The sequence below is a fragment of the Trifolium pratense genome, linkage group LG3, assembly GCF_020283565.1.
Source record: "Trifolium pratense cultivar HEN17-A07 linkage group LG3, ARS_RC_1.1, whole genome shotgun sequence".
Classification (NCBI taxonomy): domain Eukaryota; kingdom Viridiplantae; phylum Streptophyta; class Magnoliopsida; order Fabales; family Fabaceae; genus Trifolium; species Trifolium pratense.
The window spans coordinates 256255-328343 of NC_060061.1; the positions used below are offsets into that span (position 1 = coordinate 256255).

The 72089-nt window shown below is 32.5% G+C and overlaps 7 protein-coding genes across 8 annotated transcripts; 4 read left to right on the forward strand and 3 right to left on the reverse strand.

The window, feature by feature from the left end:
* The first annotated feature begins 14459 nt into the window (after positions 1-14459).
* Positions 14460-16022, forward strand: LOC123916625 (probable isoaspartyl peptidase/L-asparaginase 2). Its single transcript, XM_045968130.1, has 4 exons — positions 14460-14649; positions 14844-15077; positions 15164-15250; positions 15345-16022. Exons 1-4 carry the CDS (start codon positions 14488-14490, stop codon positions 15828-15830), a joined length of 969 nt encoding a protein of 322 aa, XP_045824086.1. The 5' UTR covers positions 14460-14487; the 3' UTR covers positions 15831-16022.
* Positions 16023-24221: 8199 nt separating this feature from the next.
* LOC123916669 (probable isoaspartyl peptidase/L-asparaginase 2) lies at positions 24222-25802 on the forward strand. The gene is made up of 4 exons (XM_045968188.1): positions 24222-24420; positions 24591-24824; positions 24925-25011; positions 25108-25802. Exons 1-4 carry the CDS (start codon positions 24259-24261, stop codon positions 25600-25602), a joined length of 978 nt encoding a protein of 325 aa, XP_045824144.1. The 5' UTR covers positions 24222-24258; the 3' UTR covers positions 25603-25802.
* A 2310-nt stretch (positions 25803-28112) lies between these two features.
* On the forward strand, positions 28113-32642 carry LOC123917590 (putative pentatricopeptide repeat-containing protein At1g16830). 2 transcript variants are annotated; one of them, XR_006812489.1, is made up of 4 exons: positions 28113-28305; positions 29009-29464; positions 32075-32202; positions 32518-32642. XR_006812489.1 is itself a non-coding variant. In XM_045969352.1 (4 exons), exon 2 carries the CDS (start codon positions 29711-29713, stop codon positions 30854-30856), a length of 1146 nt encoding a protein of 381 aa, XP_045825308.1. In that variant the 5' UTR covers positions 28113-28305; positions 29009-29710; the 3' UTR covers positions 30857-31074; positions 32075-32202; positions 32518-32642. The 2 variants fall into 2 exon arrangements, 1 of the variants encoding a protein (XP_045825308.1); XM_045969352.1 differs by having other exon boundaries at positions 29009-31074.
* LOC123917591 (probable carbohydrate esterase At4g34215) lies at positions 32281-35219 on the reverse strand. Its single transcript, XM_045969353.1, has 2 exons — positions 34497-35219; positions 32281-32710 (listed from the first exon to the last, which is right to left on the reverse strand). The coding sequence occupies exons 1-2, from the start codon at positions 35091-35093 to the stop codon at positions 32375-32377; spliced, it is 933 nt and encodes a 310-aa protein (XP_045825309.1). The 5' UTR covers positions 35094-35219; the 3' UTR covers positions 32281-32374.
* A 4932-nt stretch (positions 35220-40151) lies between these two features.
* LOC123919046 (putative receptor protein kinase ZmPK1) lies at positions 40152-42824 on the forward strand. The gene has a single exon (XM_045971269.1). The coding sequence runs from the start codon at positions 40217-40219 to the stop codon at positions 42650-42652; it is 2436 nt and encodes an 811-aa protein (XP_045827225.1). The 5' UTR covers positions 40152-40216; the 3' UTR covers positions 42653-42824.
* A 20581-nt stretch (positions 42825-63405) lies between these two features.
* On the reverse strand, positions 63406-64482 carry LOC123913327 (putative receptor protein kinase ZmPK1). The gene is made up of 2 exons (XM_045964039.1): positions 64349-64482; positions 63406-64258 (listed from the first exon to the last, which is right to left on the reverse strand). Exons 1-2 carry the CDS (start codon positions 64480-64482, stop codon positions 63406-63408), a joined length of 987 nt encoding a protein of 328 aa, XP_045819995.1.
* A 4676-nt stretch (positions 64483-69158) lies between these two features.
* On the reverse strand, positions 69159-70235 carry LOC123913328 (putative receptor protein kinase ZmPK1). The gene is made up of 2 exons (XM_045964040.1): positions 70102-70235; positions 69159-70011 (listed from the first exon to the last, which is right to left on the reverse strand). Exons 1-2 carry the CDS (start codon positions 70233-70235, stop codon positions 69159-69161), a joined length of 987 nt encoding a protein of 328 aa, XP_045819996.1.
* Positions 70236-72089: the final 1854 nt, after the last annotated feature.

Consider the following 72089-nt stretch of genomic DNA (forward strand, 5'->3'; position numbering starts at 1 on the left):
GCCAATCATTTTTTACTTTCACTAAATCAAAAAGAAAAGTTTTGTTGAGTGTTGTATGTCAATGTATTATTTTGAGGCTCAAAGTAAAAAATTAGTTTCTTGGAAGCACCACAAAGTTTTTATATATCCTTACATATCATCTCAATTACAACAACACCGAGTCAATGAGACAATTGAAGCATTTTACCTAGATCTCAACATTATTACTATTAATCTATGATATGATTTCTCCTTAGCTCGGTTAATTTGTTCATATTATACAATTTAAACTTATTTTTGTTTTGCACAATAAATGTGTAATTAAAACAAATTACATGTTTTGAGAAAAGCGGATAATAAACTAGTATCTTAATGTATTTAGGCATTTGGATTCTCTTATATATAGTAAATTCAGTATATAGCTAAGATTTGGGACCAAAGGTAACACCATATTAAGATAATTTAAATATGGAACAAAAATGTACTAAAGAATACACGGTTAACAATTTTGTTTTGTTTGAATGGATGTTGCGTATGTCTTGTTCATGGCATGCAAGAGACAGCCACAAAATCCCCTGCATGTGCTTTTCCCCCCTTTTATTATCCAAAGGGGACCATTATTGCTTGACTTTATTCCCTTTTTTTCTAATTCTCTCTTTATACGAGCTTCCTTTTTTATTTTTTGTGGGGAAGAAGGGGATTTCAAATTTCAATATTGTGGTAGCTAATAAACATATTAGAAAATGTTTTCTTTTATGAAGAAAAATTATTGCCACTTTTATAATACTTAGTCAAATTACATTGCATAGCATATAAACTAGTATTAATAAAATATATAAAAGGAGAAATATATAAACTAGTATTAATAAAATTATTGCCACTTTTACTAATTATTACTATGATGATGATGATGATGATGATACCATTAATACTAACATGTGTTCTTAAATTAACATGACTTCCTTTGCTTTTTATAATAAAATTATTTATAATTAAGACTGGTTGAACACTTGAACTAGTTGAGCTGATTGAACTAAGACTGGTTGAATTAGTTGAGTTAAGTTCAAGTCCTGACGCATTAAGAAATCTATTTTTCGTTTAAAAGAAACTCACTTTTATCTTTTTATTAATATTGTTTGTTTTAGATGTTTTAGAAAATCATTTTATTAAAAAAACATCATTTTTGGTTTTGAAATGAAAAGTTAATTCTAATAGTTTTTCTAAAATCTATTTTTTTAAAGAATAAGGAATTTATGTGTAGAGAAATTTCACATTTTTTTTAAAAATAAAATATGATTTTTTAGATAGTAAACAATCAAAAAGTAGCTTCAGATTTTTTAAAAATCCCTAAAAAATTCAAAACAAAATCATCATTTTTTTAAAGTTATCACAAACTTACCTTTCAACGATAAATAGTTACAAGTATTTTTAATAAAATTATTAAATGAATTTTGAGTTGTTTTTTGGTATGAGATTCAAGTTCATTTAATATGGTAATAAAGTTGAGTTAAAAATTGCAATGTGAGAATAAATTCCAAGACGGATTGATTGAAGTTCCACCCACATTACTAATAAAAAAGAAAATTAGTCAAATAGTTTAGTGATTTGAAATTTTACCTTAAGGTGAATTAATAAATAGAATGTCTGAAATTCGAACTCCGACTTTAATTAAATACGATGTATATAAATATATTTAAACACCTTTTTCATTTTATCTAACTCTTGTATCGCTAAAATGGTCACAACAACGACTAATTTAAATTGGTCTCTAATAGATTTAGTGACCAATTTTCTTACTTGACAGAAATTTTGTCTTCAAAAACTAGATTTTCTAGTAGTGCAAGCCCACTTAATAAAAACAATAAGTAATGCCACTTAAATTTTTATTAAATTTACTATTTTAGGCACAATAAATATTGAGTTTAAATAATATACGCTGTTCATATTAATTTTATATTGACAATCAATAAAAATAATTTTAATAGTTCATATTATAACAAAAAAGTTAAGTTAAATGGGTAACGTGACAAAAAAACATGAATGTGATTATTGCATTGATAGAGTTATGCATATTTTTTTGTCTATTTAGATATGAGACTTGCTATTTGGTGCGAAGTGACAAATTGCGAATGCATAACGAAACAAATGATATGTGAGCTATAGATTGTTTTTTGTATTTTAAAAATAGATAAGAGTTAAAGTATGTCAAAATCAAACACAATCCAATGGCTATAAAGCATTCGTAAAACTTCGTCAATGCAAATTCGCACCATCCAGCTTTTTCCTTTAGATATAGGAAAATGATTAGTGGCACGACAATATTTGTCGTAAAAAATGCAAGACGCGTCCATGTTTTTCAATATAATTTTTCTCTCTTATTTTATGAGCCAGAATCATTGATTTAATTTGTATTGCATTTTTAATGTGAAATTAATATCACAAACATATTCCCTCGGTGCCAAAATACAAGCAAAAATGAGTCAAAGAAACTAGATGTATTTGACTAAAAATTTGGACCAAATATATTTATTTTTGTTGATCTACTTTTGCTTATATTTTGGTTCGGAGGAGTATATAACATTGAAAAAAAAAAAACTCAAACATATATCTTCATATAGTAGTAATCCAGATCAATCATACCAATTGTTAGAAAATTGACATTTGACTTTGAACATATATATACGTGTAACTTTTTAAGTTAAAGTGTATTATGGGTTATACTGTGTGCTTACTTCTTTGTTTAATTAGTTTGATTTATTCTTGAAACGAATAACTATAGATATGAAGTTGATTTATGAGAAAATTAATTGCCGTGTAAATTCGACGAGAAGAGCGACGTGCCATATAGCACAGCTCTTAGATATATATAGCTTTGATATCAAATCGAAGTTTGATCCAGAGAAATGAAAATGCAGACGCCAATACCGAAAATGGGCTTTGGCGCACAAGTGACCTTATAGTGCATGGTGCATAAGTTAGCGTTTTTATTATATCGAATACGAATTTTATAAAATTTATCATTGGATTGAAAGTTTATATCATATAGATCATCCATAATTTTTTTTTTGAAAAAATTGAAAATCATTTGATATGTTATTGAGACTAGTCAAAATTAACGGTTTATAAATTTTTATTAAATACCGTTAATCTTTATGAGTCTCAATAACATATCAAATGATTTTTAATTTTTTTAAATTTTTTTACGAATGATCTATATGATATAAATTTTCAATCCAACGATAAATTTTATAAAATTCGTATTCGATATAATGAAAACGCTAACTTATGCACCGTACACCATATGATGCATTTGTGCATGTTAGAACTTGCCCATGCCAAATGTGTTAATGAGACTATGACAGAACAAAATTAAACCCCAGGAAAACTCATTTTACTCATATACAAACAATCTTTGTGAATAAATAAATTAATTGTCTCATCATGAAGATCTATATTAATATGTACATTTTTTAATTTTTTTGGACAGAATCAATCAATATGAATATGTTGAGATCTAGCCTATAGAAATTATAATCGGTGGTCTTTATTTACTCAGTGCTCCCATTGTTTTTTGTGTTGTTATTATTCTTCTGATTTTTTGTCACAAATTCTTTTCCATGTCACTAGTCTATAAGGAAAAGACCCCACATATGATATTAATTATGATCACAATTCACAATCTTGAAATTTCACCGTATGATGGACGAATGAATGTTATACAATGTAATGTAATTTCGAGCTTTCTATGTATATGATTGTATTATTGGAGAAATAATTGAAGCTACTACTTTTTATGGAAAAGTGAATATGAAAAGGAACACTGTAAATATAAATAAATAATAAATGGCTAGTAGTATACTTCAACATTAAATACCCAAAAAAAAAAAAAAAAAAAGAAAAGAAAGAATCTAGGACTATAAAATTGTAATTGAAAATGAAGTGGCCCATATATATATACTGAATCAGAATCTGATTTTATAGCAGAATTAAAGTGACGAGACAATTCGAATTGTCACATTGCAGGGAGATAGACCTTCAACATTTCGTGATCATTATAATGGTGAAGGACCCCTCTGCCTGCCCCAGCATCACACCACAACAGAGGTAGTAAATAGAATGTCAATTTTGTTTTATTTAAGTAATTTTTCTTAGTGTCTCTTTCTCCATACTTTTTTTCAACTTTTTTTTTCACTCTTTAAAAGTAGTTAAGAGATAAAAAAAATTGCGTTAAATCCAACTTCTTCTTATTTTTTATTTATTTACTTTATTTATCTAATTCTTTTAAAGAGAAATATGGTCAAATAAAATTTTCTACTTCTCTATTTGTTTTAAGAAGAAATAGAAAAGTAGAAAATAAGTAGGGTCAAACGGAGTCTTAGTCTTATAATCGAGAGTTTGATATAACTCAATAGCGAAAACCAGATATCGGCTGGTTCAATAAATCTATAACAAACTCTGATACAATTTTAAAATTCATTTTCTATCTTACGTCCGGTTTAAGAATCTTAATTCTTAGAATTTAGAGAGTTTGACATAACTCAACTTTAAAAAATTGAATTGTGAGGTGATGATTGCCCTCATTTTATAAACACATATCTATACCATCTCACAACCGATATGAGACTTCTTAGCACACCCCTCGTGCCCAATGCTGTTGGACTTGTAGCGCTGATATAATTCGTAGATGACTCGATCAAAAACCTTATAGTATGCGGCCAAGCGGATGGTGCAGAAGCTAATATCATCTTATAATTGAGTGTTGAACCTAATTCAACATACAAAAACGACTTATAAGATTAGGGTTGCTCTCATTTTATAAACACATTCAGACCATCTCACAACCGATGTAAGACTTTTTAACACATCCACTTGCACCTATCGCTATTGAGCTTAGGGCACGAATATAAATGTTGGATAGCTCGATCAGAAACCTGGTAGCATGTGGGTCAACAAATCGTGTAGAAGCCTGGAGACATCGTGGAAATGGAGTTTGGAGAGATTGAAAATTTCTCCTTGTCTCTATTATGAATGGTGTTTGGAGCCTGGTATATGTATTAACAACTGATTTTCTTTGCGGTCTTGGTGTTTTTGGTGTTGTTGTTTTAAGGGCGTGGGTTTTTCTTTTGTTTGGTGGTATGGTGTTTTGTCTCTTGTTTAGAGTTAAAAGTGTTCCCTGCCTGTTTGTATCTTTCTTCTCTATCCCTCTCTAGGCTCTTCTTGTGCCGAGAGTTGTGGTTAATAAATTTTTGCTTTTCAAAAAAAAAAAAAAAAAAAAAAAAAAAAACAAATCGTGTAGAAGCTCTGATACTCTCTTAGAATTGAGAGTTGAGTGTAACTCAAACATACAAAACTGATTTGTAAAATAAAAATGACCCTCACTTTAAAAACACATTCAGACCGTATCGAAGTTAGACTTCTTAACATTAACGTTGAGAAAATGTGATGTACAAATGGTTAATTAATTCATTGATATTTTGCAAAGGGATGTTCACATGTAGCACGGGATGAGTATTGAATGGGCTGTTGGGCTTGGGCCAGTACATCTTGGTAGATGTCACTATCTAAACCCAGTGTTAATGACAAAAATCTGGTGGTGTTCAGTCTTTGACAGGTGAAGACAGTTATGCATTAACTAAATCTGCTGCTGCCTTCTTCTATTGTCTTGTCTTCTTTGTGTGAAGAAATGGACCATTGGGTAGAAAAGGGAACCATTTCCATATATATCAAATGATACCTACTTGTGTCCTATAATAAAGAGTGTACTAAGGTTTTGCCTAAAATTATTAAATGAAAAGATGAATTTTATAATTCTATAAGGATTTAATTTAAAGAGTAAATATGTTTTCACTACTTTTTTTTAAGTAAGTAGTCAAAGTTTTAGCGTGTGTTTGGTTCCGCGTTTCCGCACTCTAAACGCACGTTTGGACCCACAGACGTGATTCTTCTCTTCTTGATGCGTGTTTGGTTTTCTCTTTTAAAATTGATTTTGTCTCCTAGAATCAATTCTACCAGAAGCAAGAAATCCTAGCTTCTGCGGTGACCCAAAATCAATTCTTCATTTTCCAGTTTGGATTCTTCCTTTTATTCCTTTATTGCCCTTTATTTCTATTCCTCTTACAATAACTGAATTCATTATTCAGCACCCAAATTGTCAATTTCACTCACTGCATGTTGCCTCTGCCTTCCAAAATCCACAACAATTTTGCCTTCTGAATAACAATACAAATTTTGTCTTCCTATACTGTGGAAAAATTGATGGGTATATATGTTGAGAGGAAAGGGAGATGAGATTTGACAGTGGAGAAGAATAGAAGTGCTATGGAAAGGGGAAGGAGAAATAGTAGAAAGGGAAACTGAATGTGTTGGAGGTTTCGGAGAAAAGGATAATGATGAATATGGATTTTTTTTGTCAAGTAAATATGTTTTTTTTTACTATGGGATCTGTTTTTTTAATTGTCTCCGTGGGTTTTGTTTTTAATATTGGACTGAAGTTACCCTTCAAATTTTTTAACAACTTTTTAATTAATATTGTGATTTATTTTATATAAATATATATTACATTATTAGTTTTCTTATAAAAGTTACATTATTAGTTATGATTTTATATATTTTAAAAGACCCTTTTGGTAATTTACACGTTTAAAAGTAATTTTGATTCAAATTACCCAAACAACATCATATATTGAGAATCACTTTTGCATTGATATATCCAAACATAAATCAATTCTATTAAACTCACTTTTAACCAAAATCAATTCTATCAAACTCAATTTTGTCAGAATCAATTCTAGTCACCGCTCAACCAAACACATACTTACTCTTTAGATTGAATAAGCGAAAAATTCTGAATATTTTAAGTAGTCAAAGTTTCACTACTTGTGTTCATAACTTTGTTTTAAAAGCAAAATTAAATATTTTAAAGACTATATCACAAATATTATATAAAAAACACTTATTTTTAAAACTTTTTCTTGATAAAGAGATTAAATACAGAGAGTATCATAAAATATTGGGATCGTCAAAAGAAAATATAAATAAACACTGGGAGTATTAAAAAAAAAAGTATGACATAGGATTTTGAGAACAAGTTTTGTGACATTTTGGCATTAAGGATCCTACAGATGGGCCATGGCCCATCTCAGTGCTGATTTCCAAACCTGTGGCCCAATTGTCTTGGACTTTTACTTTTCCATCCTTCTTGAAAATTTCTCATCCCACTACCCACTTTCTCACCACACCCCTGGAAATTCCATTTTTGCCCTTGGTCAAAAAATTCGGAACGCGTTTTCCGAATTTTTTAGTTCAAATTTGGAAAAAATTCGGAAAACACATTCCGAAGTTGTTTTTTAAGGCAAAAAAAATTCGGAAAACGCGTTCCGAATTTTTTGAGCAGGGGCAAAAATGGAATTTCCAGGGGTGTGGTGAGAAAGTGGGTAGGTGAGATGAGAAATTTTCATCTTTCTTCTGTATGTGTTAATTTTTTTTCAAATACCTTTAACCAAAAATATACATGCAACACGTGTCTTAATGTATGTTTAAAATGATACTCACTCCGGTTCTTGTTACTTCCTCCGATTCTTATTATAAAAATAAATTTACTTTTTAGATTCATATAATGTTGGATGTATATAGTCAATAATGTGGACCAAATACATCAAACATTCTATGAATCTAAAAAATAAACTTTTTCTTATAATAAAGATCGGAGGGAGTATAAGCAAAAAAACAATTTTTTTAGGTTCACTGAAAAACTGATATATCTAGTCTTTAATATAGGACAAATACATCCGATTTTTAATGAACCTAAAAAATGATTTTTTTTCTTATAATAGTAATTGAAGGGTGTATCTGTTTGGATTCGTCCAAATATATTTTTGTGTGGATGTTCATGGGTTGGGTCCGTATTTGGTTAAGCAAAATATCCTACCCAACCTCATTTATTTGGTTAGCGAGTATGTAAAATAACAAAAATTGAGGAAAAAACAGTTCTAAGTAGAAAATCTTATAATTTTTTTTTGTCCTCTTCACGCTTTTCTCACTTTCCATGAAACAATCTTGAATGAAACATCGTTCGCAAGTTAAAAGTCCGAACCCTTTCTTCACCCCCAAAAAAGTATTTTTGAATGAAACATTGTATGAACAAGTGATTAGAAAATGAAAAAAGATATTTCAATTTATAGAATTTTATGGTGTGTATGTGTGTGTGCGCACACATATGTGTGATTGGTCGATATTGTCACAGTCGCTCTAATGGCCAATCAAAATATGGTATTGGATGGTGGCTAAATTTGTATAAGGCTCACTAGTTAAAGTGCAAACATAGTTCACACTAAGTAGCACACTATATTTTTTCATAATATTTACATTCATGAGGGGCGTGAACAGAGGCGGTACCAGGGGTGGGCCACATCCCACCTCCACCCCAATTTTTTTTATAGATAGAATATTAATTCAAATGTATTATCAATGATTTTAAGTCGTTTAATATACGTATTTGTATAAATATTAATGAAAATAATAATTGTATAAATATTAATGCAAATATTATTTTATTGTCTATTATTGATGATTTTTAAGTCACTCGGTATACGTAGAATATTAATTTAAGTTACACAGTTTAATTTTAAAATAATCAACTTAAACTTTGTCAAAAATAGAGGATAACTAATTGGGTTTACAAGATTGGGTAAAATTAGCAATTGAACTAGCATATATAAATATGAAATGATGTAAAAAAATAAGTAACATTTATAGCTGGATAATATAACTTGGAAAACAACGTGAATTGCAATTTTCTTCTTTTTTTTTTTGACGAATTCCTTCTTTTATTTTGTAATTAATTAAGGGTTATGTTAAACGGTGCATCCGGTACATTTGTTAAGCATATCAAAAATAGAAATAAAACATAAAGTTAATGTTGATAAAAACAACTTTTTACACTTTCAATGTATTGAATGCACGAATTTCAAGACAAAATTTCCTTATTTATGTGTTTAACTAATGCACCAGATGTACTATTTAACATTTTCCATTAATTAAATATAAGAAACTTAGTAAAAAAAAAACATGAGAAACATGCGTAAAAATAAATAAATATAGCTGGATGCCTGGATATATAACTTGGAAACATGAGAAACATGCGTAAAAATAAAAAAAAACTTTGCTTTTCAAGGAGTGAGCTTTTTTACGTCAAAAAAAAAGAAAAAAGAGTGAGTTTGGCTAATATCGAATGTTCGTTAGATTATAACATTGTTTTTTATGATAGTTATTCATCCCAAATTAGAGACATATATAATTTTGATCTATTGGGACACTCCACCTCTAGATTGATTAACTTTGTAATTTTCTTTTGCTTGACTTTTGCCCTCTTCATCATAAAAAAAATAAATAAATTAAGTACATATCCTTTTTTTTCAAAAATAAAGTACATAACTTGAAAAGGTGGAGGCAACTCTGAAAACCACAACCACTACGACAACAGCTATTTTTCTATTATTAGAACTCAACTAGCAGCGACACACATGGCTGCACTTTTGTGGAGTATATGGAAGCATATATAGAAATTTAAAGTTTTGGCAAGATGTATCAAAAACAAGTTCCCAAATTGTGGACCGAGCATCTAAGTTGATTGAGGAATGGAACAATGCGCGTAAAGCAGTGCCAAGGCAGCAACCAGAGGGTACTCGGACTGACAGCAACAACGCTTCTGAATTAAGGTCTATTGACATGTCGACACAAGCTTCTATTCGATGGAGGAAACCGGCAACATAGAGGTATAACTGTAACATTGATGCGTCATTTTCATATCAACGCAATCAAGTGGGCATTGGAATTTGTATCAGCAATGATAAAGGTCTGTTTGTGTTTGCTAAGTTTATGTGGTTATCACCCATTTGCAATGTGGATATTGGAGAAGCCTTGGGCTTGCTTCATGCAATCAAATGGGTTAGTGAGCTACAAATTGATGAAGTAGACTTTGCTCTAGATTCAAAGTATGTAGTGGAATGTTTCAATAAGGGGGGACGTGATGTTACGGAATTTGGAGACATTATAGGTGAATGTAAATGTTATTTTTCATTATATTTTAAAAACTCTTGTGTTGAGTTTTTGATAGAAGACAAACAAATGAGGTAGCTCATGCTTTATCAAGTGTAGTTCTCTAGCTAGCTCTAATATTTTTATTGATGTACCGACATGTATTAATCAATTGATTATGAATGAAATGTTATAAGCATCCTTTATAAAAAAAAACTTGAAAACGTAATAGAGATCCCATATTTTTTTTAGTGAGATATAATTTTTATTTTCTCTAATTTTTCTAATCTTCTATTATCAAAAAAGGTGGTTTTTTTTTATGCCCAGAATCACCTTTATTTCTATCATATATATTTTTATCTGTTTTAATATGAATAAGTGGTATTCACATAAATTATTATTTTTTGTTTGGTGTGATTTTGTCGTCTCAGTGGAACATTGTATGATCTTCTGGCTACTTGCGGTGTTCTTTTGATTTTTCTTCTTGGTGCAATGTTTGCGTGATTTTTTCGTTCTGTTACGGTATTCGTTTGATTGGATTTCCAGATCAACTTCAATCAACTATATATGAATTAACAAGTGACTAGTTCGTCAATGATATAGATCCAAATTCATAGGTATTCTAATTACTTTGATTTTATCACATTATTTATAGGCATGAGTATGCCGTTGTACGTTATATATTAACTTTTATGATGTGAGTTTGTTTGTAGATTCATCATTTTTTATTTTTTGAGAGGTTGAATTTGTACTTAATATAATGTACTTTTTTTTTTTGGCACATAAATATAATGTATTCTACCAATTTGAATGAAAGAAATGAAAGCTTTTTTATCTGATTGAAATTATTAAAATTAATTGAACAATAAACGTGCAAAAGCATACTCAATTTGAGATTCATGAAGAGCCACGAGGAATCGAAAGAAAGGACCAATCCATCCTATCCTAGGTTAACCACCAGGATTGTTACCAGGAAATCACTTTTATGAGGATAATTTAATTATTATATCCACCAATTGTTCAACATTTACAATTTTTTTAACATTCATTTTGGGTGTTTTGAAGTCAAACTAAAGCCAAGCCTAGTCTAATTTTAATCCCATCCTAAGTCATCCTAAAGGAGGCATCACTAACTCTCAAATTAATAAAGGATGTACCACTCAAATTAATAACAATAACGCTCAGTTTGAAAGAGGGGTTCATATTTTATGCATGGCTTTTGTGCATTTGTGTATCACAAAACAATGCTTATTATTTTTTGTTACATAAAAGTTAGGGGGAGATAATGATACCCAAATTCATGGCAAAGACCTTAAATTTTTTATTTTTTATTTTAAAAAAACTTAGAAACATATTTATATTTACATCTTCTAAGAACAATAGTGAAAATCGAACTTAAAACTTCTCGAATTTGACGATATCCCAATTAAAATTACTTTCCAACGAAAAAATCACTGAAAAAAGAGCATATAAAAAAAGTCAATCAAAAACTGAAATAGTCACATCATAAGTTCAAATAAATTCTAAATCAACAACCTCATAAGTTACTTTTCCTCTTAAATAACTCGCCATGAGAGAACAAATTTTAAAATGGTGATGCCTAAATTATTCATTGATAATTGGTGGATATTCACTTAATAATTAATAATAACGAACCACATAAATTTACATATAATACTTTTAAGTTATAATTAATTTTTAACTAACTTTTATTTCATATACAAATTTATTTACGTGACTTGTTATTGGTTGTTAGGTTACCTCAAATTATCAAAAGATAATGCAGAAAAAATCTTTTAAAATATACTTAAAACTATAATTAATTTTTGTTTATTAAACTAAATACAAATAATAATTTGAGTGAAATTAATGAAATACTAACACGTTTTGTACGGAAAAAAAGAGAGGTAAGTGATGATTGAAGCTGAATTTGGTAAGAGAATTACGGTTAAATTTCTTGCAACTGCGATCGGAAGGGGCTAGAACCACTTGATGTCAGAAATTGACTCCCGAAACAAATTAGGTTCAATGAACTAGATACTAGTGGGGAAATTATTATTAGGTTCAGCATTCAAGTCCTGACAAGAAGAACAAACTTACATAATATTGTAATATATTAACTACTAACAATTTACCTATAAAAAAATGTCATTGTTCGGTGGTGGGGTGTAAGAATCTTGGGCAAGAGAAAGAGTATCTTGCAAGATTCTTGGTAATTCCAACTTTTGAGGGTGTTTGTTACTGGGGGGATACCATGAAATTGATGTCGACACATACCCAAACACATGGGGGCCGTTGCTTTCATGCCATCTCCTTCTCAGTTCCTCAGTGTCTCTTCACCATACAAATATTTCCTAATTTGGTATCTTTGAATTTTTGCAAAAACCCCAAGGCACCTGTCACCGATTACAATGCGGATGGACCAACTTACTAGATTTCTTCTCTCAAAGTATAATACTAATACTTTACGAGGCTAATGCTACGATGAACCACCTTTACAAGTGGTCCACCGTGGACAAGTGATTTATCGAATATGAATTTTACGAAATTCACTGTTGGATTGAAAGTTTATATCGTATAGATTATCCATAAATTTTTTAAATTTTTTTGAAAATCATTTGATATGTTATTGAGACTCATCAAGATTTACGTTATTTAATAAACCGTTAATCTTGATATGTCTCAATAACATATCAAATAATTTTCAATTTTTCTAAATTTTTCTATGGAGGATCTATATGATATAAACTTTCAATCCAACGGTAAATTTTGTAAAATTCGTATTCGTTATAATGTTATTCATGACTGATCCACCATGAACCAGTTGATGAAGTGGTAAATGGTCCATATTAGAATTTATTGATGGAGTAACATGTATTCCTTTCACCTAAAGAGATGTTAATTTACACTATTATTCTCTCTTATGCAATATACAATGAATATTAGAGAAAAATTAAATGACCATAATAAAAATATAACTTGAGTAATTGTCTAAAAAATATCAAAAAATAATTGTTCAAATAACATTTTGCTTAGTAAAAAAATTAACATTTCTCATTAAAATAAGATATTAGCATTGGTCAACAAAAAATAATACCAGCAACAGGCCACTATAATAGAAAAAGTAATTAATTTGCTTTTGTCGAAAAAAACTAATTAATTTGCCACTTAAAGTTGAATTCCACCTTAATTTGCAAACATGAACTTGGTTTTTTTTTCTCTTTGACGAACATGAACTCGGTTAAAAAGGTGAATTATGCTATTTTCAATATTTTTTTATGAAGAAGCCAAATAAATATATTAATCAGAATAGGCATAAGAAATACCTAGAAACAAAGTACAAACAAGAGTTCAATGAATAAAGAATGAAAATTAATTTGCCACAATTCCTATACAGATCTTTGAGCTAGACAACCAAAATTAATCTGTTACGATCCCTATAATTTTAAACTCAATTATAAAAAAAAAATAGAAGTTAAAATAAATTTTTTTGGTTACTAAAGACTATAAAAAAATATTTTTGTTTGTTCTTTTTTTTATTATAAAATTGATTTTTTTACTAAAAATAGTAAAAGTCCACCTTTAACATATTTTAAAATGTCCATATTACTCCATCCGGTCCATAATATAAGAAAGTTTATTTTTTAGATACATTAAAATATTGATGTATTTAGTCTATGATATGGTCTAGATACATCAATCTTTTAATGTATCTAAGAATTAAACTTTTTCTTATATTAAGAACCGGAGGGAGCAAAAAATATTAAATATTTTTAAATATTAAAAATCAAATATGTCCCATAAATATAACTCAAATGATAGCTATCAGAGACATTATTAAATTGACCGAGGTTCGAACCCCAAATTCCACATTTCTCCACATTTAAATGTGTGAGTCTTGCTATTATGCTACTTGACAAAAAAAAAAATCAAATATAGCTCCCATCCCATGTGTTTTTTATAAGAAAAAAGTTATTAAATGTTGCTTCAAAATAAAAATAAAAATAAAAATTGAGATTATAAAAACGTAATAAAAAATCAAAGATAATAATACCCTACAATTTTGATAATAATGATGATTAGGGAGCCTCGTCAGAGACAATTTGGCAAATAGTTTTGACTCATTCCATTCCATTCCCTAAGGCAGGCAGCCAACGAACAGAACAGGGGCATGCATGTTTCGTAATACATCTCTTCTTCTCTTTCTTAATTAAGGAAAGAAAGAATCATAGTTGCCTTATTAACAATTAACAAATTAATCAAATCCAAAATTCAACGAGAACCGAAAATCCCTTCTAATCAAATCCTCACTCATTATTATTATACCAAAAATCACTGCATAATTTATTCATTTCCACAAATAAACTATTGACTAACAAACTCTGCCTATAAAAACACCAACAAGGTTCTTTCAGTTTTTCATCACTCTCTCTATCTTTCTCACAAACAAAAACAGAGCGAAAAAAAAACATTATGGCTGGTTGGGCTATTGCTGTTCATGGCGGCGCTGGTGTGGATCCTAACCTCCCACCACAACGTCAAGAAGAAGCCAAACAACTTCTTACTCATTGTCTCAATCTCGGTATCTCGGCTCTCCGTTCCGGTGCTTCCGCCGTCGATGTTGTCGAACTCGTCGTATGTCTTCCCATTCCCTCTCTCCAGATTCATAATCAATCTTATAATGTTACATGCATGGCATGGCCTATTCTTGATATTCGTGTGATTTTTATTTGATATAATAAAATAAAATCTATGAAAACAAAAATGTTAGAGAGTTGAGATTTGGAATCAATTGTTTGTTAATTAGAGGGTTTTTTTTTTTGTGATAGGTGAGACAACTAGAGACAGATCCCATTTTCAATTCTGGACGTGGATCTGCTCTTACAGCAAAAGGAACGGTGGAGATGGAGGCTAGTATCATGGATGGTACCAAGAGAAGATGTGGTGCTGTATCCGGTGTTTCCACTGTGAAAAACCCGGTCTCACTTGCTCGTCTCGTCATGGAAAAATCCCCTCATTCATACCTTGCCTTCGCCGGTGCAGAAGAATTCGCTAGACAACAGGTTAAATTTTTTATTTGAGACGTGTCAGACATTAAATTAAATATTTTAATTTTTAATTAAAATATTTGTTGTTTTGTTTTTGTTAGGGTGTGGAGGTTGTGGACAATGAATACTTCATCACTCCTGACAATGTTGGTATGCTGAAGCTTGCAAAGGAAGCAAATACAATTATGGTGAAAATTCTATTAAATATTTACTAATATAATTAAAATATGGATTATATATGATATTTTTATTAACGAATGTGTTTAATTGACGTTAATGCAGTTTGATTATCGAATTCCAACTGAAAAGTGTGCCGGACTGGAGAGTCCGGTGAAAATGAACGGTCTACCAATAAGTGTTTATGCACCGGAGACCGTTGGATGTGTGGTTGTGGACAGCGAAGGAAGATGCGCTGCTGCTACATCAACCGGTGGGCTAATGAACAAAATGAGTGGTCGAATTGGTGATTCGCCACTCATTGGTGCTGGAACTTATGCATGTGAAGTGTGTGGAGTTTCTTGCACCGGTGAAGGTGAAGCTATCATTCGCGGCACTCTTGCGCGCGAAGTGGCAGCAGTTATGGAGTACAAAGATTTGGGCCTTCAAGAAGCTGTGGACTTTGTTATCAAACATCGTCTTGATGAAGGGTTTGCTGGTCTTATTGCTGTGTCTAATAAGGGTGAAGTGGCTTATGGATTTAATTGTAATGGAATGTTTAGGGGCTGTGCTACTGAGAATGGGTTCATGGAGGTGGGAATTTGGGAATGATTATACATAAAATATAATTATATAAATTACTATGAGTTTGCTGGTCCTTTTTTTAATGGGATAGCTTTGGATTAATTAGGTCAAAGTCATCAGTCCATTGAATTTTTGTTGGATGCTGGGTTATTTTTATTTTCTACTCTAGATTAATGTGGTGTGGTAGTTTTGTTTTTCCAGTAATGGAAATGATTATGAATCATGATATAAATAATACCATATAATTTTAGTATATTTTCTATCTCGTATTATTATACTTTTTGTCGATTCAATATATTAGGGAGACATATTTGTTGCGATAAATTAACACTTTAAATAGATTTTAGTTATCTTGGGTGGATTAATTTTTTGGAATTACGCGTAAATGATACATTTGATTTATATATAGGGCTTTTTATGTTAATTGATAAGTTTTCACTAACAAAAATTATATCTTTATAAGTCGTTTTTTCATAATCTATCTTTAAAACTTATAATAATATATAAAAATGTATTTATTTATATCATTTGTTTGCGTAACTTAAAAAATAAGTAAATCCAAATAGGACCATATTAGCTGTAAAAAGATCTAGTATTCTGTTTCTGGTCTCTATGAAGGAAGCATAGGAAGCATTCATTTTAATTTTTTTTTTTAGGATTCTTATGTTTCCTTTTACAGAGTAGAAAACTTTGGAACCGATAATTAATCACGCATCTATATTTCTATTTTTATTTCACTATATATCTTCATTCCTTTTGTTAGGTGACTACTTCTCCACCCTCATATAAATTGAGGGTAGTTGTCATATGCTGATGTGGCATCAATGAAATTCATCTACATGTATTTAAGTCAAACATAATTAATTTTTTACCACAAAGTAATTTTGACTACTTTTATTTTTAATTAATTATATTTTAGGTTAGTAATTTTCTTTAATTATATTTTAGGCTATGTGTGAATGCTTCACTTTAACATCAAATTCCATCACAGCGAGCTTCAGACCCAATTTTACGATCAGCCACCAAAATTTCAATACTTCTTTCTCCATTCTTATCACCGGCCACCAAAAATTTCGCTTCACTTGTGATTCTTCCTTCAACAATACACTTCTTCTTGGTCATAGCCGCTTTTTCTCTTATGCAATTGCCATCGTCGTTTCTCCTCTTCTACAATTGCCGCTTTTTTATTGACAACAGATTTAACAGATTATGCAAAACTAAACCCTTTAGATCGAGATTTGAGAATCCGCCAAGATAGAACTTTTGTTTCCTCCACAACTTTTTCCCAATTGAATCCCACATGTTTGAAAATAATATATTTCCTAATTCTCCAAATTACATAAACAACAAAGACCCAAATCACTCCAACCCTAATCTCCCTTAATCAAACTTTTAAATAAGGAAAAAAAAATCAGGAAAACATACGCTAAAAACATAACATCCAAGAAATTGAAAATCACTTGTTTTAGAATCTTGAAGAAATCCGGTAGAACGGTGGCGGAGGCTGCAATAAAGATTGACATCAGATAACACAAAAGCGGAGGAGCTGTAGAATGGTAACATGACGGTGGTGGAGGCTGCGGCGAAGATTGAAAGCTTTATGAAGAAGAAAGTTTTTTGACGATAAGAAGAATTTTTTTTTTACGCGAAGAAGAAAGTTGTTTGAGACCGTAAAACAATTTGAAGAATAAGCAAACAAATTAGAAGCAAATAAATTAGAAGCAATTAGGACCAAAATGTAAATTCATAGAATATAATACCTAAAATATAATTAAATGAAAATAAAAGTAGTCAAAATTACTTTGTGGTAAAAAATTAATTATGTTTGGCTTACATACATATGGATAAATTTCATCGGTACCACATCAACACAGGGCACCTACCCTCAATTTATATGAGGGTTAATTAGAAAAAACCCTTTGTTATTGTTTTTTTATATAAAATCCATGAGATTTCGTTTTCACGTTTTTATAATTTATTATTTTCCAAGTATCCCGCTAAATCCTTTGCAGGTCGATAATTTTGGAATGGAATTCTCTCATGTTAAAAATAATGTGAAAAATGTCTCTATATAAAAAAAATATATATATAATGTGAAAAATGTTGTCCATTAAAATTAAAATAGAAAGAGATGAGGATTAAATGAAATTTGATAAAATAGGAGAGATTGGTTAAGAGTTAAGATATGAAACTTAAAAAAACGAGGTTAAAAAAATAGAGAAAATCTATATCTCATGTGATCAATTATCTCATTTTGAAATATAACCAAAAAAAGAATCTCATTTTTTTCCAAAGAGATTTGATTTGATAAATCAAAATATTTTTTTATTATTGAATTTGATTGTTTTAATTAATATATTTTTTAGGCTACCATGATATGTCAACGATGATTAATCTCCATCGAAAAAGGTAATATCATATGTATAATTTTTTCGGGAATTAAAATGATAAAAACATGTTCGATTCCCCGCAACTGCAATTGGCAGGGGACTGAAACCATTTGATACTAGAACTGACCTCCGAACCGGATTATGTGGTCCAGTAGGCCGAATATTGTTGGTGAAAAAAATGATAAATACATGTGGACATTGCCCCCCTTTTTGTAAAAAAAAAATGACAAAACACATTAAAATGCTAAAGTGTCCTGAGACACTCTTTAAACACATTAAATAGTAAGATTTTATGAAATATTTATTGGAATATGTGAAATCAACGCATTGTAAATTTAAATATTTTACTTTTTTTATTTACGAAAGTAAATTTACGGCCTTATATTCATAAAGTTTAAATAAGTAATTTCTTTAAATAGAATGCTAAAACCTTTTTTTAATAAGTTTCTTAGAGCATCTCCAACAAAATTTCATTATTGAGTTTCAAACACTATGCAACCGTACCATAACGTGACAATACGAGTTTCATAAAAATTGTAAAGTATCTTATTTGAGGTAGTGTTCCATACAAATATATAATTAATTATGCTTGTAATCAACCAACAAAAGCATTAATGAAGCTATAGTACCTTATAAATTGTTTAAATATACACCATTAAAGTAAAATTATTGTGGGTTATATAAATGTGACGTGGCACACTGGAGCCCACTAAATAAAAGATAAACTATCCAAATTAAGTTTCATATATTATTTATTTATTTATTTTTATTTTTGGTTTTCATTCAGAGTCAGTTCTGACATCAAGTGGTTTCATCATTCTCTCAATCGCAGTTGCGAAGTATCGAACCGTAATCCCTTCTACCCAATCCAACGTCAATCGCCACTAAACCATTGTTATTCACATTTTATTTTGAAACAACTAATTTTATTGATACAATAAAGACCAAACACAAGAAGTACATTGACTAAAACATACAACAAACAACCGATCGTTAGTTGGTCCAATGGTGATTGACACTGGACTTCGAAGGGAGGACCACAGTTTAATCCCCGCAACTGCGATCAGGTGGGGGCTGGAATCACTTGATGCTAGAACTAACCACCGAATCAGATTAAACAGTCTATTAGATCGGATACTGATGGTAAAAAAAAATACAAATTACAACAAATATGATTTTTTTTTAAAACAAAACTTTATATGATATTTTAAACATGTCTCAAACAAATATAGTTTTTTTTTGGTACATAATAAACAAATATGGTTTTAGGACTAAAACTATGTGCAAGAAATATTTTATACGGACTAAAAATATAATAAAAATTAAATAAGAACTAAACACTTAGAATGTCCCAATTTTATAGGAATCAAAAATATATTTAACTCAATATTTTTTTTTATAAAATGATATGAACATTAAAATAAGATCACAAAATACCTTGAAGTTTATCCTGATCCCAATCGATCAATTCAAGCTTGGCTACAGATCACTCAGTTGTTCATAACAATCACATGATGATTTGAATATGTCCAACCGTCCAAAGGTGCGCTAAGCTTATAGATTGTTAATTATTTCAACAAATTGCTAATAAGCTTCAAACTTCAACTTTGAAAATGTATAACATAACTAGTACTGTATGTCAAAAAAAAAAAAAAACATAACTAGTACTGCCAGTGTACCACAGCAGAATATTGTCAAGCTCATCGTGATCTTGTACAATCCAAGTCATATAGTTGACCATTCCGTCTTCTATAATAATCACATGATTTTTTTTTTATTTCATGATAACAATGAGGTGAGTAAGACTACGTATATTGCTTTACTTTATTCAACTCCTCTAATGAGATTACAATTTAACTAATTATTAGTTTGAAATCCTTTGCACCCTCAAAAACATTCATTAATATTGTGCTTTGTGGTGTGTTATATTTAAAAAAAATCCTTTGCACCCTCAAAACTAGGAGTAATTAGCAACGAAAGTAAATCTATCCACATAAATGAATATGAGCAACAACCAAATATAAATGACAAAATTAACAAATGAGTCTTCAAATTTAATTAGTGAACTATGGGTGATATGAAAGACCGGAAGTGTGCTTCTCCTTAAGGTCTCAGGTTCGATTGTCTCTGATGCTAATTTGGGTGAGTTAATTTAGCTTCTTCGAAAGAAAAAAATATCTCTAACATAATCTGAAAATCTCATGAGAAACAACAAACAAAAAGAAATTGAGTATTTGATCAACAAAATCCCTTACAAAATTCGATAGAAAAACAACAAACAGAAAACATATAATCAATAACAAACAGAACCATAGGTTAAGGGCAAAACATATTCTACAAGGTGTGCCTAAAAAGGTTAAGGACAAATGTACAAAATAAACTCAAAGCAAAAGTAAAATAACAACCACTACTTCTTTTATTTATATTTTATTTTTCAATCCCATAATAATTGTCTGAAAAAATGGTCACTTTTTACATTTAAATATGGGGGCTGCTAACTTAGACCCAGTTGGGTCTAAGTTAGCAAGGTGCACCTTTTGAGTTGGACAAAAATACCCATTTTTTTAATTTTTGAAAGAATAGAGCAACAGGGGCATTTCTGTAATTTTCTGCAATTTTACGCGCGCCCCCCACTTCTTTTTCCCCCCCCAGGACACGTGTCACGCTGTTATTTGCCAAAACCAAAGCGCGTGCACCACACGCGCCGACAGGCGTGAGTGGGTGAAGCCCAATCGCGGAGAGAGAAACCTTTTTAAAAAGGCAGGCCACGTGTCAGAAGCTGATTGGCTGCGTTAATTTTTTTTCATTTAATACTTTAAACTCGATTATTTCGTCGTAAATTAATTTTTTATTTTTTAATTTTTATACCAAAATTCATAATTTTTTTTTCTCTACAAATAGAGACTTGGTTCGTTTGATTTGGACACCGAAAAAAAAACGCAATTTTTCACTACCTTAATCTCATTTTTCACTACCTTAATCTCATTATTTCGTCGTAAATTAATTTTTTATTTTTTATTTTTTATACCAGAATTCATAATTTTTTTTTCTCTACAAATAGAGACTTGGTTCGTTTGATTTGGACACAGAAAAAAAAACCCAATTTTTCACTACCTTAATCTCATTTTTCACTACCTTACATCAACTCACTGAAACCATTCTACCAGAAAAATGGTTTCGGAGTACAAATCTCTGAAACCATTCTACAAGCTAAATGGTTTCAGAAGCAAATAACTAATAATCAACTTACTGAAACCATTTTACCAGCAAAATGGTTTCAGATTACAACTCTCTGAAACCATTCTACCAGATAAATGGTTTCAGAAGCAAACACAATTAATAAATTACTCACTGAAACCATTCTACCAGTAAAATGGTTTCAGAATACAACTATGTGCAACCATTCTACAAGCTAAATGGTTTCAGAAGCAAATAACTAATAATCAACTTACTGAAACCATTCTACCAGCAAAATGGTTTCAGATTACAACTCTCTGAAACCATTGTACCAGATAAATGGTTTCAGAAGCAAACACAATTAATAAATTACCCATTGAAACCATTCTACCAGTAAAATGGTTTCAGAATACAACTATGTGCAACCATTCTACCAATTAAATGGTTTCAGAAGCAAGTCTCAGATTACAACTATGTGAAACCATTCTACCAGCAAAATGGTTTCAGATTACAACTCTCTGAAACCATTGTACCAGATAAATGGTTTCAGAAGCAAACACAATTAATAAATTACCCATTGAAACCATTCTACCAGTAAAATGGTTTCAGAATACAACTATGTGCAACCATTCTACAAGCTAAATGGTTTCAGAAGCAAATAACTAATAATCAACTTACTGAAACCATTCTACCAGCAAAATGGTTTCAGATTACAACTCTCTGAAACCATTCTACCATATAAATGGTTTCAGAAGGATTTCGGTGTCCAAATCAAACGAACCAAGTCTCTATTTGTAGGAAAAAAAAAATTATGAATTTTGGTATAAAAAATAAAAAATTAATTTACGACGAAATAATCGAGTTTAAAGTAGTGAAAAATTGCGTTTTTTTTTTCGGTGTCCAAATCAAACGAACCAAGTCTCTATTTGTAGAGAAAAAAAAATTATGAATTTTGGTATAAAAAATAAAAAATAAAAAATTAATTTACGACGAAATAATCGAGTTTAAAGTATAAAATGAAAAAAATCACGCAGACCCATTCATATGCTGACACGTGGCTGCCTTTTTCAAAAGCAAAATTTTCTCTCTCCAGCTTATAATCTAGTGTGGCGCAGACAGGATGATCTGATAGATCAGGATGATCTGGGCTGTCTGATTGATCAGACAGTCTTAATGAGATCACATCTTGGCTGTCTGATGGAAATCAACGGTCTGTAACCATGGTCCTTCCGTACGCGCGCGACACTGGATCCACGTCTATTAATTGTTTAAGAAGGTGGGGCGCGTGTTGTTATTTTTTTTTTTTATGTAAAATTACAGAAATGCCCCTGTTGCTCTATTCTTTCAAAAATTAAAAGAATGAGTATTTTGGTCCAATTGAAAAGGTGCACCTTGCTAACTTAGACCTAACTAGGGTCTAAGTTAGAAAACCCCTTTAAATATCATATTAAATACGTACTTTTTCAACTATATTCTTAATTTTTTTGGTCTAGTAGCCTATTTGTTAGAAATTTCACTTTAAAGGTGAATAAATGGAGTGTCAGGGGTTCGAAACCCGCTTCCTACATAATATATGCGATGTCCCTACTAATTGAACTAAGTTCACGGGGACAACTATACATTTTAATTAGTTAGTAGGAGTAAGTAGTTGATGAGGTTAAATTGGTAAAATTGTTATTAATTTACATTTATTTACAATTTACTTTAATATTAATGTGTGAAATTACCAACTATGATAATTTTTATTTGATAGAGAGTAGTACTTTTTTTTTTGACAAAATAGAGAGTAGTACTTGTAAGTATAAAAAGGAGTAAATTATTTGGTACCCAATTTACTCATAGATAAAATTTATTTAAAACATGAATTTTTAAAATATAAATTAATATAAAATATGATATGACATTAAATTTTGTTTGGGGTAGTGGTACCCAACAATATAAGTTGAGTACTTGAATGTTCACCAAAAAAAGATCGTGTCTTTGTTTTTTTTTTGTCAAGTAGTATGTTGATTAGAAATTCACCGGTGGATAAAGGGATGAAGAATTCAGTTCGAACTCAACTCATACAGATGTCTTTATCAACTTAGTTAAGTTCACACGTGAACAAACTGTTTGAGTTTTTTTTCTTTTCTTGTCAAGTAGTTTAGTAGTTAGAATTTTCACTCTCAGGATGAATAAGTGGGGTGTCCGAGTTTCAAACCCTAACCCCTACATATATAATTCGATATCTCTGACAACTGAGTTAAGCTCACGTTTCAAAATGTTTGGTTTCTAAGTTAAGTAAAAAAAAAAAGCTTGGTTTCTATGTCTAATAATTTGCTTATTAATTGTCCCACCATTAGTAATTATGTCTTTTTGTGGCATTTTTTTTTGTCGCCTGCACATCTAACGTCAATCTACATGAAATGAAAGTATTTGGTGCTTAATTTTCTAGATTATTTTTTATGTTATGTCTGGCAAGTTATGCTTGATAGCAGTTAGGTTGGTGTTTGTGTAACATGTTTAGGGGTAGTAAATTATTGGAGTTTTGTGGAATGGATTTATCATAATGTATTGTATGATTTTTGTAAGACGGTGGTTCACTATATTGGAATATGTTTGTACGACATATCTTATGCCTATTTTTTGTTAATACACTTCCTTATTGGCTTTCAAGATATCTTGAGATTCACCGTAGGGATACGTTATTTGCAATATTGATTATGATTAGTATGTGTGAAAAGAATGATTTCTCATTTGTATGCGTGTGAAAAGAATGGTTAAGCAATGAACTAGATTTTCAACTCAAAATTGCCTATAAAAACACTAGTTAAGTTCTTTTGAGTTTTATAACACTCTCTTACAAAGAAAAACATAGCAAAAGAAAGGTTTAAAACAGAGAAAACAATATGGTTGGTTGGGCAATTGCTGTTCATGGCGGTGCTGGTGTGGATCCTAATCTCCCACCACGGCGTCAGGAAGAAGCCAAACAACTTCTTACTCATTGTCTCAATCTTGGTATCTCGGCTCTCCGTTCCAATGCATCTGCAGTTGATGTCGTTGAACTTGTCGTATGTCTTGCCATTCCCTCTCTATTTCCGACATTCCTTTCCTCGAATGATAGTCAATATCATAATGTTAATGCATGGCCTATTCATGATGCATTTGATTTTTATGTTAGTACTACATAATTGTTTGTTAATTTGATTTTGTTGGTTTTTGTTTTTTTTTTTCCCAATAGGTGAGACAACTGGAATCAAACCCCTTGTTCAATTCTGGCCGTGGATCCGCTCTGACAGCAAAAGGAACTGTCGAAATGGAGGCTAGTATCATGGACGGTGCCAAGAGAAGATGTGGCGCTGTATCCGGTCTTTCCACCGTGAAAAACCCCGTCTCACTTGCTCGCCTTGTTATGGAGAAATCCCCTCATTCCTACCTAGCCTTCTCCGGTGCAGAAGAATTCGCTAGACAACAGGTTCATATCATTAATTTTTGTTTTAGAAATCTTATTCGAGGTGGTGTCAGACACTAAATGTATTGATTTTTAGTTAAAAAATTTGTTTTGTTTTTGTTAGGGTGTGGAGGTTGAGAACAATGAATACTTCATCACTCCTGATAATGTTGGTATGCTGAAACTTGCAAAGGAAGCAAATACAATTATGGTAACTATAGTATTAAATATTTTATGATGTAACTAAAATATGGATTCTATGATTATTTTTATTAATTACGAGTATGTTTGATGGACAATGATGTAGTTTGATTATCGAATTCCAATCGCTGGATACGAAAAGTGTGCTGGACTTGAGAGTTCGGTGAAAATGAACGGTCTACCCATAAGCATCTATGCGCCAGAGACCGTTGGATGTGTGGTCGTGGACAGTGAAGGAAGATGTGCTGCTGCTACATCAACCGGTGGACTAATGAACAAAATGAGTGGTCGAATTGGTGATTCTCCACTCATTGGTGCTGGAACTTATGCATGTGAAGTGTGTGGAGTTTCTTGCACCGGTGAAGGTGAAGCTATCATTCGTGGCACTCTTGCACGCGAAGTGGCAGCAGTTATGGAGTACAAAGGTTTGAGGCTTCAAGAGGCTGTGGATTTTGTTATCAAACATCGTCTTGATGAAGGGTTTGCTGGTCTTATTGCTGTGTCTAATAAGGGTGAAGTGGCTTATGGATTTAATTGTAATGGAATGTTTAGGGGCTGTGCTACTGAGGATGGGTTCATGGAGGTGGAAATCTGGGAATGATGATATACTCTACAATATAATGTTTAATTATAGCATAAAGTTGGATTAAGCTACCCAATTTAGGTGTTCCCAATCAAAGTCATCTATATACATTTCTATTTTTTTTTTATTCAAGTAGTTTATAAATTACTAGAATTTTAGATAAATATGTGAAATGTCTAGAGTTCAAATCTCGACTTTTGCATATAAAATACGACGTCGCTTTATTATGTTATAAAGAATGTACTGATAATTTACAATACTATAAAGTTAAAATCGTGTGATTGCATAAACACCTCTAGAAATTTATTATGCAACTTTTTGATTTCATGAAATCTGTAAATGCAACATCATCTCTTTGTTTTTCAACTAAATAAAATCATGGAGTCACAAGAAATATAAACATTTTTTTTTTCTGGATAATTTTCGTTTTATTTTTTGGCAAATTTTTTAATCTTCATAAGAAACAAATCGATGCACATAATCATAGGAATTTTGTACTTGTAGTGAATGATCATACATTTTTTTTTTTGAATAATGATCATACGAATTTAATGCCACCAATTTCTTAAAGAAAAACCATGTCATTTTGGGTATCATAGATCTGCAAGTTTTAGTGTAAATACAAGTAGGTTTTTTTTATTTTTTTTATTTTTTTTATTTTTTTTATTTAGGATGAGACGGAGGGAGTATATTGCATATACTCTTATATTATAAAAAAGTTGTATAGATTTGAATCATTAAAATAATTATTCAAAATCAACAAAATCCTCATCTACAGAAGAAATGCTCCCCCTGAATCCGGTTATTAGAAAAATTTAAAATTAATTATGATGGTGGATGATATATATGAAAAAAATGACTAGCTACTAGTATAATTGTATAACATTTTTCATTAATATAAGCTATTTAATATATAATATAAAAACCATGTGTACCACTAATTATTTTTTATAAAACAAAATGGATATTAAAAAAAGATCACAAGCTACCACAAAGTTTATCCATGATCTCTATTCTCTATATCTATCCAAGCTTGGCTAGCTACAGATCAGTTAGTTGTTCATAACAATCACATGATGATTTGAATATGTCCAATCTCCAAAGGTGTGCTAAGCTATAGATTGTTAATTATTTCAACAATTTGCTAATAAGCTTCAAACTTCAACTTTCAAAATGCATTAACATAACTAGTACTGCCAGTACGTGTGCCACAGCAGAATGACAAGCTCATCGTGATCTTGTATAGTCCAAGTCATATATTTGACCATTCTGTCTTCTATAATAATCACATGATAATTGATAACAATGAGGTGAGTGAGACTACATTCTGTAACTTATTTATTAGTGGTTAAAAAATAAATTCACTCCTTAAAGTAAATAACTAGTAAAAAAATTATCAATAATGAATTGGTCCAAGTGGTAAGGGTTTTGGTCTCCTTAAACACGTGATTTATGCGTATGGGAACAATTTGGTTGGAAGGGGAGAACCCACCTTATGTGTCACATAGGTTCCTCGACGGAGATTAATCATCACTAACTGCGGTGTCTTTTTGAGGTATATCCTAAATTCACCGTCTCTTTGACACCCCAACACAAAGGCGGCTCGTCTAATTGGAGGCACTATCCAAATATTAAAAATGAACTCTTAATAAAAAAATATTAAAAATTAAAAAAGTTCACAAATTAACTTGCGAACCTGACCAATACATGTTTTTTGAGGTGAATGAAGCGAAAAGGGTAAGAAATGAAATGAGGAAGATTTAATTAAGCCACTGAGTTTGGTATAGCGGTGAGAGATTTGGGTAGTCCGCTATAGGTCTTGGGTTCGACCTCCAACTCATTGTAAACCAAAACAAAAAAATGAGGAAGATTTTAGAGTCGTATTACATTTACATTAAGTCCCTTTTTGCTTTGATTGTATGTTGAAATTGAAAACAAGATTTCCTCAAAAAATGAAGGAGTTTTGGTAGGAGGGAAATTTTTTGATAAAAATGTGCATTATTTGCGTCTGAAGATCCATGTATATACACACGGACCATTCACATTTTGAAAATGCAAACTCTTCTCGTGTGTTCGCATTATAACTTGTGAACAATGTTTTAAAATATTTTCATGGGGGAGGCGGGTGATCGAAGTGTGTGTGAGACAAGTGAAGTGAGACAAAATGATTAAATTTCAACATCATTCCCTGTATATGGTGCAGAACCAATTCGCAAGTTAACATGCGAGCAATGCATTTTTTATAATTTTGTAGGGCAAGTGAAAAATTGTGGGAGCGCCAAAAATTTCCAAAAAATAAGAAATAAGGGCCACATTCACATAGAGTATAGGCCCACAATTCACCAAAGTCCCAATCTCATGTTCAAGAAATTTTCGAGAGTTACTTTTATCATTCTACCGATTACTCATGCGCTATATTTTTACTCATCCGCTACTTAAATAACGGATGTTATAAAATGAAAAATTTTAGGAAAAAATGCTACTTAAGTAGTGCACAATGTTTAAGTAACTGGTAGGGCGGAAAAGTAACTTCCAAATTTTCAATTTTTTTTTCCTTCTCCTTCTTGTCCAGCCCGCTCGCTGTGTCCCTTCACTTCGACCGACGGTGACGACCCCTCTCTGGCCACCGAGCCGCCGCACCTCCGCCCACCACCATTGACGGCCCAATTGCTCAGTTCAGACAGAAGAGGGGGAAAACGGAAAAGGGAAACGAAATTCAAGGTCAGTTTTTTCTTCTTCTTTTCCATCCTTGAAATTGATCATATTGCCTCCTTATGCTATGCTAGATAATAAAGTTAAAAGTTTTTTAGAGAAAGTTTTGATTTTTTGGTTTTTTTTTTCTCTATCAAATGGATTTATGAGTAAGGTTTAGGAAGTATGATGAGTATGGTAGTTTCATCTATTGATTTTTTACCTAAGGAATATTATAAGATAATCAATGTATTGATACTTGAAAGTTTTTCAAAATTATGTTAAGTGTTTGGGTTATCAATGTTGCTTAGTTAAGAAATTGTGTTTTTAGCTGGTAATTTTGTCATTAAAAAGATATATGAACATTTCAGCTGAGTTTCCATCCACTACTGAAGAAAAGTCTTACTATCATTGATAATTTTTGGATTAATATGTCTATATGCATTGTCAATACTCAGTAGCCTATTGCTGTTTATGGCGACGCTGGTGTGGATCATATTCTCCCACCACAATGTCGAGAAAAAGCCAAACAACTTCTTACTCATTGTTTCAATCTTGGCATTGCCGTTGATGTCGTATGTCTTGACATTCCCCCATTCATAATCATGTGATAATGTTACATTACATTACATGCATGACCTGTTTTTTATGCATGTCTTTTTTATCTGGCATTTTAGGATCAATCATTTGTTTATCTGTTTTTGTTGATTTTGTGGTTCTTTTATTGTGATAGGTGAGAGTGTGAGACAATTAGAAACAGATCCCCTGTTCAATTCTGGCCGTGGATCTGCTCTGACAGCGAAATGAACAGTGGAGATGGAGGAGGCTAGTATTATGGATGGTACCAAGAGAAGATGCAGTGCTGTATCTGGCATTCATTCCTGCCTCGCTTTATCCAGGCCACACTACCGTTTCATCTCAAAAATCAATAATCAGATTCTGAAATCAAATCTCTCCTCTGATTTAATCACTCTCGGCGGTTTCCTCCGCTCCTCCAAACATGTCCGTCACGTCTCACTCGGATTCGGTCGAATGGTCCCGCCCCGGTGATCTGCCGCCTCATTGACCACTATAAAACCCCCCCAAATGATTCTTTCAGAGTTATGATCAATTGGTTCTATAAATCTCTCCACCACAAACATAAACCCTAATCCTTTTATACACTTGTTGAGGATTTTCTCTCGTGCAGGTAATCACGTCATGATTATTGAAACTTGTCAACACATGATAGAATTTCATGGTTTTGTAATTGATAAAGAAACCTTTGCATCAAATTTACTTATGGAATCTCTGTTTAAAACTTCTCAACCCAAACATGCTTTGTATGTTTTTGAACAAACGAAATACCCTAATTTCCTCACTTTCAACATTGCACTTTACCACCTTTCCCATATAAATAAATGACATTGTCAATGTTTCATATGTTCTTAGACACATGTTGAGCTTGCGTTATTGTCCTAATCATAATACTTTTAGTGCGGTTCTGGATTCATTTTGTAGAATGAATGCATTTCGGCAAGTTTATCAGATTTTGGGTCTAATGGTTGGTTTAGGGATTGAACTATCTGTCAATGTTTGGACTGTACTCATTAATAAGTTCTGTAAAGTGCATAGGCTCGACATTGCTACTAATTTGTTCTACAAAATGATTCGCACCGGTTGTTCTCCTAATGTTTTTACATATACTGCTTTAATTAAAGCATTTATCGAATCTAACATGGTGAATGATGCCTTACATTTGTTGAATAACATGCTTTCCGATGGTCTAGATCCTGATTTAGTTGTTCATAATGTGTTAATTGATTGTTTTTCGAAGGCTGGAATGTATGAGGAAGCATTTCTAGCTTTTGACGGGTTGGCGAAACAAATAAACATAAAACCTGATTTGTATGTGTATACTTCATTGTTACGTACAATCTGGCGATCTGAACGGTTTGATCTCTTACCCAAGGTAGTTCAAGATTGCAGACACATAGGTCCTGATTTAGTGTTATGCAATGCTCTTATTAACTCTTGTGTTAAGGCTGGTGGTCATCCCGATCTTGCCGTTGCATTCTATAAACGTATGATTGATAAAGGTTTTAAGCCAGATAAACATAGCTTTGCTGGACTCCTAAGTGCACTTTGTGTTGCGAAAAGGATTGATGCAGCAGTTACTGTGTATTGTGGCCTTGTTGAAAAGGCTGATGCTCACATCCATACTGTGATAACAAATGGGCTTATACAAGCTGGTCAGTATCATAAGGCTGCCCTTTATTTTAGATCAGTAGTAGACAAGGAATATCCGCTTGATAGTGTAGCATATGCCGTTGGCATTCGTGCTCATCTTAGAGGTGGAAGAACTCTAGAGGCCAATACATTGTTTGACAAGATGAAGGACAATGGTTTGGAACCTAATGTTCAGACATTTAATATGATACTTTCCAGTTTGTTTAAAGTAAAGGATCGTCAAACAGTTAAACAATTGCTTAAAGAGATGATTAATTCAAGAATCAAGTTGAGTGACAGAAATTTCTTCAACTTGTGTAACAGAAATTTCTTCAAGGATCAATGTTGTTTTGGAATTTGTTGGCTGAGATGAAAGATTTGGGTTTATTATCTACCAAAGTTTTGCATGCCTTAAGCTATGACAGACATTTTGAAAGTGGAAAAGCAAATTATAAACATGATAATGAAGTTGATATAGAATGCAACTTATTTCTAGATTCTTCTTGTTCTGAAGATATGTCAGATGTAGCTGTGTCAGTTTGTTGAGATCTTATTGTTACTAATACATTTCAGCCGACGTCTAATTGAAAGGTTCATTCAATTCCTATATCGTAAAACTCGACAATCTATCCACGAGAATTTGTATTTTTTCTGCGAGGAGGGATAAATATTATTATTTTCCAGCTAATAATAAATTTTGTTGGAGTGCATGTGTTCTCTTGTATAGTGTGTTTCTACCCCCTTATTGTTTGTCCCTAATTTTGGTTTTACGTAATGGATTCATTTTTTGTTATGTTGTTTTGTTGCTTATGGTTTATGGTTTAGCTGCATACTATTTGCAGTTCTTTGTCACTCACTGTGTATATCCCATGCTGCATACCTTTTCAGTTCTTTGCTATCTCTTGCTGCATCAGAGCTATACTTATTTCTTTGAAGAGTACCCATTGATTTATGACTGAATGTTGTTGCTGCTGATCTTGAATTTGTTGCACTGGCTGAATATTTTGTTGCGCTGACGTGTAGATCTTGTTCCTAGTTTTGCATTATGTTTTCTTCTTTTTTCATCACAAGGATTGGTTTTCATCAAAGAAGTGGTTTTCATAGCAAGTCTTAATTAAATTTTCATAGCATCTCTTTGGAACCATGATATTTTAGAACATCAAGTTCGAGGTTTGTTCCCATAGTTGAGATGGAAAGTCTATCTATTGCCCCTTCAATTTGATATGTTCCAATCCTATTGCTTCATTCTTGATTTCATTGATTCCTTCTCTTGTTTTACTGAATATTACATTTGACGAGAATGGGGGGACTGAATACTTCACACCTGGATTGTAGAATGTTCTCAAGCACGGGGATGTTTGCTTCTATCGCTTCTGTTGATGTAAACGTTGGGCATGCTATAGGTTCCATGCGCCTTAGAGTTGCTGCCACATATTCAAATTTGTGTTTTGTTAATTACTAATGGAGGAGTATCTATGTTTTGTTAATCAGATTCAATATGCTATGTTTTGTTCCTTGATGAAGTCTTATTTGCCTCTGCTATTTGGTTCCTTCTAGTTTGTTCATATGTAATTGTTAATGGTTTGTGAAGGTCTCAAGGAACATTGATCTAGTCTATGGAAGAGGAAGCATTGCTGCATCGGTCTAATGGTTTTGGTTTCACAAGCTGTTCATTATGGCGGTGGACATATCATTGGGTATGACCCTCATGCCTCAGAGGTATGTCTAATTCAGGCTTTCAGCATGTAGAAAAGCTTATACTTATAGTCATTTTTCTTTTTGTTGTAGACTTTAAAAGCTATAATAATTTCATTTCATGGTTGTGTTTATGCTACATGTTTAAATTAACAATGAGGAACAAAAGGGTATTACAATTTACAAGTCCACAAGTCTACAAGAAAGTTTGTGACATCATTGTGAGAAAAGTTATGAACAAAGGAAGCATATAAATATGAGAAACACAACTAGAAATCCCAATAGAACTTGTGGCCTCGTTACTTATTGAACTAACATTGTGATATATATGACTTGAAGAGGGTACAAATTGAAGGAATGCATCAGCCATAATTTTTCCAAGATTAATCTGGGCCGGGGTTGAAAGGTGAAGCCCATCGGGCTGAAGAGGTAAGCCCTTAGCGTCGACTGTTTTCAAGTTCAAGAGGTCAATACTCATCTGGGCTTGTCTCACTATCTCTATGTATGGGCCTAATCCTGTTGCCAAAGCCACCTACAAATAAAGATAAAATACTTCAGATTCTAGTTTAAGGTGTCTCTATAGCTTAATATTTGAGTTTATAAGTTGTCCTTGTGAAGTAATTAGCAAGGCAATTTAATTAAGCTATGAAAGTAATTTATTGCCACTACGACAAGATAGTTTAACTATTTGTATTTCGTATATAGATTACTAGTAGTTGTTTGAATTGACAATAAATCATCCGACAGGTAGCCAATAATTATACTATGCTTAATCTAACACTTGTTTCATAGTAACGAAATAACAATAACTATAAAACTTTTGTTAAAAAAGAAAAGAAACTATTAGAGAATTTACATCAACCCTTGTTAAAAAGTTAAGTTATATTAGTCAAAAAAAGAAGGTAAAAAGTTATAGAGATTAGAGAGATTGGATCAAATATAGCTCTAACCAGTTATGTATTTTTTGTTTTGATTGAATCATCCAGTTGGATTGGCTCATGTAAACAGATAATAATGTACAGTATAGTAATAAAATGAAATAAACAAAAGTTGACTTATGCAATTGATATAATTGATACTCCATCTGGCTTTATTTATAAGCAAAAGTCAACAAAATATTTTGGCCTCAAATATAAGCAAAAGTTACCAAAATCAACTTCATTTAATATTATTCTTCCAAAAGTACCCTTATTAATTGTTCTACTTTTTAACATGATTGTAGAGTCTCGATGCATATTTAATATATTGTACGGTTATTTAAAAAATTTCAATAGAAATATTACATAAAATTATGATAAAAACAGTACTCTGTGCAAAAATGAATTTTTACTTATAAAAGAGTCCGGAATAGAATATCATTTGCTGGCAAATTAGTTATTCTCCTGACAATCGACCAAAAGTTTCACTTGATTCAGAAAATGCTTCAAATCTAGTTTTATTCTCACGTCATAAAGTAGCACTCTCTTCTTACGTTGCAAATATGTGCATCCTCAACTACTTTTACTTAAAAATAAGTGAAACCAACCAAACCTAACAATTTAACGATTCATTAATTAATTATTAACCGCAATAATTAAACCATCAATACCAATAATGAATTGGTCTAAGTGGTGATAATTTTGGTCCTCTTAAGCATCGGTTGGAAGTGGAGAACACACCTTGTGTGTCGCACGGGTTCCCCGATTACTTTTAAATAAATGATCACTTTAAAAAAAAATAAATGATCACTTTTAAGAATGTTGGATATGTTTGTTACAGATTTTTTAACTAGAATTAAAAAACATAATTAAAAAGCAATTTCAAATGAGATGATATGAATAATTTTTTTGAAAAATAGATATTTCTTAGACGAGAAAGAAAATAAGTGTCAAAAAGAGAAAATAATTTTATAATAAAATAAATCATTTTTATAGTTTTTTTTTTGTTTGACAAAGTCATTTTTATATAGTTGTATCCAAATAATCTACATTTTTTTTAAAAGTGATTTTAATCACGGTAAACAAACATAAAATCAATTCAACTTTTTTGTAAGATATCTAAAATACCATCACAAATATTCCGTCTAACAATTTTGGCATGCTAAAAATCAATGGCGAAGTCAGAAAATTATAGAATTTAGGTAAAATTCCACAAGGGATATAATATATAAATAGTCCAACAATAATACTCAGCTTTATCTTAAACTAACTCCTAAAAATATATATAAAAAAAAAATCGATCAGGCCTGAACAGGCTTGCTGGGCCTTGGCTTCGCCCATGCTAAAAAGGTGTCATAACAAATAATTAATGCTTTGAACCAACAAGGAGAAAAAAAAAACCTGAATTATTGGAAGCAATGGAGACTGCAAATCATCTCTGACATCTATGAAAAACTTATGAACTCTTGTTTGGTAAGATTGAGCATCCCTTAAACTTACAGTATCAGATTCCCCTTGAAACCAAAGAAGAGCTCGAACACTACCACCATCATTCAAAGATGCCTTAACCCTCTTCATCATATGATTATAAAGAACTTTTCCTTTTTCCCATTCACTTATATTGGTACCACCAATTGCACATGGGACCAACCCCACCAAACCAAGTTGTGAGTTTTTTTTCAACACAAAATTTGCAAACACCATTCCTGGTCCTATCCCATTTGTCTTTAGCATATCTATGTCTTGATGAAGTGGTTCATGTGCTTCCACCCATTTAAGATGTGCATTGAGTTTCAAAATCGATGAACTTGGATTGCATTCTGGTGGAACGACACCGTCCCAGGTTGTTACACCGGTTTTTGTGTCGTTTGTTACTCCTCCTCTTCCAGCCATGTTGCTTTGTCCAGCTAATATGAATATGTTTTTTTGTGCTTGTATATGTTTTATTGACCATGGTTGAATAATAATAAGAAAAATTAACAAGAAAAATGAAGACATTTACAAGTTTTCGGTTTGTTTTGATTGAGATTTGAGATAGATGATCTTGTTCTGTACGAGATTATTTATTTTATACACCTACACCATACCTCAAAAACACACCGAGATTAAATTATATGAAATGCTTCCCTGTCATTGTGTATAATTTAATATTTGTCTTTTTTATTAAAAGTAAATAAATATAATATTTGCCAATTGCTTTTCATTCACACTTGGTTTAATTATTTGAGATATAATTAATAGCCTAATTTTTACTCTAGTCATTTGTATTAAATCTAGAACAACATGGATCTTCCTCATTTGTAATATTTTATTTTGTTCGATAAAAATTCTTTGAAGCTTTTCTCTTATTTTCTTCATGGATATCATTTTGACCCTTTCTAAAATTCGTTGGACAATCTATTATCAAGTTAATGGTATACAGCCGCAAATCATTCATATACATGTACTAAGTTCAATATGTTAAATATGAAATCTCATATCGAACATAAATTAACATGAACATAAATATAAAAGGAGAGACAATCCTTCCTTTACTATAGAACCACTGATTATATCTCTAGTATTAATCTTAGGTTCTTCAAATTTTTTAATATAGCCACATGAATTAAAATCCCACAAATAAAAATAGTAGAATTAAAATTAATTAATGATTAATTAGATAGCCACGTGAATAGTCTTGGTCTACTCTGGCCAAAATATAATATTCTTGGTCTAAATTTTCAACTTTTTTATAAAAGAGTAGGGGATTGGTTTCCACCAAAAAAAGAAAAAAAGGGGATTGGTCCAAATAAGACATCCATATGATCCATGTGTGAATTGAATTGAATTGAATTTATATTATATGCAACATAAGTGTAAAGTTATTTTACGTATGCATCCAATAATATACTAACACATCATGTATGATATTTAAAAACACATGATGTGTCACATTCATTAAATGATGTGGCAACATATCATTGGATATATGTGTAAAAAAATTTTACACCGACAGTGCATAACAATTAAACTCGGTGTGAATTAAACTTTTTTTTTTATAAAAAACATCTTTAACAAAGCTCAACTCCAAATAATGAGCATTAAGGTAAGCTCCATCGTTCATTCAATAAAAATTAGTTTAGTTGTTGAATAGTCAGTCTACAGGTATGGTATTGCTTATCTTATCTAATTTGTTGGAAGGTATTTTTAGTTTTTACTTGAGAGTTTACACTAAGGCTCTGTTTGGATCGATGGAATGCGATGGAATGGAACGGAATGGAGTATAATAATGTTTCATTGTTTGGATTTGTAAAATAATAATGGAATGAAATGAAATATGATGGAATGAATTTCATCCAATACCACCATTTACCTTTAATTTTGTTCATATTCTTTTTAAAATATCCAAACAATGGAACGAAAGATTTATTTCATTCCGCTCCATCCCATTCCACCCCACTCTATTTCGCTCCGCTCCATTCTATTATATTTCATCAATCCAAACAGAGCCTAAGACATACCGGTAATTGATTGAATAAAAAAAAAGTCACTATCAAGAAAAATTCTTTTCTTATTTTGTTCTACAAAAATTCATTTTGTAAAACTCATTATTTAACGGTGAGTTTAAAATAACATAAATTTTTTTTATATATATTCACGTGAATAATATAAAATTTAAATATACTTTTAATTTTTTGTTTTACCCATAAAATAAAATTTTCGTCCATCAATTTCAACATTCGGGTTTTTAATCCATCTATTTTAGTCCACCAATTTCAAAATCTGAGTTTAAAGTACACCAATTCTACACACAGTTGCAATTTTGCTTCCAAAATTTCTTTGGCTAAAAAATGGTGATTTTTAACTATAAAGATCCTTTTATAAAAATCAAGTGTTAATAGGAGATCAAAATTCCAACAAAGTGCTAAAGGATAAAAAATCTGGATTTTGTTTATGATCAAAAGTGCTAAAAGGTCATTTAAATCAAAATTTAAATGTAAAAATCACGTTTAAGGTAAAAACTACAAATTCTAATAGAGAAACTACAAATTCAAATCACTTTTAGCTTTTCCATAAGTGAACCAAATTAACATACATCGTTGTAACTTGGTTGAAAATTTGGTAAGAAATAAGCACAAATTATCAGATTTAAAACGTGAATTGAAAAAATGGTAGAAGTTTAACATTAAAAATGATAGATACATTAGTAGTGTTATAAGGATGAATGAAACTATTTGGGTGTGTCCTAAGGGTATGAACTTTTATAAATGAGAGAAAACGCACTCACTCTTAACAATCGCTACATGTATGCCGCTGTCTGTCCGGCTCGATTTTGTCGGGCCTGAGCTTGAGTTGTGTGATATATTATTTTATAGTACCAAAAAAAAGGAAAAAATATTATTTTTTTAACGCGCATTTACGTTTTCTACCTCCGTATTAATTGCTTATTTTTTTATTTTTTTTATTTTAAAATTCACATTTGATTGGGTCCGAATCATTTTTGCTATCCTTCCCCATCTATATCTGTTTTTACATATGTTCCATGCGTGCATCAAAAGTTCCCCGTTTTCTCGTTGACGATTTCAGTTGAGTCAGATTTTTGCGTATTTGATCTAGTTAAAACGCTCCCGCGTTATTGTCTCAATACACTTTCAAATCACCTCTATAAACAAAATGTCCACCTCATCTCAGTATTTACCCCAAAATTCTAAAATTCTCTGAATCCTTTCTCCTCTACTTCGTCTAAATTTTTTGAGTGGCCATCGTGCCACATTCGGATGGTTGTTTTTGGATATTAGAATGGAGTGTAATAGCCATGGAGGGTGTAAATTCTAGAACGGCTTTTTATAGTGCAGGGTGCAGTAGTAAACTGAAACAATTTGATCTAAGCTATTTTATATCCTAGGGACGTCATAAGAGTAGACCACCTGTTTTTCTAACATAAAATCCAACTTCAGTACTCTTTTTTCCAACTTCAGTTTTTTTGGTCTACAACGTACACTAACAACCTGTTTTTGTTACTTGAATAAAATAAGTTGTTATTGTCCACATATTCTAGCTCAACAGTTGAGCCTCAACCGGTAGGAATGCCGAAATTGGTAGTGTTTGACACTATGACCGAAGTTCGAACCCGGTCCTTCACTTTGTGTGTGTGAGTTTTCAATGGCCTTGTCATTTCGTCTATCAACAAAAAAAATTGCTATCAACACCCTCATTCTACTTTTACTAATATACTATCCTATAATGAGTTGATCCATTTTTTTACCTAATATGTTTGTATCCAGGAATTTACTTGTGTCTATGCAGGCTTAGTTAAGATTCGACAACCTTATAATTTCTTTTGATTAAATAAAATTGCTATTATCACCGCCATTTTTGCTAGCATACACCTTAAGTAGAAAATGTTATTTTTTAAAATTTGAAGACATTGGATTCAATACTTTCAAGATTATATTACCATTTTTATTTCCTTAACTATTCTCCCAGAATCTCAGTTTAACATTTCTCTTATAGCATTAATAACCACCAGCTATAGAATAATACTACCATGTCTCTGTGAGCTTAGCTCAGTTGGTAGGGACATCAGCATTTTACATGCAGGAGTCGGGATTCGAACCCCGAACACTCCTTTTATCCATTTTTAAAAGATGAAATTTCAAACCGCTAAAGTACCTGACAAAAAAATAATACTATCATAATAGTAAACTTCTCAAAAGAATAAATAATAAACTTTCTATTTAGAAACAGGTAACTATTGCAGTCAAGTGAGGTAGTATATTTTAATTTTGCTCCCTCTCACTCACTGCATTGTTTGTTTGAGTGCATGTATTATCTTTCCCTCGTATATATTCTTTTATAATGTATATTTGGAACATACCTAGTAGTAGTTACTTTAGCCACCATGCACTTGCAAGTTGCATATATCGTGGTGATAGTGCCTGCAATTTTATAACTGAGAGTGACATATAGCAGCAGTATTTGGTTGAATAAGAAAAATGCAGTACCCCGTTTATTATCAGTCACTGATTAAGGTATAATCAGGAAGGTGCAGGACATTTTCTATAAAATATTTTATCAATAAACTCATAAGAAAAAAGCTAACAATGTGTGAAAATGGTCACCAATTAATCCATCCCAAAACCAGGGCAGAGAAAACAGGTTGTTCAATTAGCTCTCATTATAAAATTAGTACAACTACCATATATTCTATTTTATTGTACATCATTTTCAACTATGCATTATGCATATGATATCATTTTCAACAATTAGCATGTAGGTATAGGATATATGTATATCTTTATAGAATTAACCATTTCCATAGAAAACAGTTTGCTATGAGTAAAAACTAAAACAAAAAATTTCATTGGTCAAAACTGAAAAAAGAGGACGTAATTAAGACACAATTGCAAGTTGATAGTTTTTTCATTATTTGATTCACGTTACAGCCGGGCGCCGGCCGTCTTACCATGATGTTAGCCACTTTTAATTTATTTATTTATTTTTTTTTTGACAAAAGTTACTTAATTATAATACATTTATAAACATTATTGAACAGATACATGCAACCCCTTATTTTTATCTATATCTCTTTCAATCCCATCATCATTGTATCTTACCACTTTCTATATATCTCTTTCTCTCAAGGTCAAGGTATATATATACATCCAATATTGGATGTCCACCAAACATTTTTTTGTTATTTATAGTAATATAGACAATGTTAAAAAGATGAGCTTTGGTCCTACATTGAGACTTTTAATTTAAACATAAATGATCAATTTAACATTAAAAATTATTATTTTGACTGTAGAAACAAATATAAAATATCAGTTTGAAATTTTAAATTAAATTATGATGAGGTCTACTCTACCTCTTTGATAATTTGAGAGTATTTATCCATCGACCAATAAGAACAAGCTACATATATAACAAACTTTTATTTCAGATGTATGTGACTTGTTCTTATTAGTTGATGGATAAATATCTCCGAATTATGGAGGGTAATTTAGAAAAAACCAAATGACATATTGCAAATTTTTATATGTATTGTTGGTGGAAAATTGAAACCAAAGTAAAATACTAAAACCATATCATCCTCTCAATTAATTCATATCCATCTAATTTGCTCTACCATCTTAACAATGCAAATTCAAGTCTTCCTCCTCTTTCTCTTATTCACTAAAACCATTTCATTAACATCAACAACAGATACACTCCCACAAGGCTCATCTCTTTCAGTTGAAAAACCAAATGACATCCTAATTTCATCCAACGGCGACTACTCCGCCGGTTTCATCCAAGTCGGAGACAACGCCTTTTGTTTCTCCGTCTACTTCACAAAATCCAAACAACCTACCGTTGTTTGGATGGCAAATCGAGACCAACCCGTTAATGGAAAAAATTCAAAACTCTCACTTTTTAACAACGGTAACCTCATTTTAACCGATGCAGAAAGAAAAAGAACACCAATTTGGTCCATTTCAACTTTCTCACCTTTTCCATTACAGCTTCAGCTTCAAAACAATGGTAACCTTGTACTTGAAACTTTACAAAAAACCGAAAAAAATACTAATGTTACTATCATTTGGCAAAGCTTTGATTTTCCAACCGATACTCTTCTTCCAGGCCAAGAACTTACAGAACACTCAAGCTTAGTTTCATCCAAAAGCAAAACAAATTTTTCCTCTGGTTTCTACAAACTTTATTTCGACAACGATAACGCTCTTCGTCTTTTATTCAAAGGTCCTTTGTTAGCTAGTGTCTATTGGCCATCACCTTGGAAATTACCAATTGATATGGGAAGATCAACATACAATGCTACAAAAATCGCGTTACTCGATTCTTTTGGTCATTTCACATCCTCTGATACGTATCAATTTCACACCACTGATTATCCTAATAAATTTCATAGATTACTCAAAATGGATCACGACGGTAACTTACGTGTTTATAGTTTCAATGAGAAAATGAAGACATGGGAAGTAACATGGCAAGCTACTCAAGAACCATGTGAGGTTCATGGTATTTGTGGAGAAAATAGCATGTGTAGTTATGATCATGTTATTGGAAGAACATGTTTTTGTTTGAAAGGTTACAAGTTGAAGAATCCTCATGATTGGTCACAAGGGTGTGAGCCTGAGTTTAAACCTGCTGATCTTTCGTGTAATCGAGGTGTGTCTTTCGGTTTTCTTCGTCTTCAAAACACGGAGTTTTTTGGCTATGATTTGAATGTAACAAAAGTTACAAGCTTGAAACAATGTCAAGATTTATGTTTGGGTCTTTGTGAGAGATGCAAAGGTTTTCAATTCAAATTCAATAGAGAATCTACTTATGATTGTTTTACTAAAACATTGTTGGTCAATGGAAGAGATTCTCATAATATTGATGGTGATGTTTTCTTGAAATTGCCCAAAAATACTTTGTTATCTTCCACTATGCCACTTAAACATTTACCTTTGAATTGTTCCATTGATTTGTCTCAACCATTGAATAGACTCTATGAAAAACCAAGTAAAAACTCAACTTTGAGTTTCTTAGTTTGGTTTGCATTAGGATTTGGTGTGTTTGAGATAACCATGATTTTCATTGTGTGGTTCTTTTTGTTTAGAACCAATAAAAACAATGATAATGTTGATCAAGTTCAAAGACATCTTCTTTCGGCAACGGGCTTTCAAAAATTTTCGTATTCAGAACTAAAAACCGCGACAAAAGGGTTTACAAAAGAGATCGGTCGAGGAGGAGGAGGAATTGTTTACAAAGGTATACTCGATGATGATCGTGTTGCGGCTGTTAAATGCTTAAATGAAGCTCATCAAGGCGAAGCGGAATTTCTAGCCGAAATAAGCACAATTGGTATGTTGAACCATATGAATTTGATTGATATGTGGGGATATTGTGTTGAAAGGAAACATAGGATTTTGGTTTATGAGTATATGGAACATGGTTCTTTAGCTGAAAATCTTTGTTCTAATTCACTTGATTGGAACAAGAGATTTAATGTAGCTATTGGAACAGCTAAAGGTTTGGCTTATTTACATGAAGAGTGTTTGGAATGGGTTTTACATTGTGATGTGAAGCCTCATAATATTTTACTTGACACAAAATTTCAACCAAAAGTAGCAGATTTTGGATTATCAAAACTTTTGAATAGAGATGATCGCGATAGTTCAGTTTTTTCACGAATTCGAGGAACAAGAGGTTATATGGCACCTGAATGGGTTTATAATCTTAAAATTACTTCTAAAGTTGATGTTTATAGTTATGGAATTGTTTTGCTTGAAATGGTGAGTGGTAAAAGTCCAATGGAAATTCATAGTCTTGATAATAGTGGAGGTATAGAGCATCATAGAATGGTAACTTGGGTTATGGAAAAAGTGAAAAATGCTCCTACTACTATGTTTTGGATTGAGGAGATTGTTGATGGTAATTTGGAAGGAAAATATGATGTTAATCAAGTTGAGAATTTGGTTAAAGTTGCTTTGAAGTGTGTCAAAGATGATATGAATGAAAGACCTTCAATGAGTCAAGTAGTTGAGATGCTTCTTGAGTCCAATGAAAGAAGAGGCACCCCTCGTTAGTTGTTTTTTCTTTTTTTCACCAAATTAGTGCTTGAACATTGTTAGGTTGGGTATTATGATTAGAGTTCGAACTTCAATCCTTTAACTGTGTGTGTATGTTTCCAATAATTTGTTATTTCATCTATTTATCGGAAAAAATTGTATTTCCTATAACTAAAAAAATAAACAAATTTATTGTATTTTTTTTCTTTCGACAATAACAAATTAATTGTATAGTTTGCACTATGGGTCTGTTTGGTAAAAATAAGCTATAAGCTAGCTGATAGCTGATAAGCTAGCTGATAGCTGAAAAGCTAGCTTATAGCTGATAGCTGAAAAGCTAGCTTATTAAAATTAAAGTGTTTGGTAAAATTAGCTTTTAAAGTGGTTATTAAATATAAAATTACATAATTGATAGTGGGTAGTTTATTTTTTAGAGTGGGTAGTTATTAAATTAAAGGGTAAAAATGGAATAAAGTGTAAAAAGCTATAAGCTATAAGCTCAAATGCTACTTGAAATAACATCTGAAAAAAAGCTATAAGCTAGTACAAAAAGCTTGTTACCAAACACCTCTAATTTTTTGAAACAAGCTTATAAGCTCATATAATAAGCTATAAGCTAGCTTATTTGTGTTACCAAACACACCCTATCTTTTCTGATAAATATACATGAGATAACTGCCAAGTTTGTATGTACCAAAAAAATAGCAAGCTTGTAGTAAAAAAATAATATATGATCATCATGCTATTTCATTTAAAATATATGGTCCTGGACTTCGAGTATATGAGCAATGCCCTATTAGTTTGAATAACTTTATTAGCAGATTGTGTTTCCTTGTTTGTTTCCAAAACAAACAAAAAAAAAAGTGTGGATATTTATTTGTTAGTTTGTCAAGTTAATCATTCGTCTTGTTAATGACATCATTGATCCTAGTTAAGAATGTAATTTCATGGACTACATATAGACATGAATATGTAATTTTAGAGATCGATTTATACTTCATATAGACCAGTATGATATATGAAACTTTTTGTGATGGACGAAGGAACTTTTTGTGTTTGTATTTAAGAAATTACATGAGATATATTTTTATATGGAAAAATATTATTTATAAAATATATTTTAGTATGGAGAATACTCATACTCTTTTCTTATATATTTCTAAATTTTAATATAAAATATATAATTCTAAACCATATCTTTGAATAAGAAATCAATTCTAAAACATTCTAAATAAAATATAAAGTAAAAACTTTAAATATAAATCTAAAATATATTTAAGTTTTATATCTTTAAAAAAAATTTAAACATATTCTAACATCGGACACTAAATAAAATCCAATAAAAAATTATTTTACATAAATTTAAACTCATAATTCGTTGTTGATTGGAACTAATTACCAATTTACCATGGCAATCGGAAATGGAGTCAATGCATTCGATTTGATGCCGTCGATGCATTAGAGTCGTCTGATTAAGCATTGATATTGACTTGGGACCTGAGAGTGTGCTCCTCTTGAGGTCTGAGGTTCGATTCTCTCTGGTGTCAATTTGGGTGGGCTAATTTAGCTTTTTCAAAAAAAAAAAGAGTCGTCTGATTAACATCAAATGGTTCACATTTAAAAGTAATTAAAATATCAAAACTCTAATATTTAAATACTGACCGTCGGATCTTAATCGAACGGTCTTAATCTTCCCGACACTACACCGAATCCAGGTCCAATCTCTATGGTCGATTATTAATATTTAATTTCATGCCAATTAATTATTGTTCGGCTTAATTAGTCTATTAGTCCCTTAAAGACATTTTAGGTTTTACAATGGTCCCTTAAAGAAAAAAAGTCTGAATTGGTCCCTTAAAGAAAAAAAAGGTCCGAATTGGTCCCTTAAAGACATATATTTTTGTCATATTGGTACTTTCCGTTAAATTTTAACTCCAAATATAACAAAAAATTTCAATGGTTAAAATTTTAAAAATTAATAAGATTTTTGGTGGACCACTTACACTTAATGACATCCACAATTCAGTCTACTAAAACTAACGTTTTTTGTAAAAAATTGACGGAAAGGACCAATTGAGAAACAAATGTGTCTTTAAGGGACCAATTCTGACCTTTTTTTTTAAGGACCATTGTGAAACCTAAAATATTTTTAAGAGACCAATCCTGACCTTTTTTTTTAAGGATCATTGTGAAACCTAAAATATTTTTAAGGGACCAAAAGACTAATTAAGCCTTATTATTCTCATGTATATCGTTATTTGTAAAAATGTCAACTCACTTTTTTATTTATATTAGTTAGAAGAATTTATGTACGGATTGGATATGATCGATGGGAATCATTGCACAAAATATGCCATTGCCAACTTATCCCAGCTATTATTCATTAAGCAAAAATGAGAAATTAACTAAAATAAAATCATCCACGACTCAATTTGATGCAGCTTGGAATTATAATATATATATATATATAATTTTTTTTTTATATAGAACGTGTAAAAGAATTATAATATTATTATTTGCTATAGTCAGTAGTACTTTGTTTCATTCAACTGAATTCAACGCAGCCCATTGGAGCAATACAATCAAAACCTACTAACTAACGACAAATATACCATCCATCCTATGGAATAGTTGATTGCGTACAGTCATACATTCTTGACTAGATTAAAATTTAAAGATTGAATTTAAAATTAAAATATATATTTATTATAAAGTGTTTGATCTCAATTAAATTAAATGGTCAGAAATACGTAATTGCAAAATTTAATACAGATAATTTTATTAAAAGATATGACGAAAGATTATATTAAAAACATGTTTATTACCACGTAAATTTTCTCGGAACATAAAATATTAGACAAAAAATTACACAAAAACATTTTTATTATACAAAAAAATTACATGAAATTTAAATTAAGATGAAGGACAAAACGGAGGCTCACACCAAGGGATAAAAGAGGCGTAATTAAGTTCCTCTTGTGAATTTTTTATCCCTTTAATGGAGAAGAACAAGGTCAAATTCTTCACCGTCCCCTGTAGGTTTGCAATTAGAAGACTGATTGGGTTTCGTTTTCGGTTCTTCAAGTAACCACTTAGTTACTACCACCTACCAGTATGGAAAAGCCCAAGTTGAGTGGCACTTGTTTCCGTTAGTTAATTAGGTCACAAAAGTCCTTCATTGATTATCATATTATTCCCAATTATGGTGACTAAAACACACTGATAGGAACAATATGAGTAACCGACACAGACTATGTTGTCGTTTACACAAAACAATGAACAAATAGCACGAGAGAAAATGTAAAAAATGAATGAATGAACAAATGAATGAATGAGAGAACGAGAATGAATTGTTTTAAGAAGCATTGTGATATTGGTGGATGCTATGTCGCAGCCAAACATGTGGTTAATCACATTTGGCCAAATGTCAACACAATTTGATTATATAAAAGACTTTTTTTTACTGGAACAAGTTCGCTATTTAAAATGCAAAATTCATTTGCAATATAGGCAGTGAATGATTTTTTTTCCTCCAATTTTGCACACTCTATCTAACCAATGAAGGTAAAATTGGAAACTCAAACGCGCAAACGAAGAAATAAGATCAAAGCTATTGATTAGATTTTGACTCGCAAAATAAGAAGTCACCACCGAACTTTAATTTATCCAAGGGAATGGAAAAAGATCGAATAAAATCCACAAATAAACATGCAAAGCTAAAGAAGAAATAAAGCAATAAGCAATGCAATAAGAGATCAAGGTACGGAGGTTGATTATGCAAAGGGAAGGTATTAGCACCCTAAGCATCTATAGTACTCTATAGGAACCTTTTGTAATATATATGTTTTTGGCTAAAATTGTTTGCTTGTAAATGATTGGGGAAATGAGGAAAAAAATATCTTTTTTATTAATTTTTGATTTGGAAAGACGAGAAAGTCTCATGCCTACGTACTAATGAAGGATCACAACCTCGTAGTTCGGGGTAAAAATAATAAAGTGGTTTGTTTGATTGTTTTTAGGAGAAGAGACAAGTTGTCATCTTAAGTTAAAACTCCTTTAATCCACCACAAACATGATGACGATAGATCTTTGCTTCACAATAGGGAAGAGCTCCAACTTGGATATCAAATCAACAAGTATGCCACTAATTCTCCTAGGTGGAAAAAAATCAATATTTTTTGATTAAATGTTATGGGGAATTTGAGTTTTCAACCATAAATGACTCATGTCTAAACTCTTTGAGAAAAGAGTTTTTAAAGTTAAAAGCCAAGTGGCAAAAAGGTTTGAGTGAGTTTTGTATTTTTTAGTCTTTTGAAAATGTTTGAATATTGTAACGACCCATTTTTCGTATTCGTATATTTTATTAAATGTATTTTATTTATTAATTGGCTTTTATTATTTTAGTGAGCGACGAATAATTATTTAGCCGAACGTAAGTTATTAGACGCGAGAACCATTGTTTTGGGCTTATGGGCGTGAGAGGCAATGGGCCTAAGCCAATTGGGCTTGGTTCATGACCATGAGAAGTAGTATAAGTAGCAAGTCAAACATATGAATAGTTTCACAATTCATTTTCTTTGAACTTTGAGTGAGTAAGAGCAAGAGCAAAACCATAGAGCTAAGCTAGGGTTTGATCAAGAGAGAAAGCTTGAGCAAGAGAAGGCTTGGATCATCATCTTTGCTTAAGGTAAGAGATTAGAATTCATGATTCTTGAGTGACAAGGAGAGGGGAGATTGTCTATGTCTCCGTTCCCGAACTCTCCCACTCAATTTCTTTTAGACTTTTGATAAGCTTTTGTATGTGAGTGTGATGTTCTTCATCATCACTTTGTATGTGTTAATCACTAGCTTGATTCCATGATAAATATGTACGTGTTGGGATCATTTTTATTAAGTTTATGAAAGTTACTTAAAACCCAAGAAATTGGCATGATTTTGATTGTTAGAGGTATTTGGATGTTTGGAAGGGATGATTAATGTTCCTTGATACCATATATGTTTGGAATGGCTGTTTATATGAATTTATAACATGTTTGGATGAATTTTTGAGTTGATTTGAGGTTAAACCGCCTTAGATAACTCAAGAACAGATATTCTGTTCTGGTGTGGTTCGCTAAGCGACCAGGAGTTCGCTGTAGCGAACAGGTTCGCTGGATCTCGCCGAAGCTCGCCATGAGCAGGTGACTTCCTGGTGAGGTTCGCTTAGGCTCGCTAAGCCTTCGCTCAGCGAATAGTTCGTTGAAGCTCGCCGAAGCTCGCCATGAGCAGGTGACTTCCTGGTGAGGTTCGCCAAGTCTCGCTAAGGCTTCGCTTAGCGAAGGCCTCTGTGACAGCAATTCTTGTTGATGTTTGTAAGTGTGATTAGGCACTTGTAACATGGTTTAAGAGTAACCTTACATGATTATTGATACATGTTGATACTGTTAATGCTTATTGTTAATCGTTATATGATTGATAAACGTGTATGCAATAAGTTGTAGCTTAAAGTGAGCAATGTGATGTTTTGGCATTAATTTGCAATGTTAAGTGAATGTGTTAGGATTGTGTTCCCGCATTCATAATGAGTAGCTTCGAGCTAGAAATATCATATTGATGATATGTGCAAACATACATGCATTCATGTATATATATATGTTGAAATTGGAAACTTGGGTTCCAATAGATTTAAATGGATTTTTGAGTCCATAAGGAAGCCGAGGATCGGATTAGATGAATCCATAAGATCTAGAGCTGCTATCCAGCAGGATATAAAACTGTTTAACTTATCCATGAGGGATATGAAGGTTTGGTAAGTTCCGAACAATCCGGCAAGATGTAAAACTGTTTAACTTATCCATGAGGGGTAAAAGGCAATTGGTACCACATGCATTAGTCGTGTCTAGGGATGACATGACATAGAATGATTGGCATTAGATACATTAGGGTAAATGCGCATATATTTGATAAGTGGTATGTGACATTATCTGGTTGAACTGTGTTGAACCTTATTAATTGATAATTGTTTAGCACGATGATTTGGCGTGAGTTAGAATATATATGATGTAGTTCGAAAGTGTAAGGCCTTTCTTATACTCGTATGATATGCGATTATGTTTTCTAACTCTCTGCTTTGTGTTATTTGCTGGACCTTTGGGGGTTCAGATATTCAGGCTGAGGACTGTGCCGACGTTTAGACTGCGGTATTAGCTGGGTGTTGAAGATACCTTTTTGGTGAGGAGACTTAGCATAGACTACTCCTCTTAGTACTAGCTTTTGACTAGAGTTTGTAAATAGTAAATGCTCTGGTAATGTAACATCGAGTCGGGGTTACGCTTGGATTTCATCGTATATCGGTGTTACCTTTTGATATGCTAGTTCTTGTATAAGTGGCATCCTTAGGGATGAATTTGGCTTATGTATATATATATGTATATATATGCATGCTTGGTTTGATTGGAATCCGCTGTTGCTTTTCATGTTAAATTTCATGACGCTCTGTGTGTATGCTTGTGTTTTAATTACCGCGTGGCACTCTGCCTTTACACTTGTTGAAAAGTTTTTAAAATTACGTTTTTAAGGGTAGTATGGGTTAGGGTGTTACAATAGTGGTATCAGAGCAGGTCGGTTCGTGTGAACCAATTAGGACTTTTCTTTTCCCCGTATGAGCATGTGTAGGGAACACTGTTAGTACTTTCTAACGTCTAGTTGTGATTCGTTCAGGAATCATGGCTGCTGCAAGAACGAATGCTCAGATTGCGGAAGCTTTGGCCGCACTCACCAACATCGTGGTTAGAGATCATCAACCTAGAAGAGAGATAGAGATGAGGTTGGAAAGGTTCATGAAGCAGAAACCGCCAACATTTACCGGAGGTTACAACCCGGATGGAGCTCACAAGTGGCTGGAGGAACTTGAGATAATTTTTGAAGCAATGGATTGTTCCGAGGAAGGGAAGACAACCCTTGGGACATATGTGTTGCGTGAGGAAGCGAATGTGTGGTGGAAGAATGCCAAGTTGAGGCTAGGACCCGGTGGTATGGCTATACCATGGGCAATGTTTAAGAGAGAATTTTTGGTTAAGTATTTTCCTGTGGATGTGAAGAATAAGAAGGTGGTGGAATTCATGGAGTTGAAACAGGGAAATATGACGGTAGCTGACTATGCCGTCAAGTTTGAGACTTTGTGTGCGTTTAGCCCGCATTACAACACTTTGGAAGCGGAGAACGACAAGTGTGTGAAGTTTGAAAGTGGTCTACGTCCAGACATCAAGCATATGATTGGATTTTCGCAGATAAGGGATTTTGCGACCCTTGTGAACAAAAGTAGGATTTGTGATGAAGATGGTAGGGCAAAGGTGAATTACTATAAAGCTGCGAATGACCGAAAAGGGAAAGGACAAGAGCGCGGAAAACCTTATGATAACCGCGGTAGGGGTAATACAAGTGGTGGTAAGAAGCCAGTGAATGGGAATTGTTACAAATGTGGAGAGAGGGGTCATATGTCGTATGATTGCCTGAAGAAATTGGACAAGTGTTTGAATTGTGGGAAGTTAGGCCACAAAGCCGAAGTGTGTAGGACAAGAGTGTTTTGTTTCAACTGTGGTGAGGAGGGCCACAAGAGTATAATCTGCAAGAAGCCCAAGAAGGTGATGGGCAAAGTGTTTGCTTTAAGTGGAGAGGATGCTAGCCTTGAGGACAATCTCATTAGAGGTACGTGTTTCATCTATGACACTCCTTTAATTGCGATTATAGATACGGGAGCGACACATTCTTTTATTTCTTTGGATTGTGCGAAGCGTCTTAGTATTCCTTTAACGGATATGATGGGTAGGATGGAAATAGAAACTCCTGCTAATGGTTCAGTGATTACTCGACAAGTATGTCGTAATTGCCCCGTAACCATTTTTGATAGGCACTTTGGTATGGATTTAGTATGTATTCCACTTAGTGGTATGGATGTAATTTTTGGTATGAATTGGTTAATCTTCAACCGGATTCATATCAACTGTCGTAAGAAGGCTGTTGTTTTTCCGAAGCCGGAGGAGAACTTGCATTTGATGAGCGGGAAGGAAGTGTCGGAAGCGTTGAAAGAACATGCCGAGATGTTCATGATGTTTGCATCATTGAAGCTCGAAGGAGGAGTTAAAATAGAAGAGTTACCGATCGTTTGTGAATTCCCAGATGTGTTTCCGGATGATATATCTGACGTACCTCCGAAGCGAGAGGTAGAGTTTTCTATCGACCTAGTACCTGGAACTAGTCCGATATCGATGGCGCCGTATCGAATGTCAGCGTCAGAGTTGAATGAGTTGAAGAAGCAACTTGAAGAGCTGCTTGAGAAGAGGTTTGTTCGACCGAGTGTTTCGCCATGGGGAGCGCCGGTATTGCTTGTGAAGAAGAAAGATGGAAGCATGAGATTATGTATAGACTATCGTCAGTTGAACAAAGTGACGATCAAGAATAAATATCCACTTCCGAGGATAGATGATTTGATGGATCAACTAGTTGGAGCTTGTGTGTTTAGTAAGATCGATTTGAGATCTGGATACCATCAGATTAGAGTGAAGACGGAAGACATACCTAAGACTGCATTTAGGACGAGGTATGGGCACTACGAGTATTCAGTTATGCCGTTTGGTGTGACAAATGCACCTGGAGTTTTTATGGAGTATATGAACAGAATTTTCCATTCATTTTTGGATAGATTCGTGGTGGTGTTCATTGACGACATTTTGATTTACTCAAAATCCGAGGAAGAGCACGAAGAGCACTTGAGGATTGTTTTGCAAGTCTTGAAGGAGAAGAAGTTGTATGCCAAGTTGTCAAAGTGTGAATTTTGGATGAAAGAGGTGAGTTTCCTAGGGCATATAATTTCGAGTGGAGGAATCGCGGTAGATCCTGCGAAGGTTGACGCTGTGTCACAGTGGGGAACGCCGGAATCTGTTTCAGAGATTAGAAGTTTCCTTGGTTTGGCCGGTTATTATAGAAGATTCATCGAAGGTTTTTCGAAGTTGGCTTTACCGTTAACCAAGTTGACGAGGAAAGATCAAGCGTTTGTTTGGGATGGTATTTGTGAGAAGAGTTTCCAAGAGCTCAAGAGAAGATTGACTACTGCACCCGTGTTGATTTTACCCGATGCCAAAGAGTCGTTCGTCGTGTATTGCGATGCTTCGAAGTTAGGACTTGGCGGAGTGCTTATGCAAGGGGGTAATGTGGTAGCATATGCTTCAAGGCAACTGAAGGTTCACGAGAGGAACTATCCGACGCATGATTTGGAGTTAGCCGCAGTGGTGTTTGCTTTGAAAGTGTGGAGACACTACTTGTATGGATCGAGGTTTGAAGTGTTTAGTGATCACAAGAGTTTGAAATACTTATTCGACCAGAGGGAGTTGAATATGAGGCAACGAAGATGGCTCGAATTCTTAAAGGACTACGATTTTGAATTGAGTTATCACCCCGGAAAAGCCAATGTAGTGGCCGATGCATTAAGTAGGAAAACTTTGCATATGTCATCATTGATGGTGAGAGAGTTGGAGTTGATTGAAGAATTCCGAGACTTGAGTCTTGTGTGTGAGGTTACTTCTGCAAGTGTGAAGCTTGGAATGTTAAAGTTGACGAATCCTTTTCTTGAAGATATTAAAGAACGTCAGAAATCGGATAAGAAATTGATGGAGAAGATGGTACTCATCAATGAAGGCAAGGAGACCAATATCAAGATTGACGAGAGTGGAGTCATGAGATTTCACGGAAGAGTTTGTGTACCGGATGTACCCGAATTGAAGAGAATGATCATGGAAGAAGGTCACAGAAGTGGTTTGAGTATTCATCCTGGAGTAACCAAGATGTATCAGGATTTGAGGAAGTTGTTTTGGTGGCCGGGAATGAAGAGGCAAATTTCTGAATTTGTTTATTCATGCTTAACTTGTCAGAAATCGAAGATTGAGCATCAGAAGCCGTTTGGTTTGTTACAACCAATGTTTATACCCGAATGGAAATGGGATAGCATTGCAATGGATTTTGTGGGAGGTTTACCGAAGACCAAGAAAAGTAACGAGGTGATTTGGGTAGTGGTAGATCGTTTGACGAAGTGTGCTCACTTCATTGCTATCAGGAAAGGTACTTTGGTGCCTAAGTTGGCCGAGATTTATGTGGAGCAGATTGTGAAGCTACATGGTATTCCAACAAGTATTATTTCGGATAGAGATCCGAGATTTACTTCTAGATTTTGGGAAAGCTTGCAAGAAGCTTTAGGAACGAAGTTGAGGTTGAGTTCAGCTTATCATCCTCAGACAGATGGTCAGTCGGAGAGGACGATACAATCCTTAGAGGATTTGTTGAGGGCTTGTGTTTTGGAGCAAAACGTGAATTGGGATTCTTGTTTGCCGTTGGTAGAGTTTACATACAACAACAGTTACCATTCTAGTATCGGAATGGCACCGTTTGAGGCTTTGTATGGGAGAAGGTGTAGGACACCTCTGTGTTGGTATGAAACTGGAGAAGGTGCAATTCTTGGACCAGAGATTGTACAAGAAACAACAGAGAAGATTCGGATGATTCGTGAGAAGATGAAAGCGTCTCAGAGTCGACAGAAGAGTTATCATGATAAGAGGAGGAAGGACATTGAATTCCAAGAAGGGGATCATGTATTCCTACGAGTTAAATCGACTACTGGAGTAGGACGTGCGTTGAAGTCAAGGAAATTGACGTCAAGGTTTATCGGGCCGTTTGAGATTTTGAAGCGAGTTGGGAAAGTTGCGTATAGGATTGCATTACCGCCATCATTGGCGAATTTGCACGATGTTTTTCATGTATCACAGTTGCGCAAGTATGTGTCTGATCCGACACACGTGATTGAATCGGACGATGTTCAAGTGAGGGATGACTTGACCGTCGAGACTGTGCCTTTGAGAATCGAAGGGAGAGAAGTGAAGAGGTTGAGAAACAAAGAGATTGCATCCGTGAAAGTCGTGTGGGGAGGACCGGCTGGTGAGAATGCGACGTGGGAGTTGGAAAGCAAGATGAGAGATTCTTATCCCGATCTGTTTCTAGGTAATTTCGAGGGCGAAATTCTTTTAAGGGGGGTAGGATTGTAACGACCCATTTTTCGTATTCGTATATTTTATTAAATGTATTTTATTTATTAATTGGCTTTTATTATTTTAGTGAGCGACGAATAATTATTTAGCCGAACGTAAGTTATTAGACGCGAGAACCATTGTTTTGGGCTTATGGGCGTGAGAGGCAATGGGCCTAAGCCAATTGGGCTTGGTTCATGACCATGAGAAGTAGTATAAGTAGCAAGTCAAACATATGAATAGTTTCACAATTCATTTTCTTTGAACTTTGAGTGAGTAAGAGCAAGAGCAAAACCATAGAGCTAAGCTAGGGTTTGATCAAGAGAGAAAGCTTGAGCAAGAGAAGGCTTGGATCATCATCTTTGCTTAAGGTAAGAGATTAGAATTCACGATTCTTGAGTGACAAGGAGAGGGGAGATTGTCTATGTCTCCGTTCCCGAACTCTCCCACTCAATTTCTTTTAGACTTTTGATAAGCTTTTGTATGTGAGTGTGATGTTCTTCATCATCACTTTGTATGTGTTAATCACTAGCTTGATTCCATGATAAATATGTACGTGTTGGGATCATTTTTATTAAGTTTATGAAAGTTACTTAAAACCCAAGAAATTGGCATGATTTTGATTGTTAGAGGTATTTGGATGTTTGGAAGGGATGATTAATGTTCCTTGATACCATATATGTTTGGAATGGCTGTTTATATGAATTTATAACATGTTTGGATGAATTTTTGAGTTGATTTGAGGTTAAACCGCCTTAGATAACTCAAGAACAGATATTCTGTTCTGGTGTGGTTCGCTAAGCGACCAGGAGTTCGCTGTAGCGAACAGGTTCGCTGGATCTCGCCGAAGCTCGCCATGAGCAGGTGACTTCCTGGTGAGGTTCGCTTAGGCTCGCTAAGCCTTCGCTCAGCGAATAGTTCGTTGAAGCTCGCCGAAGCTCGCCATGAGCAGGTGACTTCCTGGTGAGGTTCGCCAAGTCTCGCTAAGGCTTCGCTTAGCGAAGGCCTCTGTGACAGCAATTCTTGTTGATGTTTGTAAGTGTGATTAGGCACTTGTAACATGGTTTAAGAGTAACCTTACATGATTATTGATACATGTTGATACTGTTAATGCTTATTGTTAATCGTTATATGATTGATAAACGTGTATGCAATAAGTTGTAGCTTAAAGTGAGCAATGTGATGTTTTGGCATTAATTTGCAATGTTAAGTGAATGTGTTAGGATTGTGTTCCCGCATTCATAATGAGTAGCTTCGAGCTAGAAATATCATATTGATGATATGTGCAAACATACATGCATTCATGTATATATATATATGTTGAAATTGGAAACTTGGGTTCCAATAGATTTAAATGGATTTTTGAGTCCATAAGGAAGCCGAGGATCGGATTAGATGAATCCATAAGATCTAGAGCTGCTATCCAGCAGGATATAAAACTGTTTAACTTATCCATGAGGGATATGAAGGTTTGGTAAGTTCCGAACAATCCGGCAAGATGTAAAACTGTTTAACTTATCCATGAGGGGTAAAAGGCAATTGGTACCACATGCATTAGTCGTGTCTAGGGATGACATGACATAGAATGATTGGCATTAGATACATTAGGGTAAATGCGCATATATTTGATAAGTGGTATGTGACATTATCTGGTTGAACTGTGTTGAACCTTATTAATTGATAATTGTTTAGCACGATGATTTGGCGTGAGTTAGAATATATATGATGTAGTTCGAAAGTGTAAGGCCTTTCTTATACTCGTATGATATGCGATTATGTTTTCTAACTCTCTGCTTTGTGTTATTTGCTGGACCTTTGGGGGTTCAGATATTCAGGCTGAGGACTGTGCCGACGTTTAGACTGCGGTATTAGCTGGGTGTTGAAGATACCTTTTTGGTGAGGAGACTTAGCATAGACTACTCCTCTTAGTACTAGCTTTTGACTAGAGTTTGTAAATAGTAAATGCTCTGGTAATGTAACATCGAGTCGGGGTTACGCTTGGATTTCATCGTATATCGGTGTTACCTTTTGATATGCTAGTTCTTGTATAAGTGGCATCCTTAGGGATGAATTTGGCTTATGTATATATATATGTATATATATGCATGCTTGGTTTGATTGGAATCCGCTGTTGCTTTTCATGTTAAATTTCATGACGCTCTGTGTGTATGCTTGTGTTTTAATTACCGCGTGACACTCTGCCTTTACACTTGTTGAAAAGTTTTTAAAATTACGTTTTTAAGGGTAGTATGGGTTAGGGTGTTACAAATATGCTTAAGTGTGTTAAAACATTTATTTGAAAAAAGAGTTGAAAATCTCTTGACGAAAGTCAAGGTTTCTTAAAAAGGATTTTTTTTGAAGATTAAGTTTTTTTGAATATTTAGGGTTTTGTGTTTTGAAAGTAAAGAACAAAGATAAACAAGTAAACATGCATGAATCACAAAATGACACAAAGTCAACAAGATAATCTATTCTCTTGGATTTAGACAAAATTAAATTAAAATAATAAAAAAAAGTATTTTTTTTATTTCTGATAAAGAAAACAAAGAAATATGTTTTTTGGGATTTTTTTAGATATTTTTAATGATATATATAAGAATAAAAAAAGAAATAAAATAAAAAAGATAAAGGGTTTTTTTAAAATAATGGGAGAGTTGGGTGTTAAACCCATGACCTCTCGATGACCAAACCTAACCCTCAGCCTACTGTGCCAGAAGCCCATTTCTGATCAAAAGACGCGCCATGAATATAAGTAATAAAAACGACGTTTAAAACATAAACAAGCGCGCGAAGATGTCTTCTTCCTCCTTCGGCCAAACGAAGAAACAACTCCATGGCTCAAAAAAACGTGTTTTCTCATTTTATCACCAAATTTGACATGTGAATATACCAGTTTTCTCAGACTTTAATGAGGATTATGAATATACACTTAAAGTTTATCAATCCTTATTCAAACATTCGAATTTTTCAAATTAAAGTAAGAACCCTAAAACTTCAAATACAAATTAAATATTATTTAAGCACAATCAGAACTTACGCGAATAGTGCTTTCACTACTCAAATCATGGTCTACATTGTTTATTCACGAATCATTCAAAGATAATGCATGTATGATGGAGTTCAAGGTCACGAAAATTTACCTATTGGAGCAAGGTCCAATGCCCCTTCAAATGATGTTTCAAGATGAGAAAATTATACGTTTAGCTTCCTTGAGTCCCCAGGAGTGTATTGGTATAGTTACTTTTCCTTTAAACCTTCTAAAATGTTCTACCCAATTCAAGTTGAAAGTGACAAAAAATGGGATTTGGGAGATGGTAATGGAGGGGTTACAGTTGATGATCAATGCATACAGAAGTTTTTCTATGATGTATGGATGATGATTCAATGGAAAAAGTAGAGAAAACTTGAAAGAAATGCAAGTTTCGAAATTAAGATTTTGAAAGTGTAGTAATGGAGTATTTTGAGTGGATTTTGTGGATGTTGTTGATGTCTTAGTTCTGAGGCTTGAGGGGATTTTATAGAGGTTCCAATGTGTCTTAATAAGTAAACAAGATTGAGTTTGGTTGGATTCCTATGCTAGTTTGTCCACCAAGTTTCAAAAGTGGTTGAAAAAGCTTTGTGGTTCCAAAGTGAAGATGGCTTGATTCATGGACAATAGGGTGGCTTTTTCTGAGTTTAGGGAGTTGCTTATGAGCCTTGAGATGGAGTGTGATCAGAAGAAACAATAACAAAGCTCAATGCATGAGTTGTTGGAGAAAAGCAAGCTTTACAAAATGTCAATGGAACTTTATGCAAAAGGTGCTCCAAAAAGGACATGTAATTTGGACAATTCTTCAAACACTTGGATAATGCACCAAAAGTCTGTGTAAAACATCAGTTTTGCTGAGATTAGAAGCAACATAGGCCTGTAAAGCAAGATTACAATGTTGGATTTGAGTTTGATCAAGAAACTTGTCATGAATATGGACTTATAAATCAGGTTCACCATGGTCAATTCTCCCCTTCGAAACTTGGTTCTCAAGAAATATAAATTCATGCTCTTGGTGTCATTGGAAATATGGAATCCTCCTCTACAACTTAGATGTTGATGACTTGTCCTGAATACATTGGTATCATATAGAAAACGGGCCACCAAAATTCAAACTTAAAGCTGTCTGACACTTAGAAAAAATTCTAAGTGTTTTTGACAGTTTTTACAATTTGACATCTCATGTTTCCTAGTTGTTATAAGCAATTCATGAACTCCTCTGAATCCAAACTCTTCACCATGATATAGTATCATATGAAATATTAAAATGAAGCTCTTTTTTGCTCAAAATGGATGCTTGAATTGGAAGTTATAAGCTTGCAAAGTCAGGCACTTGATAAGGTCAAAAACAACTTAGAAACAATTTCTAAGTGTTATTTTCAACAATTTGGAGAATCAACTTTGGTCATCCACTTTAAGCATTGTAAAGATCCTTTTGACTTCAAATCTTTTTACCACATTTCAATATGCCATGATAGCTTTCCAAAGAGTCGTTGTTTGCAAATTTATGATACTTGAGGAAGAAGATATGATCTTGAAACGTTGGCTCCATGAACATGAAATTTTCTATACTTAGAAAAATTTCAAAACCCTAGTCTTTGATTTTTGGATCATTTTCTTGACTTTCTTGATTCAAAACCATGTCTTACCAAAGAGGTAAGCACAACAAGATATCTTGTATTTTATTATTTTTTTATTAATGATGCATGAGAATATGAGGTGGGATCTTAGGTCAAAAATTAGGGTATGACAGTTTGCAGAGAGAGAGGAAGAATAACGAAAACAGTTGTTGGGGGTGGTGGTGGTTTGTTGAGAAAAGAAATGAAGAGATGAGAAGGGCTTTGTGTTGGTGGTGGTTTGTTTGTTTGTTTGTTTGTTGATTGTTAAGGGAGAGAGAACGAAAATGAAGTGATGAGAGGAGGTGGGATTTTTTTTTACGCAAGTAGGTGAGATATGAGGGAGAGTAAAAGACTTGTATGCTATGAAGCACGGACACTGCGACACCGTTAATGTAAAAAATATAGGACACCGACAACACTACATATTTATAAAACATATAAATTGAGAATCAAAATATATACATGTAAATTTAATTTGAGCAAGTTACTTTTTAAAAAAAGTTTTAAAACAAGATACGATTGTATTTTACCTTTATTTATCCATCTACGATCGAAAAAACTAAAAATATCGTAATTAAAATGTAATGTCTTCAATCCCTCATTGATCAATATTGTTATTTCTATACATATTTTTGGGACACTTGTGCGACACGTGTCATACAAGTGTCTTACATGTGTTGGACACCTATCAAAGGAGTGTCAAACTAAAGGAAAAATTAAAATTTTTCGACACAGATATAAGCTATCCGACACGTGTCGGACACCGACACGTGTCGAACACCGCAACACGCCTAATCATAGAGGTGTCGGTGCTTCCTAACTTGTTTGTGTTATTAATTAGTGGGTTAAAACTTAAAAGTGCAGTAAATTATATGAAAAATAAAAAATAAAAAATGCAGCATATTTATGGCGGTTTAGGCCACCACAAAATGTCAACATAAAAGTTATTATTTTTTTTTAAGGGTAAATGATCATTTACCCCCCTCTGCAAAATAAGCAAATTTTCGTTTACGTCCTTATGTAGATTTTTTTTCTGTTTACCCCACGTAAAAAATAGATTCCCCCGTTTTGCCCCCTGGGTGTACAGCAGGACACTGACTATGCAAATTTGCTGATGTGGCTTGTACACGTGGAAAAGATTATTTATATTTATTTTTTTAATTCCATGTCAGATAATATTTTTTTCAACAAAAATTTTAATTTTTTTTCCAACAAAATTAAAAAAATGATTTTTTTTCCAAAATAAAAAATCATACAAAAGAAATTTAAATTATTTTTCGTACAAAATAAAAAAAACAATTTTTTTTTTTTCAAAAATAAAAAAATCCTACGAATCAAATATTTTTCCTACAAAATTTTAACAAAATTTCCTACAAATACATTTTTTTCCGTACAAAATTATTATTTTTTTCCTAAAATTAAAAAACAAATTTTCTTATTTTGCTCCCAAATAAAGTTTATTTCCAAAATAAAGCTTTTAAAGATTTATTTTCAAATCTTTTTGAATTAAAAAAAAAATAGAATCTTTGCCAGAATCGTTTGCTTACACCGATTGTATTCGTCGTCGTCTTCCACTTTGTTGTTGTCTTATGCTTCTTTCTATTTTTCTAGTTCTAGGGCAAATGGTTTTGGTAGAAGAGAAAAACATGAATCAAACTTATTTTTCTATTTTTTTTTAATTCAAAGAGATTAACAAAAAAAAAATAAAGTTTTGTTTTTAAAAAATAAAGATTATGTTTTTTTAATTCAAAAAAATTTGAAAATAAATATTTCAAATTTTTATTTTGGAAATAAACTTTATTTCGGAGTAAATCTTTATTTTTGGAGCAAAATAAGAAAATTATTTTATTTTTTCTTTGGAAATTTTTTTAAAAAAAATTTAGGAAAAAAATTTTGAGGAAAAAAAAAAAGAAAGTTGAATTATCAACTTGATCGTTTCAAATGGGAGAAGTTATTATACATAAGCGTAATCCTTATGCATGGTACATAAGTCAATAACATCCATTAGATTGAGCATCCACATGTAATAATCCTAGCCAATTTCAACTCACACACTCACACCTAATCTCACACCCCCCAAATTTCTCACGTACCCCCCAAATTACTCGCGCACCCCCCAAATTTCTCGTGCACCCCCCCCAAATTTCTCATGCACCCCCCCAATTTCTCGCTCACCCCCCAAATTTCTAGCGCACCCCCCAAAATTTTTCACGCACCCCCAGATGACTTGTGCGCCCAATTTTTTTTTAACCCCCCATATTTCAAGCCTAAACCATTTTGCTGTGGGAATGGTTTCAAAAATATACACTCCAAAACCATTAAGTGCATAAGATGGTTTTGAAGTACAACCTATAATTAGAATCATAATTGTTTTTTTTTGGTACAATTATAATCATTATTTAAAACCAGTTAAATGGTTTCAGATAGTTATACATTAAAACCATTTGTATTGTAAAATGGTTTTATGTGTGTTTTTATGGTTTCAAAAATTCTGGAAACCATTATGCTGGTTAAATGGTTTCAGATAGTTATACACTGAAACCATTTGTATTGTAAAATGGTTTTATGTGTGTTTTTATGGTTTTAAAAATTCTGGAAACCATTATGTTGGTTAAATGGTTTCAGATAGTTATACACTGAAACCATTTGTATTGTAAAATGGTTTTATGTGTGTTTATATGGTTTTAAAAATTCTGGAAACCATTATGTTGGTTAAATGGTTTCAAATCACAATTATTGTTTGTATTCTAATTATAGGGTTGTACTCTAAAACCATCTTATACACTTAATGGTTTTGGAGTGCATATCTCTGAAACCATTCCCACAACAAAATGGTTTAGGCTAGAAATGTGGAGGGGACCAAAAAAATAAAATTGGGGGGCAAAAGTCATATTGGGGGTGTGCGAGAAATTTGGGGGTGCATGAGAAATTTGGGGGTGCACAAGTAATTTGGGGGGTGCATGAGAAATTTGGGGGTGTGCTAGTAATTTGGGGGGTGCACAAGTAATTTGGGGGGTGCACTAAGTAACTTATGCATGGTGCATAAGGATAGCTTATGTATAATAACCAATCCCGTTTCAAATTATGCACACAAGATATTTAGTAGAATTGTTCATAATAATATACTTAAATAAATTTAGAATATTAGTATATATTTATGTTTAAAATAATATACTCCGTATTATTAGAATTTATAATTTTTTTTGAATATTTTTAAGATTCATTAGCTTTTCATTGATTTATTTTTTGGATATGATTTATAAATTTGTTTTTGTTTTAACTCTATTTATAGAGCAATGAGTAAACTTTTAGAAGTAAACTTTTCCGCATAAAATATTTTCTATATAATTCTGCAATTACATACCACAAAACAACTCATAATCATTTGCAATGGATGAAGAAGTTACAGGTATTTCTAATAACATACTATAATGTTTGTTCTTGATTATTTTTTTTGGGTCTGTTCTTATGAAAAGTTGCATTGATTAATAATAATAATAATAATAATAATAATAATAATAATAATAATAATATTTTTCATTGATGCAATTGTTTTTTTTTTGTCTAGTATCAAGCGATAGTCGTAAGGGCTTGCTAATAATCATTGGTGGTTTGCTCTTGGCTTCTGCTGTCATCGTCGCGATCTTGGCATGTGTTATCGTCCGTGAAAATCCTAGCCTCCCAACATTTGGAGTTAAATCAGCTACCTTGAATCCTACAATATTATCTTCTAGACTCGTTTTTGAATTGGACATTGTCTTCAATGTTTCGAATAACAACAACTGGCATAAGGCTTTTTACAACACTGTTTCTATTAACCTGATTAATAGCAACATGAGTAACCGAACCACTCTTGCCTCTACCTCATTGGAACCTTTTCAAACAAAAGATAGTTACACTGCATACAAAGAAGCTCAACTCAACAACATTGATGTTCCTATTTCTAATGGAACAACGGTTGACTTTGAGATTGTGTTGTCCAGTATTGTCAAGTTGAAGAGTTTATTAAAAAGTAAGCATAGATCTTTGAATGTTGTTTGTAGGCCTCTTAGCATGTGTTATAATCCAGCATCAGAAAATTGGGTTTTAGTGCATGGTTTAACATGTGAGTGATTGATGAATTAATAGGAGGGAGTACTTGGCTACTATGACTTATTAATTAGCATTATTTTTTTATTGTTTTCAATAGTAGAATATTCCATTAGTTATTATTGAAATTAGTTATCATTACTATTTGGTGTAACTAATTGAATTTAATTTTGATTTGATTTATTGAAATTAGTTATAATTTTTTCTGCTTTTTTTTATTGAATAGTTAATTTATATTTTTTATATTTGAACATTTCTCAATATTAATTATATTTCTTTCGTCTTACTTTTTTAACTAATTATATTTCTTTCTTACTATCCAAAATTCGCGAGTGTTAAAATATTGTGTGTGTGTGTGGGTGTGTTTTTTTTTTTTTTACTGAAGTGCACATTTGACTTTTTGAGAAAATAAGATATGAAGATCATTATGATTTAATTCAATTGTTTAATTTCAATACAAGCGTTAAAAATAAAACTCACAATGTGTGTTTGATTTGCTTAAAAACATTGGACTGAACCACTTTTGTTGTACCCTGTTTAATTTGGAACTAGTTATGAGACCGATAAATTAGATAGGAAGGGACAGAACAAAAACAAGATTTTTTGTCTCTCACTGAAGCACATGACAACTTTTTGTCCACAGTACAACTATAAAAAATACGAAATACTAATTTTATTTTCGAATATAAAAATATTATCGCCTTATATCTTTGCCCTGTATTATCTTGTTCTGTACTGTTCTGTCAAATCCTTAATGTTTTACGAATCAAACACACCACATTGATTTTTAAAAATAATCATTATCATTAGGATTTGAGGAACTTCATATTAAAACACGATTATTCAATTTAAAACACTATGCAACACATATACTTCATCGAAATTTGACACTTTGAAAAACAAAAACAAAAAACTCTACAACCTAGAGAAACTTAATTCGGGACTCGACATCAAGAAAAAAAAATGCAACAACCGTGAATTGAACTAACTACTTGTTGATTCTTGATTATCATTTTCGCGGCTAATTTTCTGAAGCACTTCTACCACATGACTCATGGTAGGTCTCTTGTCTTTCTCTTCTTCAACACATTGTAAAGCCACTTCAGCCGAAGTTTCAACTTCATTTTCATCACAACCTTCTTCAATGTTGGGATCCATAATTTCTTTAACCCATGAAATACTTTCATTTCTTTTCTCTCTCAACCACATAACCAAACCTAGCTTCTCTTGTCCATTTCCCACATCAACATCTTGTGTTGCACTCTTTCCAGTTATCATTTCCAACACAACTATTCCGTAGCTATAAACATCAACTTTAGATGTTATAGAATGATTCAAAATCCACTCAGGTGCCATGTAACCTCTTGCTCCTCGTATCTTTGAAAAACTAGAGAATTTAGGATCATTCCTATTTCTCGATTTCGACAAACCAAAATCTGCAACCTTTGGTTGATAGTTAGAATCCAAAAGTATGTTATGCGGTTTTACATCGCAATGCAAAATCCACTCCAAACACTCCTCGTGAATATAGGCCAAACCTTTCGCGGTACCTAAAGCTATTTCAAACCTTTTTCCCCAATCCAATCTACTAGACTTTATATGTTCCGCTAAAGAACCATTTTCCAAGTACTCATAAACAAGCATTTGATGTTTTCGCTCTACACAATAACCATACAACTCAATCAAGTTCATGTGGTTAAGTCTTCCAATGCTACTAACTTCGGCGAGAAACTCCTCTTCACCTTGATTAGCTTCCTTGACTCTCTTCACCGCTATAATTCGTTGATCCAACAATACACCCTCGTATACAATGCATGAGTTGTTGGAGAAAAGCAAGCTTTACAAAATGTCAATGGAACTTTATGCAAAAAGTGCTCCAAAGAGGAGATGTAATTTGGACAATTCTTCAAACACTTGGATAATGCACCAAAAGTCTGTGTAAAACATCAGTTTTTCTGAGATTAGAAGCAACATAGGCCTGTAAAGCAAGATTACAATGTTGGATTTGAGTTTGATCAAGAAACTTGTCATGAATATGGACCTATAAATCAGCTTCACCATGGTCACTTCTCCCCTTCGAAACTTGGTTCTAAAGAAAGATAAATTCATGATCTTGGTGTCATTGGAAAGCTGGAATCCTCCTCTACAACTTAGATGTTGATGACTTGTCCTGAATACATTGGTATCATATAGAAAACTGGCCACCAAAATTCAAACTTAAAGCTGTCTGACACTTAGAAAAAATTCTAAGTGTTTTTGACAGTTTTTACAATTTGACATCTCATGTTTCCTAGTTGTTATAAGCCATTCAGGAACTCTTCTGAATCCAAACTATTCACCATGATATAGTATCATATGAAATATTAAAATGAAGCTCTTTTTTGCTCAAAATGGATGCTTGGATTGGAAGTTATAAGCTTGCAAGGTCATGCACTTGATAAGGTCAAAAACAACTTAGAAAAAATTTCTAAGTGTTATTTTCAACAATTTGGAGAATCAACTTTGGTCATCCACTTTAAGCATTGTAAAGATCCTTTTGACTTCAAATCTTTTTACCACATTTCAATATGCCATGATAGCTTTCCAAAGAGTCGTTGTTTGCAAATTTATGATACTTGAGGAAGAAGATATGATCTTGAAACGTTGGCTCCATGAACATGAAATTTTCTATACTTAGAAAAATTTCAAAACCCTAGTCTTTGATTTTTGGAACCTTTTCTTGACTTTCTTGATTCAAAACCATGTCTTACCAAAGAGGTAAGCACAACAAGATATCTTGTATTTTATTATTTTTTTATTAATGATGCATGAGAATATGAGGTGGGATCTTAGGTCAAAAATTAGGGTATGACAGTTTGCAAAGAGAGAGGAAGAATAACGAAAACAGTTGTTGGGGGTGGTGGTGGTTTGTTGAGAAAAGAAATTAAGAGATGAGAGATGAGAAGGGCTTTGTGTTGGTGGTGGTTTGTTTGTTTGTTTGTTGATTGTTAAGGGAGAGAGAACGAAAATGAAGTGATGAGAGGAGGTGGGATTTTTTTTTACGCAAGTAGGTGAGATATGAGGGAGAGTAAAAGACTTGTATGCTATGAAGCACGGACTCCGACACCGACACCGCGACACGACACAGACACGAACACGGACACTGCGACACCGTTAATGTAAAAAATATAGGACACCGACAGCACTACATATTTATAAAACATATAAATTGAGAATCAAAATATATACATGTAAATTTAATTTGAGCAAGTTACTTTTTTAAAAAAGTTTAAAAACAAGATACGATTGTATTTTACCTTTATTTATCCATCTACGATCGAAAAAACTAAAAATATCGTAATTAAAATGTAATGTCTTCAATCCCTCATTGATCAATATTGTTGTTTCTATACATATTTTTGGGACACTTGTCCGACACGTGTCATACAAGTGTCTTACATGTGTTGGACACCTATCAAAGGAGTGTCAAACTAAAGGAAAAATTAAATTTTTTCCGACACAGATATGAGTTATCCGACACGTGTCGGACACCGACACGTGTCGGACACCGCGGCACGCCTAATCATAGAGGTGTCGGTGCTTCCTAACTTGTATGTGTTATTAATTAGTGGGTTAAAACTTAAAAGTGCAGTAAATTATATCAAAAATAAAAAATAAAAATTGCAGCATATTTATGGCGGTTTAGGCCACCTCAAAATGTCACATTTCTTGCAGAAACATTTACTAGCGGCTTTAGCCGCCACAACATAAAAGTTATTATTTTTTTTTAAGGGTAAATGATCATTTACCCCCCTCTGCAAAATAAGCAAATTTCGTTTACGTCCTTATGTAGATTTTTTTTCTGTTTACCCCCTGTAAAAAATAGATTCCCTCGTTTTGCCCCCTGGGTGTACAGCAAGACACTGACTATGCAAATTTGCTGATGTGGCTTGTACACGTGGAAAAGATTATTTATATTTATTTTTTTAATTCCACGTCAGATAATATTTTTTTCAACAAAAAATTTAATTTTTTTTCCTACAAAATTAAAAAAACGATTTTTTTTCCAAAATACAAAATCCTACAAAAGAAATTTAAATTATTTTTCGTACAAAATAAAAAAAACAAATTTTCTTTTTTTTTCAAAAATAAAAAAATCCTACGAATCAAATTTTTTTCCTACAAAATTTTAATAAAATTTCCTACAAATACATTTTTTTCCGTACAAAATTATTATATTTTTCCTAAAATTAAAAAACAAATTTTCTTATTTTGCTCCCAAATAAAGTTTATTTCCAAAATAAAGCTTTTAAAGATTTATTTTCAAATCTTTTTGAATTAAAAAAAAAAAATAGAATCTTCGCCGGAATCGTTTGCTTACACCGTCGTGATTGTATTCGTCGTCGTCTTCTCCTTCGTTGTTGTCTTATGCTTCTTTCTATTTTTCTAGTTCTAGGGCAAATGGTTTTGGTAGAAGAGAAAAACATGAATCAAACTTATTTTTCTATTTTTTTTTAATTCAAAGAGATTAACAAAAAAAAAATAAAGTTTTGTTTTTAAAAAATAAAGATTATGTTTTTTTTTAATTCAAAAAAATTTGAAAATAAATCTTTCAAATTTTTATTTTGGAAATAAACTTTATTTCGGAGTAAATTTTTATTTTTGGAGCAAAATAAGAAAATTATTTTATTTTTTCTTTGGAAATTTTTCAAATTTTTTTTAAAAAAATTTAGGAATAAAATTTTGGGGAAAAAAAATAAGAAAGTTGAATTATCAACTTGATCGTTTCAAATTATGCACACAAGATATTTAGTAGAATTGTTCATAATAATATACTTAAATAAATTTAGAATATTAGTATATATTTATGTTCAAAATAATATACTCCGTATTATTAGAATTTATAATTTTTTTTGAATACTTTTAAGATTCATTAGCTTTTTATTGATTTATTTTTTGGATATGATTTATAAATTTGTTTTTGTTTTAACTCTATTTATAGAGCAATGAGTAAACTTTTAGAAGTAAACTTTTCCGCATAAAATATTTTCTATATAATTCTGCAATTACATACCACAAAACAACTCATAATCATTTGCAATGGATGAAGAAGTTACAGGTATTTCTAATAACATACTATAATGTTTGTTCTTGATTATTTTTTTGTGTCTGTTCTTATGAAAAGTTGCATTGATTAATAATAATTATAATAATAATAATAATAGTATTTTTCATTAATGCAATTGTTTTTTTTTGTCTAGTATCAAGCGATAGTCGTAAGGGCTTGCTAATAATCATTGGTGGTTTGCTCTTGGCTTCTGCCGTCATCGTCGCGATCTTGGCATGTGTTATCGTCCGTGAAAATCCTAGCCTCCCAACATTTGGAGTTAAATCAGCTACCTTGAATCCTACAATAATATCTTCTAGACTCATTTTTGAATTGGACATTGTATTCAATGTTTCGAATAACAACAACTGGCATAAGGCTTTTTACAACACTGTTTCTATTAACCTGATTAATAGCAACATGAGTAACCGAACCACTCTTGCCTCTACCTCATTGGAACCTTTTCAAACAAAAGATAGTGACACTGCATACAAAGAAGCTCAACTCAACAACATTGATGTTCCTATTTCTAATGGAACAACGGTTGACTTTGAGATTGGGTTGTCCAGTATTGTCAAGTTGAAGAGTTTATTAAAAAGTAAGCATAAATCTTTGAATGTTGTTTGTAGGCCTCTTAGCATGTCTTATAATCCAGCATCAGAAAATTGGGTTTTAGTGCATGGTTTAACATGCGAGTGATTGATGAATTAATAGGAGGGAGTACTTGGCTACTATGACTTATTAATTAGTATTATTTTTTTATTGTTTTCAATTTTAGAATATTCCATTAGTTATTATTGAAATTAGTTATCATTACTATTTGGTGTAACTAATTGAATTTAATTTTGATTTGATTTATTGAAATTAGTTATAATTTTTTCTGCTTTTTTTTGTTGAATAGTTGATTTATATTTTTTATATTTGAACATTTCTCAATATTAATTATATTTCTTTCGTCTTACTTTTTTAACTAATTATATTTCTTTCTTACTATCCAAAATTCGTGAGTGTTAAAATATTGTGTGTGTGTGTGTGTTTTTTTTTTTACTGAAGTGCACATTTGACTTTTTGAGAAAATAAGATATGAAGATCATTATGATTTAATTCAATTGTTTAATTTCAATACAAGCGTTAAAAATAAAACTCACAATGTGTGTTTGATTTGCTTAAAAACATTGGACTGAACCACTTTTGTTATACCCTGTTTAATTTGGAACTAGTTATGAGACCGACATATTTGATAGGAAGGGACAGAACAAAAACAAGATTTTTTGTCTCTCACTGAAGCACAGGACAACTTTTTGTCCACAGTACAACTATAAAAATACGAAATACTAATTTTATTTTCGAATATAAAAATATTATCGCCTTATATCTTTGCCCTGTATTATCTTGTTCTGTACTGTTCTGTCAAATCCTTAATGTTTTACGAATCAAACGCACCACATTGATTTTTAAAAATAATCATTATCATTAGGATTTGAGGAACTTCATATTAAAACACGATTATTCAATTTAAAACACTATGCAACACATATACTTCATCGAAATTTGACACTTTGAAAAACAAAAACAAAAAACTCTACAACCTAGAGAAACTTAATTCGTGACTCGACATCAAGAAAAAAAAATGCAACAACCGTGAATTGAACTAACTACTTGTTGATTCTTGATTATCATTTTCGCGGCTAATTTTCTGAAGCACTTCTACCACATGACTCATGGTAGGTCTCTTGTCTTTCTCTTCTTCAACACATTGTAAAGCCACTTCAGCCAAAGTTTCAACTTCATTTTCATCACAACCTTCTTCAATGTTGGGATCCATAATTTCTTTAACCCATGAAATACTTTCATTTCTTTTCTCTCTCAACCACATAACCAAACCTAGCTTCTCTTGTCCATTTCCCACATCAACATCTTGTGTTGCACTCTTTCCAGTTATCATTTCCAACACAACTATTCCGTAGCTATAAACATCAACTTTAGATGTTATAGAATGATTTAAAATCCACTCAGGTGCCGTGTAACCTCTTGTTCCTCGTATCTTTGAAAAACTAGAGAATTTAGGATCATTCCTATTTCTCGATTTCGACAAACCAAAATCTGCAACCTTTGGTTGATAGTTAGAATCCAAAAGTATGTTATGCGGTTTTACATCGCAATGCAAAATCCACTCCAAACACTCCTCGTGAATATAGGCCAAATCTTTCGCGGTACCTAAAGCTATTTCAAACCTTTTTCCCCAATCCAATCTACTAGACTTTATATGTTCCGCTAAAGAACCATTTTCCAAGTACTCATACACAAGCATTTGATGTTTTCGCTCTACACAATAACCATACAACTCAATCAAGTTCATGTGGTTAAGTCTTCCAATGCTACTAACTTCGGCGAGAAACTCCTCTTCACCTTGATTAGCTTCCTTGACTCTCTTCACCGCTATAATTCGTTGATCCAACAATACACCCTCGTATACAATGCATGAGTTGTTGGAGAAAAGCAAGCTTTACAAAATGTCAATGGAACTTTATGCAAAAAGTGCTCCAAAGAGGAGATGTAATTTGGACAATTCCTCAAACACTTGGATAATGCACCAAAAGTCGGTGTAAAACATCAGTTTTTCTGAGATTAGAAGCAACATAGGCCTGTAAAGCAAGATTACAATGTTGGATTTGAGTTTGATCAAGAAACTTGTCATGAATATGGACCTATAAATCAGCTTCACCATGGTCACTTCTCCCCTTCGAAACTTGGTTCTCAAGAAAGATAAATTCATGATCTTGGTGTCATTGGAAATCTGGTATCCTCCTCTACAACTTAGATGTTGATGACGTGTCCTGAATACATTGGTATCATATAGAAAACTGGCCACCAAAATTCAAACTTAAAGCTGTCTGACACTTATTAAAAATTCTAAGTGTTTTTGACAGTTTTTACAATTTGACATCTCATGTTTCCTAGTTGTTATAAGCCATTCAGGAACTCTTCTGAATCCAAACTCTTCACCATGATATAGTATCATATGAAATATTAAAATGAAGCTCTTTTTTGCTCAAAATGGATGCTTGGATTGGAAGTTATAAGCTTGCAAGGTCATGCACTTGATAAGGTCAAAAACAACTTAGAAAAAATTTCTAAGTGTTATTTTCAACAATTTGGAGAATCAACTTTGGTCATCCACTTTAAGCATTGTAAAGATCCTTTTGACTTCAAATCTTTTTACCACATTTCAATATGCCATGATAGCTTTCCAAAGAGTCGTTGTTTGCAAATTTATGATACTTGAGGAAGAAGATATGATCTTGAAACGTTGGCTCCATGAACATGAAATTTTCTATACTTAGAAAAATTTCAAAACCCTAGTCTTTGATTTTTGGAACCTTTTCTTGACTTTCTTGATTCAAAACCATGTCTTACCAAAGAGGTAAGCACAACAAGATATCTTGTATTTTATTATTTTTTTATTAATGATGCATGAGAATATGAGGTGGGATCTTAGGTCAAAAATTAGGGTATGACAGTTTGCAAAGAGAGAGGAAGAATAACGAAAACAGTTGTTGGGGGTGGTGGTGGTTTGTTGAGAAAAGAAATTAAGAGATGAGAAGGGCTTTGTGTTGGTGGTGGTTTGTTTGTTTGTTTGTTGATTGTTAAGGGAGAGAGAAAACGAAAATGAAGTGATGAGAGGAGGTGGGATTTTTTTTTACGCAAGTAGGTGAGATATGAGGGAGAGTAAAAGACTTGTATGCTATGAAGCACGGACTCCGACACCGACACCGCGACACGACACAGACACGAACACGGACACTGCGACACCGTTAATGTAAAAAATATAGGACACCGACAGCACTACATATTTATAAAACATATAAATTGAGAATCAAAATATATACATGTAAATTTAATTTGAGCAAGTTACTTTTTTAAAAAAGTTTTAAAACAAGATACGATTGTATTTTACCTTTATATATCCATTTACGATCGAAAAAACTAAAAATATCGTAATTAAAATATAATGTCTTCAATCCCTCATTGATCAATATTGTTGTTTCTCTACATATTTTTGGGACACTTGTCCGACACGTGTCATACAAGTGTCTTACATGTGTTGGACACCTATCAAAGGAGTGTCAAACTAAAGGAAAAATTAAATTTTTTCCGACACAGATATGAGTTATCCGACACGTGTCGGACACCGACACGTGTCGGACACCGCGGCACGCCTAATCATAGAGGTGTCGGTGCTTCCTAACTTGTATGTGTTATTAATTAGTGGGTTAAAACTTAAAAGTGCAGTAAATTATGTCAAAAATAAAAAATAAAAATTGCAGCATATTTATGGCGGTTTAGGCCACCACAAAATGTCACATTTCTTGCAGAAACATTTACTAGCGGCTTTAGCCGCCACAACATAAAAGTTATTATTTTTTTTTTAAGGGTAAATGATCATTTACCCCCCTCTGCAAAGTAAGCAAATTTCGTTTACGTCCTTATGTAGATTTTTTTTCTGTTTACCCCCTGTAAAAAATAGATTCCCTCGTTTTGCCCCCTGGGTGTACAGCAGGACACTGACTATGCAAATTTG

Bases quoted from the DNA above. Each gene is read 5' to 3' on its own strand.
- LOC123916625 (XM_045968130.1), top strand. From the start codon at position 14,488: ATGGCTGGTTGGGCTATTGCTGTTCATGGCGGCGCTGGTGTGGATCCT. The intron at 15,078-15,163 runs GTTAAATTTTTT...TGTTTTTGTTAG, and splicing joins AAGAATTCGCTAGACAACAG to GGTGTGGAGGTTGTGGACAA. The intron at 15,251-15,344 runs GTGAAAATTCTA...ACGTTAATGCAG, and splicing joins AGGAAGCAAATACAATTATG to TTTGATTATCGAATTCCAAC.
- LOC123916669 (XM_045968188.1), top strand. From the start codon at position 24,259: ATGGTTGGTTGGGCAATTGCTGTTCATGGCGGTGCTGGTGTGGATCCT. The intron at 24,421-24,590 runs GTATGTCTTGCC...TTTTCCCAATAG, and splicing joins TTGATGTCGTTGAACTTGTC to GTGAGACAACTGGAATCAAA. The intron at 25,012-25,107 runs GTAACTATAGTA...ACAATGATGTAG, and splicing joins AGGAAGCAAATACAATTATG to TTTGATTATCGAATTCCAAT.
- LOC123913327 (XM_045964039.1), bottom strand. From the start codon at position 64,482: ATGGTGAAGCTGATTTATAGGTCCATATTCATGACAAGTTTCTTGATC. The intron at 64,259-64,348 runs GTGCATTATCCA...CATTTTGTAAAG, and splicing joins ATGTTTTACACAGACTTTTG to CTTGCTTTTCTCCAACAACT.
- LOC123917591 (XM_045969353.1), bottom strand. From the start codon at position 35,093: ATGTCTTCATTTTTCTTGTTAATTTTTCTTATTATTATTCAACCATGG. The intron at 32,711-34,496 runs GTTTTTTTTTTC...CTTTATTTGTAG, and splicing joins CATTGCTTCCAATAATTCAG to GTGGCTTTGGCAACAGGATT.
- LOC123917590 (XM_045969352.1), top strand. From the start codon at position 29,711: ATGTTGAGCTTGCGTTATTGTCCTAATCATAATACTTTTAGTGCGGTT.
- LOC123919046 (XM_045971269.1), top strand. From the start codon at position 40,217: ATGCAAATTCAAGTCTTCCTCCTCTTTCTCTTATTCACTAAAACCATT.
- LOC123913328 (XM_045964040.1), bottom strand. From the start codon at position 70,235: ATGGTGAAGCTGATTTATAGGTCCATATTCATGACAAGTTTCTTGATC. The intron at 70,012-70,101 runs GTGCATTATCCA...CATTTTGTAAAG, and splicing joins ATGTTTTACACCGACTTTTG to CTTGCTTTTCTCCAACAACT.